At 52.8% G+C, this 71820-nt stretch overlaps 1 protein-coding gene across 1 annotated transcript; it reads left to right on the top strand.

Annotated features, from left to right (window-relative positions):
- Positions 1 to 5333: 5333 nt before the first annotated feature.
- On the top strand, positions 5334 to 31491 carry LOC144497816 (tumor necrosis factor ligand superfamily member 15-like). Its single transcript, XM_078219253.1, has 4 exons — positions 5334 to 5417; positions 23505 to 23544; positions 27156 to 27239; positions 31073 to 31491. The coding sequence occupies exons 1-4, from the start codon at positions 5334 to 5336 to the stop codon at positions 31489 to 31491; spliced, it is 627 nt and encodes a 208-aa protein (XP_078075379.1).
- Positions 31492 to 71820: the final 40329 nt, after the last annotated feature.

Consider the following 71820-nt stretch of genomic DNA (forward strand, 5'->3'; position numbering starts at 1 on the left):
GTTCTCTCAGTTTTAAAACATAAGGAAGAGCGTTATTAAGGGGGTGGATAGAGAGAGGGGAAATGCTACCACAGCTGTCAGCCCTGCCTCAAAACAGTGTTAGAACTGGGAACTTGTGGTAGAGCCATTGAATCCCTACAGTGCAGAAGAGGCCATTCAGCCCATCGTGTCTGCACTGACACTCTGACAGAGCACCCCACCCATGCCCTATCCCTATAACCCCACATATTCACCCAATTAATTCCCCTAACCTACTCCTCTTTGGACACGAAGGGACAATTTAGCATGGTCAATCCACCGAACCTGTACATCTTTGGACATTAAGGGGCAATTTAGCATGGCCAATCCACCTAATTTACACATCTTTGGACTGTGGGAGGAAACCGGAGCATCTGGAGGAAACCCACGCAGACACGGGGAGAATGTGCAGACTCCACACGGACAGTGACCCAAGGCTGGAATCGAACCCGGGTCCCTGGCGCTGTGAGGCAGCAGTGCTAACCACTGCGCCACGCTTCGATAGAGTTGTTCTGTGCAGTAACATTGGAGCCTCAGGATGAGGGTCAGGGATTACTGGATGGTAGGGTCTCACTTCCATTTTACACTGAAATCCAGGCCGCGGGGAGAGGTCGGAGAATCCCGGGGACGGGGAGAGGTCGGAGAATCCCGGGGACGGGGAGAGGTCGGAGAATCCTGGGGACGGGGAGAGGTTGGAGAATCCCGGGGACGGGGAGAGGTCGGAGAATCCCGGGCGTGGGGAGAGGTCGGAGAATCCCGGGGACGGGGAGAGGTCGGAGAATCCCGGGGACGGGGAGAGGTCGGAGAATCCTGGGGACGGGGAGAGGTTGGAGAATCCCGGGGACGGGGAGAGGTCGGAGAATCCCGGGCGTGGGGAGAGGTCGGAGAATCCCGGGGACGGGGAGAGGTCGGAGAATCCCGGGGACGGGGAGAGGTCGGAGAATCCCGGGGACGGGGAGAGGTCGGAGAATCCTGGGGACGGGGAGAGGTCGGAGAATCCCAGGGACGGGGAGAGGTCGGAGAATCCCGGGGACGGGGAGAGGTCGGAGAATCCTGGGGACGGGGAGAGGTCGGAGAATCCTGGGGACGGGGAGAGGTCGGAGAATCCCGGGCACGGGGAGAGGTCGGAGAATCCCGGGCACGGGGAGAGGTCGGAGAATCCTGGGGACGGGGAGAGGTCGGAGAATCTCGGGCGTGGGGAGAGGTCGGAGAATCCCGGGCGTGGGGAGAGGTCGGAAAATCCCGGGGACGGGGAGAGGTCGGTGAATCCCGGGCACGGGGAGAGGTCGGAGAATCCCGGGCACGGGGAGAGGTCGGAGAATCCCGGGCACGGGGAGAGGTCGGAGAATCCCGGGGACGGGGAGAGGTCGGAGAATCCCGGGCGCGGGGAGAGGTCGGAGAATCCCGGGCGTGGGGAGAGGTCGGAGAATCCTGGGGACGGGGAGAGGTCGGAGAATCCTGGGGACGGGGAGAGGTCGGAGAATCCTGGGGACGGGGAGATGTCGGAGAATCCCGGGGACGGGGAGAGGTCGGAGAATCCCGGGGACGGGGAGAGGTCGGAGAATCCCGGGCGCGGGGAGAGGTCGGAGAATCCCGGGCACGGGGAGAGGTCGGAGAATCCTGGGGACGGGGAGAGGTCAGAGAATCCCGGGCACGGGGAGAGGTCGGAGAATCCCGGGGACGGGGAGAGGTCGGAGAATCCCGGGGACGGGGAGAGGTCGGAGAATCCCGGGCGCGGGGAGAGGTCGGAGAATCCCGGGCACGGGGAGAGATCGGAGAATCCTGGGGACGGGGAGAGGTCGGAGAATCCCGGGGTTGGAGAGAGGTTGGAACCCCCACCCTGCCCACCCCGCCCAGCCCATACCCCAGAGCCCCTCCCCCCAATTTTGCTCGCCCCGGGATTCTCCGGGTTTGTCTGCGACCGGGATTCTCCGGCTTGGCCCGCTCCGGGATTCTCCTGACCTGCCCCGGGACTGGGATTCTCCGGCTTTGCCCATGGCCGGGATTCTCCGGCTTTGTCCGCGACCGGGATTCTCCGCGACCGGGATTGTCTGACTCTCCGGTCCCCCTGCAGTGAATGAAGATTTGGCTGAGCGCAAAATTTCCCGGATCTCACCAGCAATGGCAGCAGGACAGACAGGATCAGAGATTCCCAGTCTGGGGATCCGTGGGTGGGATTATAGCTGTCCAACCTTCCCCCCAGTCCCTCCCCCATCCCCCCGCCACCACAGTTGCCTGCTGGTGGGATCTTCCTTTCCCCCTGACGTCCAAGGCGTTTTTGCGTTGCTCTCCTGGCCTGCCTCCGGGGAATCCGCCATGAAGTGGGGCAGTGGGGGGAGTGGGGGAGTGGGGGGGGGCGGGGAGTGGGGGGGGGGGAGTGGGGGAGTGGGGGAGTGGGGGGGGAGTGGGGGGGGAGTGGGGGAGTGGGGGGGGAGTGGGGGAGGGGGGGGAGTGGGGGAGTGGGGGGGGAGTGGGGGAGTGGGGGGGGAGTGGGGGAGTGGGGGAGTGGGGGGGGAGTGGGGGAGTTGGGGGGGGAGTGGGGGAGGGGAGTGGGGGAGTGGGGGAGTGGGGGAGTGGGGGGGGAGTGGGGGAGGGGAGTGGGGGAGTGGGGGGGGAGTGGGGGAGTGGGGGAGTGGGGGAGTGGGGGAGGGAGTGGGGGAGTGGGGGAGGGAGTGGGGGAGTGGGGGGGGGAGTGGGGGAGTGGGTGGGGAGTGGGGGAGTGGGGGGGGAGTGGGGGGGAGTGGGGGAGTGGGGGGGGAGTGGGGGAGTGGGGGGGGAGTGGGGGGGAGTGGGGGAGTGGGGGGGGAGTGGGGGGAGTGGGGGAGTGGGGGAGTGGGGGAGTGGGGGAGTGGGGGGGGAGTGGGGGAGTGGGGGAGTGGTGGAGTGGTGGAGTGGGGGGGAGTGGGGGAGTGGGGGAGTGGTGGAGTGGTGGAGTGGGGGGGAGTGGGGGAGTGGGGGCGGAGTGGGGGAGTGGGGGGGGAGTGGGGGGGAAGTGGGGCAGTGGGAGAAGTGGGGGGTGGGAGTGGGGTGTGTGGGGGGTGAGTGGGGGGAGTGTGAGGGCGGGGGGGGGGAATTGGGGGGTGGGAGGCACCTGTGGCGGGAATGGAAAATCCTGCTGGGGGAACAGGGGGGATGGACCAGCCCAGACTGTCTCACATCTCTCTGCCTCTCTCTCTGTCTCTCTCTGTCTCTCTCTGTCTCTGTTTCTCTGTCTCTGTCTCTGTGTCTGTGTCTCTCTCTGTCTCTCTCTCTCACTGTCTCTCTCTCTCTCTCTCTCTCTGTCTCACTTTCTCTCTCTCTGTCTCTCTGACTCTCTCTCTGTCTCTCTCTCTCTCTGACTCTCTCACTCTCTGTCTCTCTGTCTGTCTCTCTCTCTCTCTCGCTCTCTGACTCTCTCTCTCTCTGTCTCTGTCTCTCTATATCTCTCTCTCTCTTTCTGTCTCTTTCTTTCTGTGTCTGTCTCTCTATCTCTCTATCTCTCTCTCTCTGTCTCTCTTTCTCCCTTTCTCCCTCTAGAAAGAGTGCAGGAAAGATTTACTAGGATGCGACCGGGACTTGATGGTTTGAGTTATAAGGAGAGGTTGGATAGACTGGGGCTTTTTTCTCTGGAGCATAGGAGGCTGAGGGGTGATCTTATAGAGGTCTATAAAATAATGAGGGGCACAGATCAGCTAGATAGTCAATATCTTTTCCCAAAGGTAGGGGAGTCTAAAACTAGAGGGCAGAGGTTTAAGGTGAGAGGGGAGAGATACAAAAGGGTCCAGAGGGGCAATCCTTTCACACAGAGGGTGGTGAGTGTCTGGAACAAGCTGCCAGAGGTAGTAGTAGAGGCGGGTACAATTTTATCGTTTAAAAAGCATTTGGACAGTTACATGGGTACGATGGGTATAGAGGGATATGGGCCAAATGCGGGCAATTGGGATTAGCTTAGGGGTTTAAAAAAAATGTCTATGACTCTATGACTGTCTCTCTCTCTGTCTCTTTGTCTCTCTCTCTCTCTGTCTCTGGGGTCCGGGTCCATAGGACTCTTAAATCGGCCTCGCAGGTGGAGGATGCGGTCAAGAAGGCGTACGGCGTACTAGCCTTCATTAATCGAGGGATTGAGTTTAGGAGTCGGGAGATAATGCTGCAGCTTTATAGGACCCTGGTTAGACCCCACTTGGAGTACTGCGCGCAGTTCTGGTCACCTCATTACAGGAAAGATGTTGAAGCCATTGAAAGGGTGCAGAGGAGATTTACAAGGATGTTGCCTGGATTGGGGGGCATGCCTTATGAGGATAGGTTGAGGGAGCTTGGTCTCTTCTCCCTGGAGAGACGAAGGATGAGAGGTGACCTGATAGAGGTTTACAAGATGTTGAGAGGTCTGGATAGGGTAGACTCTCAGAGGCTATTTCCAAGGGCTGAAATGGTTGCTACGAGAGGACACAGGTTTAAGGTGCTGGGGGGTAGGTACAGAGGAGATGTCAGGGGTAAGTTTTTCACTCAGAGGGTGGTGGGTGAGTGGAATCGGCTGACGTCGGTGGTGGTGGAGGCAAACTCGTTGGGGTCTTTTAAGAGACTTCTGGATGAGTACATGGGATTTAATGGGATTGAGGGCTATAGATAGGCCTAGAGGTAGGGATATGATCAGCGCAACCTGTGGGCCGAAGGGCCTGTTTGTGCTGTGGCTTTCTATGTTCTATGTTCTCTCTCTTTGTCTCTCTCTCTCTGTCTCTCTGTCTCTCTCTCTCTCTGACTCTCTGTCTCTCTCTCTGTCTCTTTCTCTGTCTCTCTCTGTCTCTCTCTCTCTCTGTCTCTCTCTCTCTCTGTCTCTCTGTCTCTCTCTGTCTCTCTGTCCTCTCTCTCTGTCTCTCTCGTTCTCTCTGTCTCTCTCTTTCTCGGTCTCTCTCTCTTTTACTTTCGCTCGGGGATTAAGAGCAATGAGTCACACTGCTCTGAGGGGAGGGGGTGTCAAGAAATATCTCTGAAAATCTGTTCCAATCTCTCCCTCCCACCCACAACATTGTGCAAAGCGACAATATTGCGTGTTTTTTAAAAATTCGCTGCATTTGCCACTCAGGCGAAGGGACCTCAGCGGCAGGTAATCCCGGGAATTCCCCTCGCACCCTGCTTCCCATTTATCCCCCAATCTTCCTGACAGCAGCACTTAGGGGCAACTCTGTTTTGGCGGTGATGTCCGGGAGTTGAATCAAACCCTCTGTGGAAATCCCCTGTGTGTAAATCCCCTAATGCTCATATAAGGGGGGAAAGGTTTGACAGACAGAGAGCTCAGAAGTCACACAATGGCAGCGAGGCAGCAGATACACACAGGCCTGATGTGCTATTCAGTGACAGTGACAGCTCTTCTGATCTGCTCCAACATTGCGCTGGCTTTATACGTCCAGAGGTTTGGACTTCAGGTAAGGAAATTATCTCAGAGTAATCTTGGCATGTTTCTGTTTTCGGGTAATATTTTAATATAGTCGTTAACCTTTCCTACACAGTGATTAGTACTGCAATTATACATTCCAGATTGAATAGATAGTATCTCGTCCCAGAATTAACACCAACTCTCTGACAGTGCGGCACTCCCTCAGTACTGACCCTCTGACAGTGCGGCACTCCCTCAGTACTGACCCTCTGACAGTGCGGCACTCCCTCAGTACTGACCCTCTGACAGTGCGGCACTCCCTCAGCACTGACCCTCTGACAGTGCGGCACTCCCTCAGTACTGACCGTCTGACAGTGCAGCACTCCCTCAGTACTAACCCTCTGACAGTGCGGCACTCCCTCAGTACTGACCCTCTGACAGTGCAGCACTCCCTCAGTACTGACCCTCTGACAGTGCAGCACTCCCTCAGCACTGACCCTCTGACAGTGCGGCACTCCCTCAGTACTGACCCTCTGACAGTGCGGCACTCCCTCAGTACTGACCCTCTGACAGTGCGGCACTCCCTCAGTACTGACCCTCTGACAGTGCAGCACTCCCTCAGTACTGACCCTCTGACAGTGCAGCACTCCCTCAGCACTGACCCCCTGACAGTGCGGCACTCCCTCAGTACTGACCCTCTGACAGTGCGGCACTCCCTCAGTACTGACCCTCTGACAGTGCGGCACTCCCTCAGTACTGACCCTCTGACAGTGCGGCACTCCCTCAGTATTGACCGTCTGACAGTGCAGCACTCCCTCAGCACTGACCCTCTGACAGTGCAGCACTCCCTCAGCACTGACCCTCTGACAGTGCGGCACTCCCTCAGTACTGACCCTCTGACAGTGCAGCACTCCCTCAGTACTGACCCTCTGACAGTGCAGCACTCCCTCAGTACTGACCCTCTGACAGTGCGGCGCTCCCTCACTACTGACCCTCTGACAGTGTGGCACTCCTTCAGTATTGACCCTCTGACAGTGCAGCACTCACTCAGTACTGACCCTCTGACAGTGCAGCACTCCCTCAGCACTGACCCTCTGACAGAGCGCCAGTCTCTCAGGACTGACTCTCTGACACTGCGGCACTCCCTCAGCACTGACCCTCTGACAGTGCAGCACTCCCTCAGCACTGACCCTCTGACAGAGCGCCAGTCCCTCAGGACTGACTCTCTGACACTGCGGCACTCCCTCAGCACTGACCCTCTGACAGTGCGGCACTCCCTCAGCACTGACCCTCTGACAGTGCGGCACGCCCACAGTACTGGCCCTCTGACAGTGCAGCACACCCTCAGTACTGACCCTCTGACAGTGCGGCACTCCCTCAGCACTGACCCTCTGACAGTGCGGCACTTCCTCAGTACTGACCCTCTGACAGTGTGGCACTCCCTCAGTACTGACTCTCTGACAGTGCGGCACTCCCTCAGTACTGACCCTCTGACAGTGCGGCACTCCCTCAGCACTGACCCTCTGACAGTGCGGCACTCCCTCAGTCCTGACCCTCTGACAATGCGGCACTCCCTCAGCACTGACCCTTTGACAGTGCGGCACTCTCTCAGTACTGACCCTCTGACAGTGCGACACTCCCTCAGTACTGACTCTCTGACACTGCGGCAGTCTCTCAGTACTGACACCCTAACAGTGCGTCACTCCCTCAGTACTGACCGTCCGACAGTGTGGCATTCCCTCAGTACTGACCCTCTGACAGTGCAGCACTCCCTCAGTACTGACACCCTGACAGTGCGTCACTCCCTCAGCACTGACCCTCTGACAGTGCGGCACTCCCTCAGCGCTGACCCTCCGACCGTGCGGGACTCCCTCAGTACTGACCCTCTGACAGTGCAGCACTCCCTCAGCACTGACCCTCTGACAGTGCGGCACTCCCTCAGTACTGACACTCTGACAGTGCGGCACTCCCTCAGTACTGACACTCTGACAGTGCGGCACTCCCTCAGCACTGACCCTCTGACAGTGCGGCACTCCCTCAGCACTGACCCTCTGACAGTGCGGCACGCCCACAGTACTGACCCTCTGACAGTGCAGCAGAACCTCACCACTGACCCTCTGACAGTGCGGCACTCCCTCAGCACTGACCCTCTGACAGTGCGGCACTTCCTCAGTACTGACCCTCTCACAGTGCGGCACTCCCTCAGTACCAACCTTCGGGCAGTGTTGCACTCCCTCAGTACTGACTCTCTGACAGTGCGGCACTCCCTCAGTACTGACCCTCTGACAGTGCGGCACTCCCTCAGCACTGACCCTCTGACAGTGCGGCACTCCCTCAGTCCTGACCCTCTGACAGTGCGGCACTCCCTCAGTACTGACCCTCTGACAGTGCGGCACTCCCTCAGTACCAACCTTCGGGCAGTGTTGCACTCCCTCAGCACTGACCCTCTGACAGTGCGGCACTCCCTCAGTCCTGACCCTCTGACAGTGCGGCACTCCCTCAGCACTGACCCTTTGACAGTGCGGCACTCTCTCAGTACTGACCCTCTGACAGTGCAGCACTCCCTCAGTACTGACACTCTGACAGTGCGGCACTCCCTCAGCACTGACCCTCTGACAGTGCGGCACTCCCTCAGCACTGACCCTCTGACAGTGCGGCACGCCCACAGCACTGACCCTCTGACAGTGCAGCACAACCTCAGTACTGACCCTCTGACAGTGCGGCACTCCCTCAGCACTGACCCTCTGACAGTGAGGCACTTCCTCAGTACTGACCCTCTCACAGTGCGGCACTCCCTCAGTAACAACCTTCGGGCAGTGTGGCACTCCCTCAGTACTGACTCTCTGACAGTGCGGCACTCCCTCAGTACTGACCCTCTGACAGTGCGGCACTCCCTCAGCACTGACCCTCTGACAGTGCGGCACTCCCTCAGTCCTGACCCTCTGACAATGCGGCACTCCCTCAGCACTGACCCTTTGACAGTGCGGCACTCTCTCAGTACTGACCCTCTGACAGTGCGACACTCCCTCAGTACTGACTCTCTGACACTGCGGCAGTCTCTCAGTACTGACACCCTAACAGTGCGTCACTCCCTCAGTACTGACCGTCCGACAGTGTGGCATTCCCTCAGTACTGACCCTCTGACAGTGCAGCACTCCCTCAGTACTGACACCCTGACAGTGCGTCACTCCCTCAGCACTGACCCTCTGACAGTGCGGCACTCCCTCAGCGCTGACCCTCCGACCGTGCGGGACTCCCTCAGTACTGACCCTCTGACAGTGCAGCACTCCCTCAGCACTGACCCTCTGACAGTGCGGCACTCCCTCAGTACTGACACTCTGACAGTGCGGCACTCCCTCAGTACTGACACTCTGACAGTGCGGCACTCCCTCAGCACTGACCCTCTGACAGTGCGGCACTCCCTCAGCACTGACCCTCTGACAGTGCGGCACGCCCACAGTACTGACCCTCTGACAGTGCAGCAGAACCTCAGCACTGACCCTCTGACAGTGCGGCACTCCCTCAGCACTGACCCTCTGACAGTGCGGCACTTCCTCAGTACTGACCCTCTCACAGTGCGGCACTCCCTCAGTACCAACCTTCGGGCAGTGTTGCACTCCCTCAGTACTGACTCTCTGACAGTGCGGCACTCCCTCAGTACTGACCCTCTGACAGTGCGGCACTCCCTCAGCACTGACCCTCTGACAGTGCGGCACTCCCTCAGTCCTGACCCTCTGACAGTGCGGCACTCCCTCAGTACTGACCCTCTGACAGTGCGGCACTCCCTCAGTACCAACCTTCGGGCAGTGTTGCACTCCCTCAGCACTGACCCTCTGACAGTGCGGCACTCCCTCAGTCCTGACCCTCTGACAGTGCGGCACTCCCTCAGCACTGACCCTTTGACAGTGCGGCACTCTCTCAGTACTGACCCTCTGACAGTGCAGCACTCCCTCAGTACTGACACTCTGACAGTGCGGCACTCCCTCAGCACTGACCCTCTGACAGTGCGGCACTCCCTCAGCACTGACCCTCTGACAGTGCGGCACGCCCACAGCACTGACCCTCTGACAGTGCAGCACAACCTCAGTACTGACCCTCTGACAGTGCGGCACTCCCTCAGCACTGACCCTCTGACAGTGAGGCACTTCCTCAGTACTGACCCTCTCACAGTGCGGCACTCCCTCAGTAACAACCTTCGGGCAGTGTGGCACTCCCTCAGTACTGACTCTCTGACAGTGCGGCACTCCCTCAGTACTGACCCTCTGACAGTGCGGCACTCCCTCAGCACTGACCCTCTGACAGTGCGGCACTCCCTCAGTCCTGACCCTCTGACAATGCGGCACTCCCTCAGCACTGACCCTTTGACAGTGCGGCACTCTCTCAGTACTGACCCTCTGACAGTGCAGCACTCCCTCAGTACTGACCCTCTGACAGTGCGACACTCCCTCAGTACTGACTCTCTGACACTGCGGCAGTCCCTCAGTACTGACACCCTAACAGTGCGTCACTCCCTCAGGACTGACCGTCCGACAATGTGGCATTCCCTCAGTACTGACCCTCTGACAGTGCAGCACTCCCTCAGTACGGACACCCTGACAGTGCGTCACTCCCTCAGCACTGACCCTCTGACAGTGCGGCACTTCCTCAGCACTGACCCTCCGACCGTGCGGCACTCCCTCAGCACTGACCCTCTGACAGTGCGGCACTCCCTCAGTACTGACACTCTGACAGTGCGGCACTCCCTCAGTACTGACACTCTGACAGTGCGGCACTCCCTCAGTACTGACCCTCTGACAGTGCAGCACTCCCTCAGTACTGACCCTCTGACAGTGCGGCACTCCCTCAGCACTGACCCTCTGACAGTGCAGCACTCCCTCAGTACTGACCCTCTGACAGTGCGGCACTCCCTCAGTACTGACCCTCTGACAGTGCAGCACTCCCTCAGTACTGACCCTCCGACAGTGCGGCACTCCCTCAGCACTGACCCTCTGACAGTGCGGCACTCCCTCAGCACTGACCCTCTGACAGAGCGGCACTCCCTCAGCACTGACCGTCTGACAGTGCGGCACTCCCTCAGTACTGACTCTCTGACAGTGCGGCACTCCCTCAGTACTGACTCTCTGACAGTGCAGCACTCCCTCAGTACTGACCCTCCGACAGTGCAGCACTCCCTCAGTACTGACTCTCTGACAGTGCAGCACTCCCTCAGCACTGACCCTCTGACAGTGCAGCACTCCCTCAGTACTGACCCTCTGACAGTGCAGCACTCCCTCAGTACTGACCCTCTGACAGTGCGGCACTCCCTCAGTACTGACCCTCTGACAGTGCGGCACTCCCTCAGCACTGACCCTCTGACAGTGCGGCACTCCCTCAGCACTGACCCTCTGACAATGCCGCACTCCCTCAGCACTGACCCTCTGACAGTGCGGCACTCCCTCAGCACTGACCCTCTGACAGTGCAGCACTCCCTCAGCACTGACCCTCTGACAGTGCGGCACTCCCTCAGCACTGACCCTCTGACAGTCCGGCACTCCCTCAGCACTGACCCTCTGACAGTGCAGCACTCCCTCAGCACTGACCCTCTGACAGTGCGGCACTCCCTCAGCACTGACCCTCTGACAGTCCGGCACTCCCTCAGCACTGACCCTCTGACAGTGCGGCACTCCCTCAGCACTGACCCTCTGACAGTGCGGCACTCCCTCAGCACAGACCCTCTGACAGTGCGGCACTCCCTCAGTACTGACCCTCTGACAGTGCAGCACTCCCTCAGCACTGACCCTCTGACAGTGCGGCACTTCCTCAGCACTGACCCTCTGACAGTGCGGCACTCCCTCAGTACTGACCCTCTGACAGTGCAGCTCTCCCTCAGCACTGACCCTCTGACACTGCGGCACTCTCTCAGTACTGACCCTCTGACAGTGCGACACTCCCTCAGTACTGACCCTCTGAGAGTGCAGCACTCCCTCAGTACTGACCCTCTGACAATGCGGCACTCCCTCAGTCCTGACCCTTTGACAGTGCGGCACTCCCTCAGCACTGACCCTCTGACAGTGCGGCACTCCCTCAGTACTGACCCTCTGACAGTGCGGCACTCCCTCAGTACTGACCCTCTGACAGTGCGGCACTCCCTCAGCACTGACCCTCTGACAGTGCGGCACTCCCTCAGCACTGACCCTCTGACAGTGCGGCACTCCCTCAGTACTATCCTCTGACAGTGCGGCACTCTCTCAGTACTGACGCTCTGACAGTGCAGCACTCCCTCAGCACTGACCCTCTGACAGTGCGTCACTCCCTCAGTACTGACCCCCTGGCAGTGCGACACTCCCTCAGTGCTGACCCTCTAACTGCGTGTCACTCCCTCAGTACTGACCCTCTGACAGTGCGGCACTCCCTCAGTACTGACCCTCTGACAGTGCGGCACTCCCTCAGTACTGACCCTCTGACAGTGCGGCACTCCCTCAGTACTGACCCTCTGGCTGTTCGGCACTCCCTCAGTACTGACCCTCTAACTGCGTGTCACTCCCTCAGTACTGACCCTCTGACAGTGCGGCACTCCCTCAGCACTGACCCTCTGACAGTGCGGCACTCCCTCAGCACTGACCCTCTGACAGTGCGGCACTCTCTCAGTACTGACCCTCTGACAGTGCAGCACTCCCTCAGTACTGACACTCTGACAGTGCGGCACTCCCTCAGCACTGACCCTCTGACAGTGCGGCACTCCCTCAGCACTGACCCTCTGACAGTGCGGCACGCCCACAGCACTGACCCTCTGACAGTGCAGCACAACCTCAGTACTGACCCTCTGACAGTGCGGCACTCCCTCAGCACTGACCCTCTGACAGTGAGGCACTTCCTCAGTACTGACCCTCTCACAGTGCGGCACTCCCTCAGTAACAACCTTCGGGCAGTGTGGCACTCCCTCAGTACTGACTCTCTGACAGTGCGGCACTCCCTCAGTACTGACCCTCTGACAGTGCGGCACTCCCTCAGCACTGACCCTCTGACAGTGCGGCACTCCCTCAGTCCTGACCCTCTGACAATGCGGCACTCCCTCAGCACTGACCCTTTGACAGTGCGGCACTCTCTCAGTACTGACCCTCTGACAGTGCAGCACTCCCTCAGTACTGACCCTCTGACAGTGCGACACTCCCTCAGTACTGACTCTCTGACACTGCGGCAGTCCCTCAGTACTGACACCCTAACAGTGCGTCACTCCCTCAGGACTGACCGTCCGACAATGTGGCATTCCCTCAGTACTGACCCTCTGACAGTGCAGCACTCCCTCAGTACGGACACCCTGACAGTGCGTCACTCCCTCAGCACTGACCCTCTGACAGTGCGGCACTTCCTCAGCACTGACCCTCCGACCGTGCGGCACTCCCTCAGCACTGACCCTCTGACAGTGCGGCACTCCCTCAGTACTGACACTCTGACAGTGCGGCACTCCCTCAGTACTGACACTCTGACAGTGCGGCACTCCCTCAGTACTGACCCTCTGACAGTGCAGCACTCCCTCAGTACTGACCCTCTGACAGTGCGGCACTCCCTCAGCACTGACCCTCTGACAGTGCAGCACTCCCTCAGTACTGACCCTCTGACAGTGCGGCACTCCCTCAGTACTGACCCTCTGACAGTGCAGCACTCCCTCAGTACTGACCCTCCGACAGTGCGGCACTCCCTCAGCACTGACCCTCTGACAGTGCGGCACTCCCTCAGCACTGACCCTCTGACAGAGCGGCACTCCCTCAGCACTGACCGTCTGACAGTGCGGCACTCCCTCAGTACTGACTCTCTGACAGTGCGGCACTCCCTCAGTACTGACTCTCTGACAGTGCAGCACTCCCTCAGTACTGACCCTCCGACAGTGCAGCACTCCCTCAGTACTGACTCTCTGACAGTGCAGCACTCCCTCAGCACTGACCCTCTGACAGTGCAGCACTCCCTCAGTACTGACCCTCTGACAGTGCGGCACTCCCTCAGCACTGACCCTCTGACAGTCCGGCACTCCCTCAGCACTGACCCTCTGACAGTGCAGCACTCCCTCAGCACTGACCCTCTGACAGTGCGGCACTCCCTCAGCACTGACCCTCTGACAGTCCGGCACTCCCTCAGCACTGACCCTCTGACAGTGCGGCACTCCCTCAGCACTGACCCTCTGACAGTGCGGCACTCCCTCAGCACTGACCCTCTGACAGTGCGGCACTCCCTCAGTACTGACCCTCTGACAGTGCAGCACTCCCTCAGCACTGACCCTCTGACAGTGCGGCACTTCCTCAGCACTGACCCTCTGACAGTGCGGCACTCCCTCAGTACTGACCCTCTGACAGTGCAGCTCTCCCTCAGCACTGACCCTCTGACACTGCGGCACTCTCTCAGTACTGACCCTCTGACAGTGCGACACTCCCTCAGTACTGACCCTCTGAGAGTGCAGCACTCCCTCAGTACTGACCCTCTGACAATGCGGCACTCCCTCAGTCCTGACCCTTTGACAGTGCGGCACTCCCTCAGCACTGACCCTCTGACAGTGCGGCACTCCCTCAGTACTGACCCTCTGACAGTGCGGCACTCCCTCAGTACTGACCCTCTGACAGTGCGGCACTCCCTCAGCACTGACCCTCTGACAGTGCGGCACTCCCTCAGCACTGACCCTCTGACAGTGCGGCACTCCCTCAGTACTATCCTCTGACAGTGCGGCACTCTCTCAGTACTGACGCTCTGACAGTGCAGCACTCCCTCAGTACTACCCTCTGACAGTGCGGCACTCCCTCAGCACTGACCCTCTGACAGTGCGTCACTCCCTCAGTACTGACCCCCTGGCAGTGCGACACTCCCTCAGTGCTGACCCTCTAACTGCGTGTCACTCCCTCAGTACTGACCCTCTGACAGTGCGGCACTCCCTCAGTACTGACCCTCTGACAGTGCGGCACTCCCTCAGTACTGACCCTCTGACAGTGCGGCACTCCCTCAGTACTGACCCTCTGGCAGTTCGGCACTCCCTCAGTACTGACCCTCTAACTGCGTGTCACTCCCTCAGTACTGACCCTCTGACAGTGCGGCACTCCCTCAGCACTGACCCTCTGACAGTGCGGCACTCCCTCAGCACTGACCCTCTGACAGTGCGGCACTCCCTCAGTACTGACCCTCTGACAGTGCGGCACTCCCTCAGTACTGACCCTCTGACAGTGCGGCACTCCCTCAGTACTGACCCTCTGACAGTGCGGCACTCCCTCAGTACTGACCCCCTGGCAGTGCGACACTCCCTCAGTACTGACCCTCTGACAGTGCGGCACTCCCTCAGTACGGACCCTCTGACAGTGCGGCACTCCCTCAGTACTGACCCTCTGACAGTGCGGCACTCCCTCAGTAGTGACCCTCTGACAGTGCAGCACTCCCTCAGCACTGACCCTCTGACAGTGCGGCACTCCCTCAGCACTGACCCTCTGACAGTGCGGCACTTCCTCAGCACTGACCCTCTGACAGTGCAGCACTCCCTCAGCACTGACCCTCTGACACTGCGGCACTCTCTCAGTACTGACCCTCTGACAGTGCGACACTCCCTCAGTACTGACCCTCTGAGAGTGCAGCACTCCCTCAGTACTGACCCTCTGACAATGCGGCACTCCCTCAGTACTGACCCTTTGACAGTGCGGCACTCCCTCAGCACTGACCCTCTGACAGTGCGGCACTCCCTCAGTACTGACCCTCTGACAGTGCGGCACTCCCTCAGTACTGACCCTCTGACAGTGCGGCACTCCCTCAGCACTGACCCTCTGACAGTGCGGCACTCCCTCAGCACTGACCCTCTGACAGTGCGGCACTCCCTCAGTACTACCCTCTGACAGTGCGGCACTCTCTCAGTACTGACGCTCTGACAGTGCAGCACTCCCTCAGCACTGACCCTCTGACAGTGCGGCACTCCCTCAGTACTACCTTCTGACAGTGCGGCACTCTCTCAGTACTGACGCTCTGACAGTGCAGCACTCCCTCAGCACTGACCCTCTGACAGTGCGTCACTCCCTCAGTACTGACCCCCTGGCAGTGCGACACTCCCTCAGTGCTGACCCTCTAACTGCGTGTCACTCCCTCAGTACTGACCCTCTGACAGTGCGGCACTCCCTCAGTACTGACCCTCTGACAGTGCGGCACTCCCTCAGTACTGACCCTCTGACAGTGCGGCACTCCCTCAGTACTGACCCTCTGGCAGTTCGGCACTCCCTCAGTACTGACCCTCTAACTGCGTGTCACTCCCTCAGTACTGACCCTCTGACAGTGCGGCACTCCCTCAGCACTGACCCTCTGACAGTGCGGCACTCCCTCAGCACTGACCCCCTGGCAGTGCGACACTCCCTCAGTACTGACCTTCTGACAGTGCGGCACTCCCTCAGTACTGACCCTCTGACAGTGCGGCACTCCCTCAGTACTGACCCTCTGACAGTGCGGCACTCCCTCAGTACTGACCCTCTGACAGTGCAGCACTCCCTCAGCGCTGACCCTCTGGCAGTGCGGCACTCCCTCAGTACTGACCCTCTGACAGTGCGGCACTCCCTCAGCACTGACCCTCTGACAGTGCGGCACTCCCTCAGTACTGACCCTCTGACAGTGCGGCACTCCCTCAGTACTGACCCTCTGACAGTGCGGCGCTCCCTCAGTACTGACCCTCTGACAGTGCGGCACTCCCTCAGTACTGACCTTCTGACAGTGCGGCACTCCCTCAGCACTGACCCTCTGACAGTGCGGCACTCCGTCAGTACTGACCCTCTGACAGTGCGGCACTCCCTCAGTACTGACCCTCTGACAGTGCGGCACTCCGTCAGTACTGACCCTCTGACAGTGCGGCACTCCCTCAGTACTGACCCTCTGACAGTGCGGCGCTCCCTCAGTACTGACCCTCTGACAGTGCGGCACTCCGTCAGTACTGACCCTCTGACAGTGCGGCACTCCGTCAGTACTGACCCTCTGACAGTGCGGCACTCCCTCAGTACTGACCCTCTGACAGTGCGGCACTCCCTCAGTACTGACCCTCTGACAGTTCCGCCCTCCCTCAGTACTGACCCTCTGACAGTGCAGCACTCCCTCAGTACTGACCCTCTGACAGTGCGGCACTCCCTCAGTACTGACCCCCTGGCAGTGCGACACTCCCTCAGTACTGACCTTCTGACAGTGCAGCACTCCCTCAGTAGTGACCCTCTGACAGTGCGGCACTCCCTCAGTACTGACCCTCTGACAGTGCGGCACTCCCTCAGTACTGACCCTCTGACAGTGCAGCACTCCCTCAGTACTGACCCTGTGACAGTTCCGCCCTCCCTCAGTACTGACCCTCTGACAGTGCGGCACTCCCTCAGTACTGACCCTCTGACAGTGCGGCACTCCCTCAGTACTGACCCTCTGACAGTGCGGCGCTCCCTCAGTACTGACCCTCTGACAGTGCGGCACTCCGTCAGTACTGACCCTCTGACAGTGCGGCACTCCGTCAGTACTGACCCTATGACACTGCGGCACTCCCTCAGTACTGACCCTCTGACAGTTCCGCCCTCCCTCAGTACTGACCCTCTGACAGTGCAGCACTCCCTCAGTACTGACCCTCTGACAGTGCGGCACTCCCTCAGTACTGACCCCCTGGCAGTGCGACACTCCCTCAGTACTGACCTTCTGACAGTGCAGCACTCCCTCAGTACTGACCCTCTGACAGTGCGGCACTCCCTCAGTACTGACCCTCTGACAGTGCGGCACTCCCTCAGTACTGACCCTCTGACAGTGCAGCACTCCCTCAGTACTGACCCTGTGACAGTTCCGCCCTCCCTCAGTACTGACCCTCTGACAGTGCGGCACTCCCTCAGTACTGACCCTCTGACAGTGCGGCACTCCCTCAGTACTGACCCTCTGACAGTGCGGCACTCCCTCAGTACTGACCCTCTGACAGTGCGGCACTCCCTCAGTACTGACCCTGTGACAGTGCAGCACTCCCTCAGTACTGACTCTCTGACAGTGCAGCACTCCCTCAGTACTGACCCTCTGACAGTGCGGCACTCCCTCAGTACTGACCCTCTGACAGTGCAGCACTCCCTCAGTACTGACCCTCTGACAGTGCGGCACTCCCTCAGTACTGACCCTGTGACAGTTCCGCCCTCCCTCAGTACTGACCCTCTGACAGTGCGGCACTCCCTCAGTACTGACCCTCTGACAGTGCGGCGCTCCCTCAGTACTGACCCTCTGACAGTGCCGCACTCCCTCAGTACTGACCATCTGGCAGTGCGACACTCCCTCAGTACTGACCCTCTGACAGTGCAGCACTCCCTCAGTACTGACCCTCTGACAGTTCTGCCCTCCCTCAGTACTGACCCTCTGACAGTGCGGCGCTCCCTCAGTACTGACCCTCTGACAGTGCAGCACTCCCTCAGTACTGACCCTCTGACAGTGCGGCGCTCCCTCAGTACTGACCCTCTGACAGTGCGGCACTCCCTCAGTACTGACCCTCTGACAGTGCGGCACTCCCTCAGTACTGACCCTCTGACAGTGCAGCACTCCCTCAGTACTGACCCTCTGACAGTGCGGCGCTCCCTCAGTACTGACCCTCTGACAGTGCCGCACTCCCTCAGTCCTGACCATCTGGCAGTGTGGTACTATTTCAATACTGACCCTCTGACGGTGAGGCTCTCACCCAGTTGTTCAGAGTGATACACTTCAGCTCTCGGCCCACAAGCAGTGCTGGATAGACAACCAATCTCAGCTCCCATCAACCCTGCTGGTTCCCAGAATATCCGGCGTACTATCTTCATATCCGGCAGCTGAATGACAGGAATAATGTCTTATTGAACAAGTCCATTCACAAACTGCCTGTTGGGAGTTACGTACTCAAACCCCTACCCCCCCAGAACCCCTAATGCCCCCAGTGTTTCCATGGTTAACCTCAATGTCTCTGTTATGGCTGCCAGCATTGGTCCAACCCTTTTGCCCCTTGGTGGGATGTGGGTGTCGCTGGCTAGGCCAGCATTTATTACCCATCCCTAATTGCCCCTTGAGAAGGTGGTGGTGAGCTGTCTTCTTGAACCCGCTGCAGTCCCTGAGGTTATGGTACACCCACAGTGCTGATAGGGAGGGAGCTCCAGGAGTTTGACCCCAGCGACAGTGAACGAATGGCCGATATATTTCCAAGTCGGGATGGTGAGTGACTTGGAGGGGAACCTCCAGGTGGTGGTGTTCCCAGGAATCTGCTGCCCTTGTCCTTCTGGATGGAAGCGGTCGTGGGTTTGGAAGGTGTTGCCTCAGCGACTTGGTGAGTTGCTGCAGTGCCTGTTGTAGACGGTACATACGGCTGGCACTGTGGTGGAGGAATTGGATGTTTAAGGTATTGGGTGGGGTGTCGGTCGAGTGGGGCTGCTTTTCCATGAACCCTGTGTGTTTTTCTCCGTTACGTTGTGTGTTTTCTTAACAATTGTGTGAAAAGGTGAACTCGGGAAGTGTCTCATGGTTTATAGAATCGTTCAGGCTTGAAGGGCTGAATGGCCCATCCTGCCTCTAGTTTCAATGAATGTACTTCAAGATATCTGGTAAACTGTGGGACTTCTATCGTTAGAACCATCGAAAAGCACAGGAGGAGGCCAGTCTGAGGACACCCAGGTGCCCTTTCTACTCCCACCTTCCTGCCCCCGGCCCACAGCCCACTCGCTTCCAGCCCATTAAGGTGCAGATCCAGGTTCCTTTTCACACAGTTTAGGGTCTCTGCTTCCACCACTAACTTGGGCAGTGAATTCAGACACACACCCGTCTACTGACACTTCTCTTGAATCTATGTCCCCTGGTTCGAGAATTCTCCACCAAGGTGAACAATTTTATCCTGTCCACTCTATCTCTTCCCCTGATAATTTTGTTCACCTCAATCAAGACACCCCTCAGCCTTCTCTGTTCCAATGAAAATAACCCCAACCTATCCAACCTCCCCTCATCGCGACACTTTTCCAGCCCTGGCAACCTTCCTGCTCTCTGAACAGAGCAATTACATCCTTAAATCTCTCCAATCGTTTGCCCGAGGAGCTTCCTTCCTGCTGGTCTTAACCGCAGCAGTAAAGTGGCCCCCTGGCCTGAGGGAGAGGGACGAAGGGGTGGGGAGAGGGGGTGGGGAGAGTGGGAGGGGAGAGAGGGGGGGAGAGGGGGAGGGGGTGCGTAGAGGGTGTGGGGAGAGGGGCGAGGGGGTGGGGAGAGGGGGTGGGGATAGGGGGTGGTGAGAGGGGGTGGGGAGAGGGGGTGGGATGAGGGGGTGGGGAGAGGGGGTGGGGAGAGGGGGTGGTGTGAGGGGTGGGGAGAGGAGGTGGGGAGAGTGGGAGGGGGTGGGGGAGGGTGTGGGGAGAGGGTGTGGGAAGAGGGAGAGGGGCGAGGGGGTTGGGAGAGGGTGGGGGAGGGTGTGGGGAGAGGGTGTGGGAAGAGGGAGAGGGGCGAGGGGGTTGGGAGAGGGGGTAGGGCAAGGGGGTGGGGGGAGGGGGAGGGTAGAGGGGATGGGTAGAGGGGGTAGAGAGGGTGGGGAGAGGGGGTGGGGAGAGGGAGAGGGGTGAGGGGGTGGGGTGAGGGGGAGGGAAGAGGGGGAGGGGAGAGGGAGTGGGTGGAGAGGGAGAGGGGTGAGGGGGTGGGTGAGGGGGCGGGGCGAGGGGGTGGGGAGAGGGGGTGGGGAGAGGGGGTAGGGAGAGGGAGAGGGTTGAGGGGGTGGGGGGAGGGGGTGGGGACTGTAAGTGGGGAGAGGGGGTGGGGAGAGGGGGTGGGGAGAGTAGGTGGGGAGAGGGGGAGGGGCGAGGGGGTGGGCCGAGGGGTTGGGGAGAGGGGGTGGGGAGAGGGAGAGGGTTGAGGGGGTGGGGAGAGGGGGTGGGGAGAGGGGGAGGGGCGAGAGAACAAGAACAAAGAACAAAGAACAATACAGCACAGGAACAGGCCCTTTGGCCCTCCAAGCCCGCGCCGCTCCCCGGTCCAAACTAGACCATTCTTTTGTATCCCTCCATTCCCACTCCGTTCATATAGCTGTCTAGATAAGTCTTAAACGTTCCCAGTGTGTCCGCCTCCACCACCTTGCCCGGCAACACATTCCAGGCCCCCACGACCCTCTGAGTAAAATATGTCCGTCTGATATCCGTGTTAAACCTCCCCCCCTTCACCTTGAACCTATGACCCCTCGTGAACGTCACCACCGACCCGGGGAAAAGCTTCCCACCGTTCACCCTATCTATGCCTTTCATAATTTTATACACCTCTATTAAGTCTCCCCTCATCCTCCGTCTTTCCAGGGAGAACAACCCCAGTTTACCCAATCTCTCCTCATAACGAAGCCCCTCCATACCAGGTAACATCCTGGTAAACCTTCTCTGCACTCTCTCCAAAGCCTCCACGTCCTTCTGGTAGTGCGGCGACCAGAACTGGATGCAGTATTCCAAATGCGGCCGAACCAACGTTCTATACATCTGCAACATCAGACCCCAACTTTTATACTCTATGCCCGTCCTATAAAGGCAAGCATGCCATATGCCTTATTCACTACCTTCTCCACCTGTGACGTCACCTTCAAGGATCTGTGGACTTGCACACCCAGGTCCCTCTGTGTATCTACACCCTTTATGGTTCTGCCATTTATCGTATAGCTCCCCCTTACGTTAGTTCTACCAAAATGCATCACTTCGCATTTATCTGGATTGAACTCTATCTGCCATTTCTTTGCCCAAATTTCCAGCCTATCTAAATCCTTCTGTAGCCTCTGACAATGTTCCTCACTATCTGCAAGTCCAGCCATTTTCGTGTTGTCTGCAAACTTACTGATCACCCCAGTTACACCTTCTTCCAGATCGTTTATATAAATCACAAACAGCAGAGGTCCCAATACAGAGCCCTGCGGAACACCACTAGTCACAGGCCTCCAGCTGGAAAAAGACCCTTCCACTACCACCCTCTGTCTTCTGTGACCAAGCCAGTTCTCCACCCATCTAGCCACCTCCCCCTTTATCCCATGAGATCCAACCTTTTGCACCAACCTACCATGAGGGACTTTGTCAAACGCTTTACTAAAGTCCATATAGACAACATCCACGGCCCTTCCCTCGTCAACCATTCTAGTCACTTCTTCAAAAAACTCCACCAGGTTAGTGAGGCATGACCTCCCTCTCACAAAACCATGCTGACTATCGTTAATGGGTTTATTCATTTCTAAATGCGCATACATTCTATCTCTAAGAATCCTCTCCAACAACTTCCCTACCACGGATGTCAAGCTCACCGGCCTATAATTACCCGGGTTATTCTTCCTACCCTTCTTAAATAACGGGGCCACATTGGCTATCCTCCAATCCTCTGGGACCTCACCTGTGTCCAGTGACGAGACAAAGATTTGCGTCAGAGGCCCAGCGATTTCATCTCTCGTCTCCCTGAGCAGCCTTGGATAGATTCCATCAGGCCCCGGGTATTTGTCAGCCTTTATATTCCCTAAAAAACCTAACACTTCCTCCCTTGTAATGGAGATTTTCTCTAACGGGTCAACACTCCCCTCCGAGACACTCCCAGTCAACACATCCCCCTCCTTTGTGAATACCGACGCAAAGTATTCATTTAGGATCTCCCCTATTCTTTGGGCTCCAAGCATAATTCCCCACTTTTGTCCCTGAGAGGTCCGATTTTTTCCCTGACAACCCTTTTGTTCCTAACATATGAATGAAAAGCCTTGGGATTCTCCTTAATCCTGTCTGCCAAGGACATTTTGTGACCCCTTTTTGCCCTTCTAATTCCTCGTTTGAGTTCTTTCCTACTTTCTTTGTACTCCTCCAGAGCTCCCTCCGTTTTTAGCTGCCTCGACCTAACATACGCCTCTCTTTTCTTTTTGACAAAGAACAAAGAAGAACAAAGAACAATACAGCACAGGAACAGGCCCTTCGGCCCTCCAAGCCCGCGCCGCTCCCTGGTCCAAACTAGACCATTCTTTTGTATCCCTCCATTCCCACTCCGTTCATATGGCTGTCTAGATAAGTCTTAAATGTTCCCAGTGACCAAGGGGGAGGGGCGGGGGGGAAGGGCGAGGGGGTGGGGAGAAGGAGTGGGGAGAAGGGGTGGGGTGAGGGGGTGGGAGATGGGGCGAGGGGTGGGGTGAGGGGGAGGGGCGAGGGGGAGGGACGAGGGGGAGGGGGTGGGAGATGGGGCGAGGGGGTGGGACGAGGGGGTGGGAGATGGGGCGTGGGGGTGGGGTGAGGGGTGGGGAAAGGGGGGTTTAAACACTGGCCGTTCGCCGTGGGCTGATTGAAGGAACAGAAATTCCTGTGCGCTCCCGGGACAATTTTCAAGCTGAGGCCCCTTCCCGCTGGGCGGTAAAGCCCGGAGAAGTCGGCTCACCGGATGGACAGCCTCAGTTCCACCGCACCCCTCGCTACCCCCGGGACGTCCCGTCGCACTCTCCCACCCCTCACACCTTCTGAAGTGTGGTCCCCATCAGCTGGCCTGATGCCGCATTCTTGTTTCGTGGGATCTTGCTGTGCACAAAATGGCCACCGCTCTTCCTGCCGGGACTGAGTGTCAATCGACCTCGTCAAATTAAATTCTCATGTGATGGCGCATGACCTCTGCTGGGAGGTGGGGCGGGGTGCGGGGGAGGGGGGGGGGCGGGGGGTGGTGGTGCGGAGGGGGGGAAGGGAGGGGGGTGGGTGAGGGGTGGGAGGGTGGAGCGGAGGCTGGAACTGGGAGGTAAGCAGAGTGGAAGGGTGGGTAGAAGAGGGAGTGTGACCTTTAAACATGGCACCCTGACCTTTGAACCCGGTAACGGCAGGGAGCGTGACCTCCTGCCCACCCCTGCACCCCCCCCCCCCCCCCCCACTGGAAGATTCATCGTTCTCCACAGGGGCACATAATCAACATCACATGTTTCCCGAGCCGCCCCCCCCCCACCCCACATCCCAGTGGGAATCAGTCCCCGTGACGATCCCTGGATTTAACCAGCGGAGTGGAAACCTCGCTGGGTTCCCAGTGTTTCCACCGCCGACTCTCTCCGGAGATTCTTCTCCTTTTCTGTTTTCCGGATATCCACCACCCATCATGCTTTGCTTCTGTGTCAAGTGGGAAGGAAAAAGATTGCATTCTGATCTTAGCTGAGCGCTCGCTAACTCCAGTTTCCCTTTACTTACAGTGCGTCAACTCCCAGACAAGGAACACAAACTGCAGTCATGGTAGGGGAACCGTTGCCAAAAGATATCTTTTCTCTCTCTCTCTCTTTCTCTCACACACACCGGTTCATTCACCACTCAATAATATAAATGTCTTCAAACACGGCAGCTTAGAGATCTTTCAGCAACACATCTGTCACCCAGAGAGATAAGCGAGAGCTCAGAGCAATAGGAACCGTCGTCAATGGTAACAAGGTGATAACCAGAAGCTTTCAATTCTCCCCACCTCCATAATGGACCAACAAACAAACCAATAAAACACAACCCCTTGTGGATCATTTTCATCGCTCCAATTTCACACAAACCTACTTTTAGCAGCAGGCGGTAAAGAAGGTAAATGGGATGTTGGCCTTCATTGCGAGAGGTTTCGAGTCCAGGAGCAGGGATGTGTTGCTGCAATTATACAGGGCCTTGGTGAGGCCACACCCAGAGTATTGTGTGCAGTTTTGGTCTCCTTTTCTGAGGAGGGATGTTCTTGCTCTCGAGGGAGTGCAGTGAAGGTTTACCAGGCTGATTCCGGGGATGGCGAGACTGATGTATGAGGAGAGATTGATTAGGTTAGGATTGTTTTCACTGGAGTTCAGACAAATGTGAGGTAATGCATTTTGGATACAGATAGGAAATATACAGTAAATGGCAGAACCCTTAAGAGTATTGATAGACAGAGGGATCTGGGTGTACAGGTACACAGGTCACTGAAAGTGGCAATGCAGGTGGAGAAGGTAGTCAAGGCATACGGCATCCTTGTCTTCATTGGCCGGGGCATTGAGTTTAAAAATTGGCAAGTCATGTTGCAGCTTTATAGAACTTTAGTTAGGCCGCACTTGGAATATAGTGTTCAATTGTGGTCGCCACACTACCAGAAGGATGTGGAGCTTTGGAGAGGGTACAGAAAAGACTTACCAGGATGTTGCCTGGTCTGGAGGGCATTAGCTACGAGGAGAGGTCGGAGAAACTTGGTTTGTTCTCACTGGAACGATGGAGGTTGAGGGGAGACCTGATAGAAGTCTACAAGATTATGAGAGGCATGGACAGAGTGGATAGTCAGACGCTTTTTCCCAGGGTGGAAGAGTTAATTACTAGGGGGCACAGGTTTAAGGTGCGAGGGGCAAGGTTTAAAGGAGATGTACGAGACAGATTTTTTAAACAGAGCATAGTGGGTGCCTGGAACTCGTTGCCGGGGGAGGTGGTGGAAGCAGATACATTCGTGACTTTTAAGGGGCGTCTTGACAAGTACATTTACAAGAGATTTACAAGGATGTTTCCTGGATTGAGTGGCATGCCTTATGAGGACAGGCTGAGGGAGCTCAGTCTTTTCTCCTTGGAGAGACGTAGGATGAGAGGAGACCTAATAGAGGTATATAAGATGTTGAGAGGCATAGATCGGGTGGACTCTCAGAGGCTTTTTCCCAGGGTGGAAATGTCTGCTATGAGAGGACACAGTTTTAAGGTGCTGGGGGGTAGGTACAGGGGAAATGTTAGGGGTAAGTTTTTCACACAGAGGGTGGTGGGTGAGTGGAATCGGCTGCCGTCAGTGGTGGTGGAGGCGAACTCAATAGGGTCTTTTAAGAGACTCCTGGATGAGTACATGGAGCTTAATAGGATGGAGGGTTATAGGTAGGTCTCGAAGGTAGGGATGTGTTCGGCACAACTTGTGGGCCAAAGGGCCTGTTTGTGCTGTAGTTTTTCTATGTTTCTACATGAATAGGATGGGAATAGAGGGATATGGTCCCCGGAAGGGTAGGGGGTTTTAGTTCAGTGGGGCAGCATGGTCGGTGCAGGTTTGGAGGGCCGAAGGGCCTGTTTCTGTGCTGTAATTTTCTTTGTTCTTTGAATGAGGGGGGGATCTCACAGAGACTTATAAATTCTAACAGGACTAGACAGGGTAGATACAGGGAGGATGTTCCCGATGGTGGGGGTGTCCAGAACCAGGGTCACAGTCTGAGGATTCGGGGTAGACCATTTAGGACGGAGATGGGGAGACATTTCTTCACCCAGAGAGTGGTGAGCCTGTGGAATTCATTACCACAGGAAGTAGTTGATGCCAAAACATTGAATGTATTCAAGAAGTGACTGGATATAACACTTGGGGCGAATGGGATCAAAGGTTATGGGGAGAAAGCAGGATTAGGCTATTGAGTTGGACGATCAGCCATGATGGTGATGAATGGCGGAGCAGACTCGAAGGGCCGAATGGCCTCCTCCTGCTCCTATCTTCTATGTTTCTATGTTTCCATGTATCAAATCATATTCAGATATTTAAAAAGCACCTTGTATTAAATATAACATCTTGAAAAGACACTTCACATTAGCATCATGCAAACTGTGTTAACTATTGTTAATGTCACTCATGTTAGTGGGTGGACCTACACCTCAGAGTCTGCAGCGGGTTCAAGAAGGCAGCTCATCACCAGCTTCTCAAGGGGCAATTAGACATGGGCAATAAACACTGGCCGAGCCAGAGACACCCACACCCTTTGAGTTCATAAAATTTGATTTGATTTGATTTATTATTGTCACATGTATTAACATACAGTGAAAAGTATTGTTTCTTGCGCACTATACAGACAAAGCATACCGTTCATTGAGTCCATAGGGGAGAAGGAGAGGAGATAGTGCAGAATGTAGTGTTACAGTCATAGCTCGGGTGTAGAGAAAGATCAGCTTAATACGAGGTAGGTCCATTCAAAAGTCTGACAGCAGCAGGCAAGAAGCTGTTCTTGAGTCGATCGGTACGTGACCTCAGACTTTTGTATCTTTTTCCTGAAGGAAGAAGGTGGAAGAGAGAATGTCCAGGGTGCGTGGGGTCCTTAATTCTGCTGGCTGCTTTGCCGAGGCAGCGGGAAGTGTAGACAGAGTCAATGGATGGGAGGCTGGTTTGCGTGATGGATTGGGCTACATTCACAACCCTTTGTAGTTTCTTGTGGTCTTGGACAGATCAGGAGCCCAGACCAAGCTGTGATACAACCAGAAAGAATGCTTTCAATGGTGCACCTGTAAAACTCGGTGAGAGTTGTAGAGGGCATTCATTTGAGGGGCTTTTAGATACGGCAGCACTGTGGCACAGTGGTTAGCACTGCTACCTCACAGCATCAGGGACCCAGGTTCAATTCCCACCTCGGGTCACTGTCTGTGTGGAGTCTGCACGTTCTCCCTGTGTCTGCGTGGGTTTCCTCCGGGTGCTCCGGTTTCCTCCCACACTCCAAAGATGTGCGGGTAGGTTGATTGGCCGTGCTAAATTGCCCCTTAGTGTCAGGGGGATTAGCAGGGTAAATATGTGGGGTTGTGGGGATAGTGCCTGGGTGGGATTGTGGTCGGTGCAGACTCGATGGGCCGAATGGCCTCCTTCTGCACTGTAGGGATTCAATGATTCTGAGCAGATGAGTGTGTGAGGGATATGGACCAGGGACAGGGAGAAGGGGTTAGTATAACTTGTCGTCATGTTCGGCACAGTATTGTGGGCTGAAGGGCCTGTTTCGGCGCTGTACTGTGTTGTATTGACCCAAAGAGGAGACTGTTACTCACTGAGTCTGGGTGGATGTGCTGTCCCAGGACAGCCGCGTTCCCGTGCGTCACTGAGATTGGCTAACTGCACATTTGTACATCTGTTTCAGAGTTGCAGCTGGGTAGAGAATCGGTACAGCTGGCGTATGCCGAGAGCCCGCCAGATCGGGAGAAACCAGTGGCTCACCTCACAGGTTTGTGGGTCCCCTCTTCACATCCCCTCAGTCCAGTCACACATCCTGTCATCATTGCTGTTCTCACCCCCCCTCCGATTATTTATCAGTGTCACAAGTTGGCTTACATTAACACCACAATGAAGTTACTGTGAGAATCCCCTAGTCGCCACACTCCAGCGCCTGTCCGGGTACACTGAGGGAGAATTTAGCACGGCCAATGCACCCTAACCAGCACGTCTTTCAGACTGTGGGAGGAAACTGGAGCCCCCCCGCAGGAAACCCACGCAGACACGGGGAGAACGTGCAAACTCCGCACAGACAGTGACCCAAGCCGGGAATCGAACCCGGGTCCCTGGCGCTGTGAGGCAGCAGTGCCAATCACTGTGTCACCGTGCCACCCCCCCCAATGATCAACACACATTCAGTATGACCATGGCCGATCCTCTATCTCAACCTGTGCTCTCCCCTTGACCCCTGGAGGGTTCAGGGGAGAAGGGGGGGGGGATATCGGACATGGTGGCGTGCGGGGGAAGATTAGGGTCCCCGGGGCTGGTTTGAATGGAGGGAGCGTCCAGACATTGCCATCTCGCTGACAAAGCAGCCGGCGGGTTTGCTCGATGGAGATCTTCCACCATCTGGTGGTGCCCACAGCTTACTGCAAGACAACGGTGCCAGGAATCTGAGCCCATGATACAGGAATAGCTGATCTTTATCTCCCCTAACCACACGGCAAAGCAGATGGAGCGTTGGTTCAGGAATGTCAATAATGGCTAATTTAATCTCTCGCGGGCCAGAGCGCTTTACAAAAAAACCACACTCTGAAAATACTTTAAAGAATATTCTGGACTGCGATCAGCCAGGTCTCCACAGACAGACACATTTGACCAGGCCGGGGGGAGGGGGGAGGGAGTCGGGGGTCAAAGCAGATTCCTCAGAATTGGCAGAATTCCAGCGGGAAATCTCCCGAGAGTGGGAGCTCCGGATTTTTACAGCTCCATCTGCACGCAGGAGCTTGATTTAAGTTTAAAGTTAAGTTTTAAACTTTATTTATTAGTCACAAATGGGCTTACATTGACACTGCAATGAAGTTACTGTGAAAATCCCCTAGTCGCCACACTCCAGCTGCTACCTCACTGAACCCCTACACTGTGGAAGGAGGCCGTTCGGCCCACTGCACTGACAACAATCCCACCCAGGTCCCATCCCAGTCACCCCACACATTTACCCAGTAATCCCCCTGACACTAAGGGGCAATTTAGCATGGCCAATCCACCTAACCTGCACATCTTTGGACTGTGGGAGGAAACGGGAGCACCCGGAAGAAACCCACGCAGACACGGGGAGAACGTGCAAACTCTACACAGACAGTGTCCAAGCCGGGAATTGAACCCAGGTCCCTGGCGCTGTGAGGCAGCTGTGCTAACCACTGTGCCACTGTGCCTGTTGGGTATTATGCTTGAGGAAGCGTGCATGTTGCTGTCCCCAGCACTCTCCCCGGTGTCTTTGTGTGATCACAGGAACACCGGCAGCTCCAGTCGTAGGGTGGCAAGTCCAGGGTGTTTCTCTGCTTTCTCCCTTTGCCACAGTCCACACTGCGTTTCCATCCAGTAACTCATGGCAGCACGGTGGCACAGTGGTTAGCACTGCTGCCTCACAGCGCCAGGGACCTGGGTTCGATTCCCGGCTTGGGTCACTGTCTGTGTGGAGTTTGCACGTTCTCCCCGTGTCTGCGTGGGTTTCCTCCGGGTGCTCCACTTTCCTCCCGCAGTCCAAAAGACGTCCTGGTTCGGTGGATTGGCTGTGCTAAATACTCCCTCAGTGTACCTGAACAGGCGCCGGAGTGTGGCGACTAGGGGATTTTCACAGTAACTTTGTTGAATTGTTAATGTAAGCCTACTTGTGACACTAATAAATAAACTTTAACCTATAAGATGCACTGCAATATCTCACCAAAGTTCCTTCGGAAACACCTTCCAAACCCACAGTCACTTCCATCTAGAAGGACAAGGGTAGCAGATTCCTGGGAAACACCCCCACCTGGAGGTTCCCCTCCGAGTCACTCACCATCCTGACTTGCAAATATATCGGCCGTTCCTTCACTGTCGCTGGGGTCAAAATCCTGGAGCTCCCTCCCTAACAGCACTGTGGGTGTACCTACACCTCAGGGACTGCAGCGGGTTCGAGAAGGCGTGATGGTGAGTGGCTTGGAGGGGAACCTCCAGGTGGGGGTGTTCCCAGGAATCTGCTGCCATTGTCCTTCCAGGTGGAAGTGGTCGTGTGTTTGGAAGGGGCTGCCTGAGGAGCCTTGGTGAGTTGCTGCAGTGCATCTTGTCGATGGTACACACGGCTGTCACTGTTCATCATTGGTGGATGAGAAACTGGAAGAGACTTGGAGATCTCAATGAACAAAGAAACAAAGAGCAGTACAGCACAGGAATAGGCCCTTCGGCCCTCCAAGCCTGTGCTGATCACGTTCTCCTATCTAGACCAATCACTTATATTCCTCTATACCTCGCCTGTTCATGTGTCTATCCAGATAAGCCTTAAATGTCGCTCACGTGTCTGCCTCATCCCCCTCACTTGGCAGTGCATTCCAGGCCCCCACCACCCTCTGTGTAAGAAACTTCCCCCGCACATCTCCACTGAACCTTGAACTTGTTCCCCCATGTAATTGTCATTTCTGCCCTGGGAAAAAGCTTCCAATTGTTCACCTTATCTATGCCTCTCATAATTTTATAAACTTCTATCAGGTCGTCCCCCATCCTCTGTCTTTCCAGGGAGAACATCCCCAGTTTACCCAATCTCTCCTCATAGCTAAGACCCTCCATATCAGACAACATCCTGGTAAACCTTCTCTGCACTCTCTCCAAAGCCTCCACGTCCTTCTGGTAGTGCGGTGACCGGAATTGGACGCAGTATTCCAAATGTGGCCTCACCAATATTTTATACAACTGTAACATAATTTGCCAACTTTTATATCCAATGCCCCCGCCAAAATAAGGCAAGCATGCCATCTGCTTCCTTCACCACCTCTTCCACCTGTGCTGCCACTTTTAAGGATTTGTGGACCTGAACTCCCAGATCTCTCTGTGTGTCTACGCTCCTGATGGTTCTGCCATTTTATAACTCCCACCTGAATTGGATCTACCAAAATGCATCACCTCGCACTTATCCGGATTAAATTCCACCTGCCATCTCTCCGCCCAATGTTCCAGTCTATCAATATCCTGCTGTATTCTCTGACAATCTTCATCACTATCCGCAACTCCAGCAATCTTCGTGTCATCCGCAAATGAATCAGACCAGCTACATTTTCTTCCAAGTCATTTATATATATTACAAACAGCAGATGTCCCAGCACTGATCCCTGCGGAACACCACTAGTTACAGACCTCCATTCAGAAAAACATCCTTCCACCGCTACCCTCTGTCTACTATGGCCAAGTTCTGAGTCCATCTAGTTAGTTCCCAGTTTCTCCAACCTCTCCTCATAGCTAATACCCTCTATACCAGGCAACATCCTGGTCAATCTTTTCTGTACTCTCTCCAAAACCTCCACGTCCTTCTGATAGTGTTGCGACCAAAATTGGACACAGTATTCCAAATGTGGCCGAACCAACGTTTTCTATTACTGTAACATAATTTGCCAACTTCTATACTTGATGCCCCGTCTGATGAAGGCAAGCATGCCATCTGCTTCCTTCGCCACCTTTTCCACCTGTGCTGCCACTGTGTGTTGAGGGTGGAGGAGAGACCGGGAGGGAGTGGGAAATCTCGGAGTGTTTTGGGGATCCGGGAAGCACGGCATGTGGGTTGAGGTGACCGAATCCGATTCTGCTTTTCCTTTGCAGGGCTGAAGGTTGGGAATCTGAGCCAGGAAGTGAATCTGCAGCCTCTGGAGTGGGATTTCCAAACCGGGATGGCGTATTCCAACATGGGATATGAGGGCGGGCACCTCTGGATCCCGCGCAGTGGTCTGTACTATGTGTACTCACAGGTGGCCTTCTACCTCCCGTCGTGCGGAGAGGTGAATGCGGGCATCCTGACCCACAACGTCTACAAGTGGACGGACTCCTACCCTGAGGCCATCCCGCTGCTGGCTGCCACCAAGTCGGTGTGCGAGGGTGGCAAGGGGGACTGGCACGTCACCATCAGCCAGGGCGCCCTCTTCCCCCTGCTGGAGCGGGACCGAATCTTTGTCACCGTCAACAGAGCGGCCATGGTGGAGCATATGGAGCAGAAGACCTTCTTTGGGGCCTTCATGTTATGACCGTGCGTTCCGGGGGGAGGGAGGACGGGGAGGGTCCGCTGACAAAGACTTCCCCCAGTGTCGGTGCGGCTCTGGACCTGAGGTATGGGCTTCCGGTGGGGAAAATCAGGGAGTAATCCCCCTCCCCCCCCCCCCTCCGCAGGAGCCCCGGTGATTGGAAAACCATCGGTAAAAGGACAAGATGGCGGCTTTGCCTGTGAGCAGGAGGACATTCAGCCCCTCGAGCCTGTTCACCATTCAATGGGAAAGCAGCCCGCCCGCATCGAATCTACAGACAAGGAGCAGGAGTGGGCCATTCGGACCCTCCAACCTATCCCTCCATTCAATGTGATAGTCAACCTCATATCTACACTCTCGCCTAACCCTCCCAGAGTATCTTAACCCCACCTGTGGACCCTCTAACTCTGAAATAGTGTAGAATTCACCGACTGAACTAGTCACACTCTGAATCCTGCAGACACATTGAGTAGAAAACATCCCAACAATTTCCCGGAGGGAGGAACAGAGAGAATTCCACATTTCCACCAGCCCTGAAATGTGGGGGTAATTCTTAATATCATCTCCTTCTACCCCTTTGTGGTTCCGTCCCCTTGTTCTGGGCTCCATCCCCACCTCCCCTAACGCCCAACTCCCAGGGAGCATTTACCTTGGTAACCGAGGGGATTGTTCTGATTGGCTGATGCACTGTCCGAGAGTGCGGTGGGAGCTGGATTGATGGCTTTTGTACATTCCCCCACCTCCCCCCCGACCGGATTCGATATAAAGAAAATAACGTCACAGGAAAGGGGCCGGGGGGGGGGTGGGAATGGGGGAGTGCAAATTCTCTCAAGGAGCCAGCAGCAGTGCGATGGGCTGAATGGCCTCTGGGCGACGGGACGACCCTGTGATCGTTCGCCTTGCTTGGCTCAGTTTGGTTGTGGATCGGTGAATGGGCCCGTTCCAACCAGCTCAGCCAATCAGGGCGCATCATTCATCATCGAACCCCCGCATCAAGGATGTCAACACAAGTTCGCACCTGATCTTCGCCCATTTGGGGGCAGGGGTTAAGCTACAAGTTACCCCCCCCCGAACCCCCCTGCCCCTCCCCCATTCCAGAGATTTACAAGTGGACACTGAGTTCGAAAAGGAGGACTTTACATTACGACCTCTCCAGCCAGTGGAGAACTTTCGGAAGTCTAGTCTCTGTTGTGGAGTGGGAGGCTTACCATTGGAAGTTCTGTTATGTACCGTTAACCAGTTGGCGCTCATCCTCACTTGTCCCACACACCCCGCACTCCATTCACAATAAACAGCTCCCAGGTGAAGGATTCCACCACCTTCGCCCCTGCCTTGTGAGTCCGTTGTACCCTGGAAAATTAGCGCCAAATCGCACTGTTATTGCTTCACGCCGACTCTACCTCATGATCGTTTGTCCAGCGGCTGGGACATGGGCACCGCTGGCTGGGCCAACATTTATTGCCCACCCCTATTTGCCCTTAGTTGAGTGGCTTGCAAAGCCATTTCAGAGGGCAGTTGAGAGTCAGCCATATTGCTGTGGCTCTGGAGTCACATGTAGGCCCGACCGGGTAAGGACGGCAGATTTCCTTCCCTAAAGGACATTAGTGAACCAGATGGGTTTTTCCGACAATGGTTTCATGGTCGTCAGTAGATTCTTAATTCCAGATTTTTAAAATTGAATTTAAATTCATCTGTCGTGGCGGGATTCGAACCCCAGTCCCCAGAACACTACCACTGGATTACTAGTCTCGCGATAATACTATTGTGCCACCAGCTCCAGTGAGCCTTCCTTCCTTCTTACACAAATTTAGGGCCTCTCAAGCCTGCCCCGCCATTCAATAAAAACATGGCTGATCCCATTGTAACCTCTGACCCCCCAATAACCTTTCACCCCTCTCATTAATCAAAGACTCTATCTCACTCTGTCTTAAAAATATTCAAAGTCTCTGAGCGGGATTTTCCAGCTGCGTTCGCCCCAAGACTGGAAACTCCCACCCAAAGTCAACGGACCTTTGCACGGTCCATGCCCCGCCCGCTCCGATTCCCCTGGTGAGGGGGGGAACCGGGGCAATCCCACCCTCTGCTTCCTCCACCTTTTTGAGGGAGAGGGTTCCCGAGACTCACTGCCCTCAGAGGGAAAAACAGCATTCAGTGCTGGGTGTCTACAGGAACCTCCATTAATCCAAAATCCAATCGGGCAGCACGGTGGCCCAGTGGTTAGCACTGCTGCCTCACAGCACCAGGGACCTGGGTTCGATTCCCGGATTGGGTCACTGTCTGTGTGGAGTTTGCACATTCTCCCCGTGTCTGCGTGGGTTTCCTCCGGATGCTCTGATTTCCTCCCACACTCCAAAGATGTGCGAGTTAGGTGGATTGGCCGTTCTAAATTGGCCCTTAGTGTCAGGGGGATTAGTAGGGTAAATATGTGGGGTTATGGGGAAAGGGCCTGGGTGGGATACTCAGATGCTCTTTCCTCGGGTAGAAAAGGGGACATAGGTTTAAGGTGAGTGGGGAAAAGTTTCGAGGAGATGTGCGAAGCAAGTTTTTTACACAGAGGGTGGTAAATGTCTGGAACGCGCTGCCCGGGGAGGTGGTGGGAGCAGGTACGATAGCGGCATTTAAGGGGCAACTAGACGAATAGGATGGGAATGGAAGGATACGGACTCCGTAAGTGCATATGGTTTGAGTTTAGGCAGGCATCATGACTGGCACAGGATTGGAGGGCCGAAGGGCCTGTTCCTGTGCTGTTCTTTGTTACATGTTCTTTGTTCTTGGTACAGGCTCGATGGGCCGAATGGCCTCCTTCTGCACTGTAGCGATTCCATGATTCTATGAACCTTCCTGCGGTCAAGTTGCTTAAGGGTTACCACAGGCAGGATGATGAAAGAAAACAGCGAACAACACTGGGAGGCAGTCACTACAATGGTTAGAAGCCTGGTCAAAGGGGTAGGCTTTTAGAGACTGGGAGGGTAAAGGGGGAGAGAGAGGGAGGTGCCACTGTATAACCCTCCCTCACTGATGGATGAGTTGTGGTCTCTACCCTGACAGTCCCCTCTTTGCTACTCAATGAGTTAGGGTCAATCATTAGTCTAAGGCCCTCTGCCTGGTCTAAGTGGCTTGCCTCTTATTTCAAGGAGTTTGGAGTCTGAGAGTTGAGAAGCCTTGCTGCAAATGTACAAGGTACCAGTGAGACCACATCTGGAGCTCTGACAGAGTGTCATCCAGACTTAAAACGTTGGCTCTATTCCCTCTCCAAGATGCTGTCAGACCTGCTGAGATTTTCCAGCATTCACGGTATTTTGCTCTTACTGAGGGCAGTTTTGGTTCCCTTATTTAAGGAAAGATATTATTTCATTGGAGGCAGTCCAGAGAATGTTCACTAGGGTGGCACGGTGGCACAGTGGGTTAGCACTGCTGCCTCACAGCACTAGGGACCGTGGTTCAATTCCCGGCTTGGGTCACTGTCTGTGTGGAGTCTGCACATTCTCCCTGTGTCTGCGTGGGTTTCCTCCGGGTGCTCCAGTTTCCTCCCACAGTCTAAAGCTGTGCAGGTTAGGTTGATTGGCCGTGCTAAATTGCCCCTTAGTGCCCCGGGATGCGTAGGCTAGAGGCATTAGCAGGGTAAATGTGTGAGGTTACGGGAATAGGGCCTAGTGGGATTGTGGTTAGTACAGACTCGATGGGCCGAATGGCCTCCTTCTGCACTGTAGGGATTCTGTGAATTCGAGGATGTTCCCGGTGTGGAAGGATTGTTTTATGACCAAAGGTTAAACTGGTTGGGACTCATTGGAATTTAGAAGAGTGAGAGATGTACTCATTGAAACATAGAGGATTGTTAAGGGGTTTGACAGGGTAAATGCTGAGAGAATGTTTCCCCTCATGGGAGAGCCTTGGACCAGAGCGCAGAGTCTCAGGATAAAGGGGAGCCAATTTAAGACTGAGATGAGGAGAAATTTCTTCTCTCAGAGGGTTGAGAGTCTTTGGATCTCCTTGCTGCAGAGATTTGTGGGGACAGAGTCCTTGTGTATATATAAGGCTGAGATGGATATTGACCAGTAGGGGAATCAAGGGGAAAGGGCGGGAAAGTGGACGTGAGCAATGTCGGATCAGCCATGATCCTACTGAATGGGGGATCAGGCTTGAGGGGCTGAATGGCCTCATTCTCTTCCTAGTTCTTATGGCCTCACTCGCTACCAATGGGACACAACAACTTGACTATTGTTCCCCTAAAGCAATGGCACGTCATCCATTGGTTACATCGTAATCTCGAATCTCGAGGTCAGTTTAATTGACATTGCAGACCTTGTTGATCCTGGCTAGGCCAGGCCTTGACTAAATTACCCATCCTGCCTTGCACCCACAATGCAATTCTTCCTGTGTCTTCAGTCACTGTGGTGGGGGGGGGGGGGTGTGTGGGGGGACTGATTCTCTTCGATATTCCATGTCAGCATCACAAGACAAACTCCACACACGCGGCACGGTAGCACAGTGGTTAGCACTGCTGTTTCACAGCTCCAGGGACCTGGGTTCGATTCCCGGCTTGGGTCACTGTCTGCGTGGAGTTTGCACATTCTCCTCGTGTCTGCGTGGGTTTCCTCCGGGTGCTCCGGTTTCCTCCCACAGTCCAAAGATGTGCGGGTTAGGTTGATTGGCCATGCTAAAATTGCCCTTAGTGTCCTGAGATGCGTAGGTTAGAGGGATTAGTGGGTAAATATGTAGGGATACGGAGGTAGGGCCTGGGTGGGATTGTGGTCGGTGCAGACTCGATGGGCCGAATGGCCTCTTTCTGTACTGTAGGGATTCTATGATTCACACAGCCATTCACCAACATTGAAACAAATAAATAAAGGATGCATTTTTCAAATAAAAAAGTCAACAAGATGTCAATTGGCTCACGTTACTTTATCAATGAGTTTCGGCGCTATTTTCCCAGTTGTGGCTGGATGAAACCATTGAATTGCTGCATTGTCCCGGGATTTGAGCAGTGGAACAGGACCAGCACCCGATGGAATCTGTTCAGCTACTCCATACGGTCATGCCACCCACCTGAGTTCCACTTTCCCACCGTTCCCCCCATATCTTTGCATTCGCTCGGTCTCCACAACCCTAGCAGTATCCAACAGGAACACAGTGGCCCATTGACCATCCGAATGTTCCCTGGGCATTCGAGTTCCTGAGATTCGTGACCCTTTGAGTGAAGACTTATCCCCATCCCAAAGAGCCGACCCCTCATTCCGAGATTGGCACCCTGTGTTCCGGACCCTCCAACAAAGGCAACCTTGAGGTGGGACAATGGTTAGCACTGCTGTCTCACAGCGCCAGGGACCCGGGTTCAATTCCCGGTTTGGGTCACTGTCTGTGTGGAGTCTGCATGTTCTCCCCGTGTCTGCGTGGGTTTCCTCCGGGTGCTCCGGTTTCCTCCCACACTCCAAAAGATGTGTGGATTAGGTGGATTGGCCATGCTAAATTGCCCCTTAGTGTCCAAAGATGAGTAGGTTAGGTGGATTGGCCATGCTAAATTGTCCCTCAGTGTCCAAAGATGTGCAGGTTAGGTGGATTAGCCATGCTAAATTGCCCCTTAGTGTCCAAAGATGTGCAGGTTAGGTGGATTAGCCATGCTAAATTGTCCCTTAGTGTCAGGGAGACTAGCAAGGATAAATGCATGGGGTTATGGGGATAGGGCCTGGGTGGGATTGTTGTGGGCCAAATGGCCTCCTTTTTTTTTAGAAACCCTACAGTGCAGAAGGAGGCCATTTGGCCCATCGAGTCTGCACCGACCACAATCCCACCCAGGCCCTACCCCCACATATTTACCCGCTAATCCCTCTAATCTACGCATCTCAGGACACGAAGGGGCAATTTTTAACCTGGCCAATCAACCTAACCCGCACATCTTTGGAGTGTGGGAGGAAACCGGAGCACCCGGAGGAAACCCACGCAGACACGAGGAGAATGTGCAAACTCCACACAGACAGTGACCCAAGCCGGGAATTGAACCCTGGACCCTGGAGCTGTGAAGCAGCAGTGCTAACCACTGTGCTACCGTGCCGCCCCACTGTTCTGCACTGTTCTATGATTCTATAACCTCGTAGCATCTACCTTGTCAAACCCTCTCAAACCTTATACCTTTCAATGGGAGGATGTTAAACCAGCATTGGTAATGCACACGGAAACATCGAAACTAGAAGCAGGAGGAGGCCATTCGGCCCTTCGAGCCTGCTCCGCCATTCATTCTGACCATGGCTGATCATCGAATTCAATATCCTGATTTCCCCCTTCCCCCATATCCCTCGATCCCTTTAGCCCCAAGAGCTATATCTAAATTCTTCTTGAAATCACACAACGTTTTGACCTCAACTACTTTCTGTGGGAGTGAATTCACACATTCACCACCCTCTGGGTGAAGAAATTTCTCCTCACCTCAGTTCTAAAATAGCTTGTGAAGTGTAAATGTTTACAATGTGAATGAGTTTTACTTTGTGCAGGGGTGTGAGGACACTGATAAATCTGGAAGAGAGCTTTGTGTCAGATATGGTTGCATTTGTAATAATTTTGAGTGTTGTTTGTAGATTTAAATGTTCTGTTCCGACAATCACGCCCATAGCTAGAATTAAGGTTTTGTAAACCCGTAAACATTCCATTAAAGAACAAGAGGCTGATCAGACACTGTCCTTTCCCCCTCTGGGACTGGGTGGGACAGTGGATCAGACACTGTCCTTTCCCCCTCTGGGACTGGGTGGGACAGTGGGTCAGACACTGTCCTTTCCCCCTCTGGGACTGGGTGGGACAGTGGGTCAGACACTGTCCTTTCCCCCTCTGGGACTGGGTGGAACAGTGGGTCAGACACTGTCCTTTCCCCCTCTGGGACTGGGTGGGACAGTGGGTCAGACACTGTCCTTTCCCCCTCTGGGACTGGATGGGACAGTGGGTCAGACACTGTCCTTTCCCCCTCTGGGACTGGGTGGGACAGTGGGTCGGACACTGTCCTTTCCCCCTCTGGGACTGGGTGGGACAGTGGGTCAGACACTGTCCTTTCCCCCTCTGGGACTGGGTGGGACAGTAGGTCAGACACTGTCCTTTCCCCCTCTGGGACTGGGTGGGACAGTGGGTCAGACACTGTCCTTTCCCCCTCTGGGACTGGCTGGGACAGTGGGTCAGACACTGTCCTTTCCCCCTCTGGGACTGGGTGGGACAGTGGGTCAGACACTGTCCTTTCCCCCTCTGGGACTGGGTGGGACAGTGGGTCAGACACTGTCCTTTCCCCCTCTGGAACTGGGTGGGACAGTGGGTCAGACACTATCTTTCCCTCTCTGCAGTTGCCATTACAATTGGAATGACATTTTCTCTGTGATTCTGAAGTCAACCTCAGGGCTTTTCGAGAACAATAATTCTTCCAATTCAGAGGGCATTGCTGTGGCTCTGGACTCACATGTAGGCCAGGCCAGGTGAGGATATCAGATTTCCTTCCCTGAAGGACATTAGTGAACCAGATGGGTTTTTATGGAAATCGACAATGGTTTCATGGTCATCGGTAGATTCTTAACCATCTGCCGTGGCGGGATTCGAACCCGGAACATCAGCTGGGTTAATAATCTGGCGATAATACCACTAGGCCATCACCTCTGCCTATTGTTGTGATGGGGCTCTCGGCTCTCCATGTTACTGCTTGAACATGTTGGCCAGAGAGACTGAATGACAAGCTGTTTCGACATGGTCGAATAACTACCCCTCCTCCCTCCACCGTGCCCCCCATCCACACTGACCCCCACTCCCCCACCCCCTCCTCCCCCTGTGTTATACCCAATATGAAGTTATTCACCTCCAGTCTGCACTGAGCTTCTGAGAGTTTGATAAACATTTACACTCTCTATGGTCCAGATTGCTTCCAGAATGATACATACAGCACAGGAGAGGCCCTTCAGCCCATCGAGTCTGCACCGACACATTAGAAACACCTGACCTCCCACCTAATCCCACTTGCCAGCACTTGGCCCATAGCCCTGAATGTTATGATGTGCCAAGTGCTCATCCAGGTACTTTTTTAAAGGATGTGAGGCGTCCCGCCCCCACCACCCTCCCAGACAGCGCATTCCAGACCCTCACCACCCTCTGGGTAAAAATGTTTCCCCCCTAAACCTCCTGCCTATAAACCTTGAACCTTTGTCCCCTTGTGACTGACCTCCACTAAGGGGAACATCTGCTCCTTATCCACTCTGTCCAAGCCCCTCAGAATCTTGAACACCTCAATTAGGTCACCCCTCAGTCTTCTCTGCTCCAGAGAAAACAACCCAAACCTATCCAACCTCTCTTCATAACTTAAATGTTCCATCCCATCCACAAATGAATAAAAATGGATGATTCGAGTATCTTCCCACCATCAATCTGTCCCTAGGAGGTCCCTTGTGGCGCAGTGGGTTCGTGTCTCTGCCTCTGAGCCAGAAGCTCTGGGTTCGAGTCCCACCCCAGGCCGAGGAAGGTGCGATCATAACGCGGCCAAACAGGTCGAGTGTCAACCAGCAAATCCTTCCAAACAGGCCACTGGCTGGGGGTGAGAGCGGGAGAGACTCCCGGTCAGCCATGTTTGGTGTGGAGCAGCGCCCCCTCAAGCTATAAACCCTCTGTTACGTTTGGGACCTAGAATCACAGAAGCCCTACAGTGCAGAAGGAGGCCATTCGGCCCATCGGGTCTGCACCAACCACAATCCCATCCAGGCCCTATCTCCGTTACCCCACATAGTTACCTTGTTAATCCCCCTGACAATAAGGGGCAATTTAGCATGGCCAATCCACCAAACCCGCACATCCTGGGACACTAAGGGGCAATTTAGCATGGCCAATCCCCCTAACCTACACATCTTTGGACACTAAGGGCCCGATTTTACCATTAAGTTGCACCTGTTTTTAGCACGAAAACTTGGTAAAGTTGGGCATGAGGCGAAGAGTGTGACCAATGCCCACCTCTGCCCCAGTTCCCCCTTTACCAAGGGCCTAAAATGGCCGCAATCGGGACCGTGCCCGAAATGGGCGCGACGGCCATTTAAATGCATTTGCATGCATTTAAATTGACTTAATGGGCTGCACGCCCAAACTCACCGGCACTTCCCCCTTTAGCACCGCGTTCGCCCGTCCAGAATCGGCACGAAACAGACATGCTCGGCAAAGGTCTGATTCGGGCGCTCCAGCTTCGGAGGAGGTAAGTTCAGAGCTCCCGGCAGCTCTCTGACTCAGATCGGTGGTGGCGGGGAAGGGAGGAGGTGGGTCAGATAGCTCTCTGGTGGTGAGGGGGGGTGGGGGGGAGGAGGGGTCCGCTGCCACTCTGCGTGCGATCGGTGGGTAGCGGGGGTGGGGTGGTGGGGGGGATAAAGGGGTCAGTAATGTTGTGGGGGTGGGGCAATGTCTGTGGGGGCCAGGGGGAGGCATTATCCGGCCCGGGAGTGATGTGGCAGGGGAGCCGCATTCTATTATTTATTCCTGAGCGTGCGCAGTTGGAGACGCCGATCGGAGCTGCAGGATTTTGGGAGCGTTAAGCCCCGCCCACAGGCTTCTGCAGCGCGATTCGGAATCACTGATATTTTTTCAGGCAGAGTGCGTATGGGGGCGCCTGAGAACGGATCGAAAAGTCGGAAACACTCCCAGTTTCAAGTCCGCCCAGAACGCAGAATCAAAATGGTAAAATAGGGCCCTCAGGGGCAATTTAGCACGGCCAATCAATCTGACCCGCACGTCTTTGGAGTGTGGGAGGAAACCGGAGCCCCCGGAGGAAACCAACGCAGACACGGGGCGAACATGCAAACTCCGCACAAACAGTCACCCAAGGCCGGAATTGAACACGGGTCCCTGGTGCTGTGAGGCAGCAGTGCTAACCGTTGTCATAGCCATAGAGGTTTACAGCACGGAAACAGGCCCTTCGGCCCAACTTGTCCATGCCGCCCTTTCTTTTTTTAAAATCCCTAAACTAATCCCAATTGCCCGCATTTGGCCCATATCCCTCTATACCCATCTTACCCATTTAACTGTCTAAATGCTTTTTAAAAGACAAAATTGTACCCACCTCTACTACCACCTCTGGCAGCTTGTTCCAGACACTCACCACCCTCTGTGTGAAAACATGCCCCTCTGGACACTTTTGTATCTCTCCCCTCTCACCTTAAACCTATGCCCTCTAGTTTTAGACTCCTCTACCTTTGGGAAAAGATATTGACTATCTGGCTGATCTATGCCCCTCATTATTTTATAGACCTCTATAAGATCACCCCTCAGCCTCCTACGCTCCAGGGAATAAAGTCCCAGTCTATCCAGCCTCTCCTTATAACTCAATCCATCAAGTCCCGGTAGCATCCTAGTAAATCTTTTCTGCACTCTCTCTAGTTTAATAATATCCTTTCTATAATAGGGTGACCAGAACTGTACACAGTATTCCAAGTGTGGCCTTACCAATGTCTTGTACAACTTCAACAAGACGTCCCAACTCCTGTATTCAATGTTCTGACCGATGAAACCAAGCGTGCCGAATGCCTTCTTCACCACTCTGTCCACCTGTGACTCCACTTTCAAGGAGCTATCAACATGTTCCCCTAGATCTTTGTTCTGTAACTCTCTCCAACGCCCTACCATTAACTGAGTAAGTCCTGCCCTGGTTCAATCTACCAAAATGCATCACCTCGCATTTATCTAAATTAAACTCCATCTGCCATTCGTCAGCCCACTGGCCCAATTGATCAAGATCCCATTGCAATTGGAGATAAGTTTCTTCACTGTCCACTATGCCACCAATCTTAGTGTCATCTGCAAACTTACTAACCATGCCCCCTATATTCTCATCCAAATCATTAATATACATGACAAATGACAATGGGTCCAGCACTGATCCCTGAGCCACCATGCCATCCTGTTCCAGGATTTACTAGCTATGGAAACATCTGCATTGTGCGCCGCTAGGTGTGGGAAGATGTCTCCTGTCTCGGTGTTGGACGGACAGTTACTGACTGTACACCTGGACTCTGACTCAACACAAACAGAAGTCAGAAGCTGGAATCAACTACTGGCAATAACCTGGATCCAGCAGCAGGGGGAGCCATTGGCTGCACCCAGGGGAGTCTGACATGGAGGTTGGTTGCAGCACAGTCGCTAGTGAGGGTTGGAGTTTGCGATGTTGGCAAACCGGGGCAGAGAGTCAACATCCCAGTGTCCTCAGCTTTCACCTTCGTAACTCAGCCGACACGGGTGTTTGAAAGGACGCTGTCGCTATGAATGGAGAGCTTGCACGAGATTGGCCACGAGGCAAAAAGTCATGGTCACTGTGTTCAGAATTGACAGAGAGCAGTGTGTAAGGAAAGCGAGGGTCAGAGTGCAGATAACAATGTGTCGAGGGTTGCCAATCATCTTCAATTCCCCTCAGCGTCTAATTTATTAATTCCGATCCAATAGGCACAGTTACCTTGAAAATAACTGAAAAATTGTTTTGTTTTACTGTGTGGAGTTTGCACATTCTCCCCGTGTCTGCGTGGGTTTCCAGGTGCTCCGGTTTCCTCCCACACTCCAGAGATGTGCAGGTTAGGGGGATTGGCCATGCTAAAGTTCCTCTTAGTGTCCAAAGATGTGCAGGTTAGGGGGATTGGCCATGCTAAATTGCCCCTTAGTGTCCAAAGATGTGCAGGTTCGGTGGATTGGCCATGCTAAATTGCCCCTTAGTGTCCAAAGATGTGCAGGTTCGGTGGATTGGCCATGCTAAATTGCCCCTTAGTGTCCAAAGATGTGCAGGTTCGGTGGATTGGCCATGCTAAATTGCCCCTTAGTGTCCAAAGATGTGCAGGTTAGGTGGATTGGCCATGCTAAATTGCCCCTTAGTGTCCAAAGATGTGCGGGTTAGGGGGATTTCTGGGGTAAATACGTGGGGTTACGGGTTAGGGCCTGGGTGGGATTGTGGTCGGCGCAGACTCGATGGGCTGAATGGCCTCCTTCTGCACTGTAGGGATTCTTTGATGATTGTCTATAATTTGGGGCACGCTGTCAGAAGCAGGACCATCACAGAGGAGAGGATGATGTGGTGCTAATCTTAATCGAGACACCCAGGATAAAGCTCTGGGAGACATAGGTTCAAATCCCACCACGGCGCCTGTGGAATTTTAAATTTAATTCATTAATCGGCAAGTCGATAGATTGAAACCTCATTATAAATCGGCCATCGATTGTTGGGAAAACCCATCTGGTTCACTAAAGTTTAGGGAAGGAAATCTGCCGTCCTTACCCTGTCTGGCCTCCATGTGACTCCAGACCCACAGCAACATGGTTGACTCTTAACTGCCCTCTGAAAATGACTGAGCGAGACACTCAGTTCAAAGGGCAATTAGGGTGGGGCAATAAATGCTGGCCCACTTCCTGTGAAAGGAAACAAGATAATCATGTCTACACAACTCTGCAGGAACAGTTGGAGTGTGAAGCCATGTGACAAGTTGTTCTCCGAATTCTGGAAGTGACTGTCTCAGTCTTGCGGTTCCATCGGATTGTGCCAGTTCAGGAAGGAAGCCATTCGGCCCATCGAGTTCTGCACTGGCTCTCTGAATAACCAATTCGCCAAGTGTCACCATTCTGCATTCTCCCCGGAACCCGGCACATAATGTTCCTCAATCTGGTGACAGAATCACGGGCAACATTCGGTTAAAGGTTATTTATCAGTGTCACAAGTAGGCTTACATTAACACTGCAATGAAGTTACTGCGAACATCCCCTAGTCGCCTGTTCGGGTACACTGAGGGAGAATTTAGCACGGCCAATGCACCTAACCAGCACGTCTTTCGGACTGTGGGAGGAAACCAGAGCACCCGGAGGAAACCCACGCAGACACGGGAAGAACGTGCAGACTCCGCACAGACAGTGACCCAAGCCGGGAATCAAACATGGGTTCCAGGCGCTGTGAGGCAGCAGTGCTAACCACTGTGCCACCATGACACCCTGTGCTGCCTCTGTACTGGAAATGTCTGATTTGATTTGATTCATTATTGCCACGTGTATTGGGATACAGTGAAAAGTATTGTTTTTTGTGCGTGCTATACAGACAAAGCATACCATTCATAGAGTACATAGGGGAGAAGGAAAGGAGAGAGTGCAGAATGTAGTGTTACAACCATAGCTAGGGGTGTAGAGAAAGATCAACTTAATGCGAGGTAGGTCCATTCAAAAGTCCAACAGCAGCAGGGAAGAAGCTGTTCTTGAGTCGGTTAGTATGTGACCTCAGACTTTTGTATCTTTTTCCCGAAGGAAGAAGGTGGAAGAGAGAATGTCCGGGGTGCGTGGGGTCCTTGATGATGCTGGCTGCTTTGCCGAGGCAGCAGGAAGTGTAGACAGAGTCAATGGATGGGAGGCTGGTTTGCGTGATGGACTGGGCTACATTCACAACCTTTTGTAGTTTCTTGCGGTCTTGGTTTGTGAATCTATGAGACTGGGGCCTGATTTTACCATCAGATTGTGCCCGTTTTCAGGCGCAAAAGCTTGGTAAAGTCGAGTGTGAGGTGAGTAGTGCGATCTGCGCCCGCCTCTTCGCCGGTTCCCCCTTTACCAAGGCCCGAAAATGGCCGCGATCGGGATCGCGCCTGAAACAGGCGTGATGGCTATTTCAGTGCATTTGCATGCATTTAAATTGACTTAATGGGCTGCACACCTGGCCTTACCGGCACTTCCCCCTTTACCACCGCGTTCACCCATCGGCAAGAAACAGACATGCTCCACAAAGGTCCGATTTGGACGCTCCAGTTAGTGAGGAGGTAAGTGCCGAGCGTCCGACAGCTCTCTGCGTGAGATCAGTGAGGGGTGAGGGGGGGTCCGCTGCCACTCTGCGTGAGATCAGTGAGGGGTGAGGGGGGGTCCGCTGCCACTCTGCCTGAGATCAGTGAGGAGGAAGGGGGGTCCGCTGCCACTCTGCATGAGATCAGTGAGGGGTGAGGGGGGGTCCGCTGCCACTCTGCCTGAGATCAGTGAGGGGGAAGGGGGGTCCGCTGCCACTCTGCCTGAGATCAGTGAGGGGGAAGGGGGGGTCCGCTGCCACTCTGCCTGAGATCAGTGAGGGGGAAGGGGGGTCCGCTGCCAGTCTGTTTGAGATCAGTGAGGGGGGAGTCCGCATTCACCCTGCCTGAGATCAGTCTACATCAATGGGGACGAAGTGGAAAGGGTTGAGAGCTTCAAGTTTTTCGCTGTCCAGATCACCAACAACCTGTCCTGCTCCCCCCATGCCGACACTATAGTTAAGAAAGCCCAGCAATGCCTCTACTTTCTCAGAAGACTAAGGAAATTTGGCATGTCAGCTACGACTCTCACCAACTTTTACAGATGCACCATAGAAAGCATTCTTTCTGGCTGTATCACAGCTTGGTATGGCTCCTGCTCTGCCCAAGACCGCAAGGAACTACAAACTATGAACGAAGCCCAGTCCATCATGCAAACCAGCCTCTCATCCATTGACTCTGTCTACACTTCCCGCTGCCTCGGTAAAGCAGCCAGCATAATTAAGGACCCCACGCACCCCGGACATTCTCTCTTCCACCTTCTTCTGTCGGGAAAAGGATACAAAAGTCTGAGGTCACGTACCAACCGACTCAAGAACAGCTTCTTCCCTGCTGCTGTCAAACTTTTGAATGGACCTACCTCGTATTAAGTTGATCTTTCTCTCCACCCCAGCCAGGAGTATAACATTACATTCTGCACTCTCTCATTTCCTTCTCTATGAACGGTATGCTTTGCGTGTATAGCGCGCAAGAAACAAAACTTTTCACCGTATGTTAGTACATGTGACAATAATAAATCAAATCAAATCAGTAAGGGGAAAGGGGAGTGTCCGCTGCCACTCTGCCTGAGATCAGTAAGGGGAAAGGGGAGTGTCCGCTGCCACTCTGCCTGAGATCAGTAAGGGGAAAGGGGAGTGTCCGCTGCCACTCTGCCTGAGATCAGTGAGGGGGGAGGGGGGTCCGCTGCCACTCTGCCTGAGACCAGTGAGGGGGAAAGAGAGGGTCCGCTGCCACTCTGCCTGAGATCAGTGAGGAGGAAAGAGAGGGTCTGCTGCCACTCTGCCTGAGATCAGTGAGGGGGAAGGGGGGGTCCGCTGCCACTCTGCCTGAGATCAGTGAGGAGGGGAGGGGGGATCCGCTGCCACTCTGCCTGAGATCAGTGAGGGGGAGGGGGTGTCCGCTGCCACTCTGCCTGAGATCAGTGAGGGGGAAGGGGGGTCCGCTGCCACTCTGCCTGAGATCAGTGAGGGGGAAGAGGGGTCCGCTGCCACTCTGCCTGAGATCAGTGAGGGGGAAGGGGGGGGTCCGCTGCCACTCTGCCTGAGATCAGTGAGGGGAAAGGGGAGGGTCCGCTGCCACTCTGCCTGAGATCAGTAAGGGGAAAGGGGAGGGTCCGCTGCCACTCTGCCTGAGATCGGTGGGGGGAAGGGGGAAGGGCCCACGATCGGTCTGGGTGGTGGGAGCGGGTGGGGGGATAATGGGGTCAGTAATGATGTGGGGGTGGGGCAATGCCTGTGGGAGCCAGTAGGAGTCATTATCCGGCCCGGGAGCGATGTGGCAGGGGAGCCGCATTCTATCATCTTTTTTCTGCACGCGCGCGCAGTTGGAGGCTCTGATTGGAGCTTCAGGATTTCGGGAGCGTTAAGCCCCGCCCACAGGCTTCTGCAGCACGGTTCAGATTCGTTGATATTTTTCTAAGGCAGAGTGCGTGTGGGGGCGCCTGAGAACGGGTTTAAAAGTCGGATCTGAAACACTCCCAATTTCAACTCTGCCCTTAGAATCAGAATGGCAAAATAGGGCCCCACATGTGCTCAGAACACAGATCCTAACTTCAAAAACCACTGATGTTGCTGTGAATACGTCAGACACTTTATATCATGTGACAAATATAGACACCACAACTTTGATTCAAGAACAGCTTCTTCCCTGCTGCCGTCAGGCTTTTGAATGGACCCACCTCGCATTAAGTTGATCTTTCTCTGCACCCCAGCTATGACTGTAACACTACACTCTGCACTCTCTCCTTTCCTTCTCTATGAACAGTATGCTTTGTCTGTATAGCGCGCAAGAAACAATACTTTTCATTGCAAATCAAATCAAAATTAAATCAAATCAAATCAAATCAGTGTGGAAACCCTATTGGACAACACTGCTCCAGGACTGGAAGATTCCTCGGAGTTTGCTGCCCCCTTCCCTCTCCATCGGCCACTGAGTGTGAGGCAGAATGGAGTGGCAGCGCGATACTGACTGCTGACTGGCTCCCCCCCCCCCATCGCACCCCCAGCTCCCCCTGAACCCCGACACTATCTCTCACCCCCCCACCTGCTCACTCAGCACCTCTCAGTGAGAAAGATCAACGCGGGTGGCAAGGAGGAGAGAATGCTACCTTCACAGCCGGAACATTTCAACCTCAGCACTTTCACACAGACTTTCACTCTCCCCCTCACTCACCCACAGACGCGTGCTATCCATCTTGTAGGACCTGCCAGACAGGGTAGGGGTTAAACCCAACAGCTACCTGTGTAGAAACATAGAAAATAGGAGCAGGAGGAGGCCATTCGGCCCTTCGAGCCTGCTCTGCCATTCATCACGATCATGGCTGATCGTCCAACTCAGTAACCTGTTCCCACTTTCCCCCCATAACCTTCGCACCCCTGAAAACATACAGGGCGGGATTTTCCAGACACGCTTGTCCTAAAGCCGGAATTTCCTGCCTGAGGTCAACGGACTTTTGCATGGTTTGCCCCCGCACCCGCTACGATTCCCATGGGACAGGAAAATCCCACCCACAATGTTTTAACCTCAGCAGCTTTCTGTGGCAGAGAAATCTCATCCAATCTCAGTCCCAACATGTTTACCCCATATTCTTAGAGTGTTAGCTCTGGTTCTGGACTCCCCCATCATCAGGAACATCCTTCTTGCATCTACCCTGTCTAGTCCTGTCAGAGTTTCATAGGTTTCTATGAGAATCCCACCGCATTAGGTGGATTGGCATTGCTAAATTTCCCCTTAGTGTCCAAAGATGTACAGGTTAGGTGGATTGGCCATGCTAAATTGTCCCTTAGTGTCCAAAGATGTGCGGGTTAGGTGGATTGGCCATGCCAAATTGCTCCTTCGAGTCCAAAGATGTGCGGGTTAGGTGGATTGGCCATGCTAAATTGCTCCTTCGAGTCCAAAGATGTGCAGGTTAGGTGGGTTGGCCATGTTAGTTTGACCCTTAGTGTCCAAAGATGTGGCGGTTAGGTGGATTGGCCATGCTAAATTGCCCCTTAGAGTCCAAGGATGTGCAGGTTAGGTGGATTGGCCATGCTAAATTGTCCCTTCGTGTCCAAAATTGTGCTGGTTAGGTGGATTGGCCATGCTAAGTTGCCCCTTAGTGTCCAAAGATGTGTAGGTTAGGTAGATTGGCCAAGCTAAATTGCCTCTTAGTGTCCAAAGATGTGCGGGTTTGGTGGATTGGCCATGCTAAATTGACCCTTAGTGTTCAAAGATGTGCGGGTTAGGTGGGTTGGCCATGCTAAATTGACCCTTAGTGTCCAAAGATGTGCGGGTTAGGTGGATTGGCCATGCTAAATTGCCCCTTAGTGTCCAAAGATGTGTAGGTTAGGTGGATTGGCCAAGCTAAATTGCCTCTTAGTGTCCAAAGATGTGCGGGTTAGGTGGATTGGCCATGCTAAATTGACCCTTAGTGTCCAAAGATGTGGAGGTTAGGTGGGTTGGCCATGCTAAATTGACCCTTAGTGTCCAAAGATCTGGAGGTTAGGTGGATTGGCCATGCTAAATTGACCCTTAGTGTCCAAAGATGTGCGGGTTAGGTGAATTGGCCATGCTAAATTGACCCTTAGTGTCCAAAGATGTGCAGGTTAGGTGGGTTGGCCATGCTAAATTGCTCCTTAGTGTCCAAAGATGTGCAGGTTAGGTGGGTTGGCCATGCTAACCTGACCTAATGTCCACAGATATGCCGGTTAGAGGGATTAGTGGGGTAAATACGTGGGGTTATGGCCTGGGTGGAAAGCTCTGTCAGAGAGTCAATGCAGATTTGATGGGCTGCTTCTGCATTATAGGGATTCTAGAATGCTTCCTTACATTTCTTCTCTTCCTCATTCCTTCTCTGTCTTTCTCCTCTCTTTTCTTACCCCTTCTTTCCTCATCTCACAGGGTGGAACCTCTGCACCATCAGTGATACCATTGAAAAGATGAGACATTATACCACAACCCCGTCAGCCCTCTCACCCCAGGGTACAAAATCCCAGCGTCACTATTCTGAGTCCATCTCTGCTCAGTAGATCTCCATCCTCGCTGAGTTGTGGGATCCTGCCATGCACAATTTGGCTGCTGTGTCCCCTCCATCACAACAAAAGCATTTTGGCATTCACCTGAGGTTGTCAAAAGGCTTTAATAAATGCAGGTTCTGCATCTTTTTCATCTCAGTTCTCAATGAGAAATTTCTTCACCCAGAGGGTGGTGAATTCACCACCACAGCAAGTAGTTGTGGCCAAAATGTTGTGTGATTTCAAGAAGAAATTAGATTTCGCTCTTGGGGCTAAAGGGATCGAGGGATATGGAGGGAAGCGGGGATCAGGATATTGAATTTGATGATTAGCCATGTTCAAAATGAATGGCGGAGTTGGCTCCAAGGACCGAATGGCCTTCTCCTGATTTGATTTATTATTGTCACATGTGTTAGTATACAGTGAAAAGTATTGTTTCTTGCGCGCTATACAGACAAAGCATACCGTACATAGAGAAGGAAAGGAGAGAGTGCAGAACGTAGTGTTACAGTCATAGCTAGGGTGTAGAGAAAGATCAACTTAATGTGAGGGAAGTCCATTCAAAAGTCTGATGGCACAGGGAAGAAGCTGTTCTTGAGTCGGTTGGTACGTGACCTCAGACTTTTGTACCTTTTTCCCAACTGAAGAAGGTGGAAGAAAGACTGTCCGGGGTGCGTGGGGTCCTTAATTACGCTGGCTGCTTTTGCGAGGCAGTGGGAAGTGTAGACAGAGTCAATGGATGGGAGGCTGGTTTGCGTGATGGATTGGGCTACATTCCCTATCTTTTGTAGTTCCTTGCGGTCTTGGGCAGAGCAGGAGCCAAACCAAGCTGTGATACAACCGGAAAGAATGTTTTCTATGCTGCATCTGTAAAGGTTGGTGAGAGTCGGAGCTGACATGCCAAATTCCCTTAGTCTTCTGAGAAAGTAGAGGCATTGGTGGTGCTTCTAGTTTCTATGTTTCTATCTGAATCCCTCAGTTAATCCAGAACAAAGCTGCTCACTGGACTGACACCCCATCCACCACCTTCGACATTCACTTCCTCCACCACGACGCCCAGACGCAGCCGTGTGTACCATCCACAAGATGCACTGCAGCAATTCACCAAGGTTCCTTAGGCAGCACCTTCCGAACCCATGACCACTGCCATCTAGAAGGACAAGGGCAGCAGAGACCTGGGAACACCACCACCTGGAGGTTCCCCTCCAAGCCACTCACTGTCCCGACTTGGAAATATATCGGCCATTCCTTCACTGTCGCTGGGTCAAAATCCTGGAGCTCCCTCCCTAACAGCACTGTGGGTGTATCTACACAGTAAGAAGTCTCACAACACCAGGTTAAAGTCCAACAGGTTTATTTGGTAGCAAAAGCCACTAGCTTTCAGAGTCCTTCATCAGGTAAGTGGGAGTTCTGTTCACAAGCAGGGCATATAAAGACACAAATTCAATTTACAAAATAATGGTTGGAATGCGAGTCTTTACAGGTAGAAACTGGTGCACCTACACCTCAGGGACAGCAGTGGGTTTGAGAAAGCAGCTCACCTTCTCAAGGGGGCAATTAGGGATGCTTTACTGGTCGAGCCAGTGACGCCCACACTCCCATGAGAGAATAAATACAACTCTCTTATCAGGAAGATAAGTGAAAGTTGAGTCATTGCTGAATTATTGCATTAATAACCTATATATCTCCTTTTGAGATGATTATTCCGAAACAAGAGATGGGAGAAATTAATATCGATATAAATAGCAACTGAAACCCTTTTGTATCTTGAGTATAAAGGTTTATTTGTACCGACTGAATGCTGTAGACCATAGCTTACAGTTTCTTTTTCTATTTCCAGTTTGGGTACAGTCAGAGCGTGAGAGTACTCAACTAAGAATTCAAATTTCCATTCCCCTGGAGGTTTCATTAGAAGAGGGGCAGATAGACACGCTACAATGCTGCTCTGATACCACAGAAATAGAGTCACTGTACAAACAATGCTTCTGGACAATATCAGACCAGTTAATGTCTCTCCCCGGATCAAAGAACAGAGAACAAAGAAAATTCCAGCACAGGAACAGGTCCTTCGGCCCCTCCAAGCCTGCACCGACCATGCTGCCCGACTGAACTAAAACCCCCTACCCTTCCGGGGACCATATCCCTCTATTCCCATCCTATTCATGTATTTGTCAAGAGGGTCATGGGATTTGTAAAAGTCACTATCGTATCTGCTTCCACGACCTCCCCCGGCAGCGAGTTCCATGCACCCTGCACCCTCTGTGTAAAAAACTTGCCTCGTACACCTTCTTTAAACCTTGCCCCTCTCACCTTAAACCCAAGTAATTGACTCTTCCACCCTGGGAAAAAGCTTCTGACTGTCCACTCTGTCCATGCCCCTCATAATCTTGTAGACTTCTATCAGGTCGCCCCCTCAACCTCCGTCGTTTCAGTGAGAACAAACCAAGTTTCCTCATAGCTAATGCCCTCCATGCCAGGCAGCATCCTGGTAAATCTTTTCTGTGCCCTCTCCAAAGCCTCCACATCCTTCTGGTAGTGCGGCGACCAGAGGATCCAAGGATCCTCCTTATTATGCATGTCAGAGAGACTCAGAGGGTGGGATTTTCCGGCCACTCTCGTCCCAATCCCGCCCGACCCAAGGTCAATGGGCCTTTGCATGGTCCGCTGCAATTCCCGTGGAGGGCGAGAGGGCACAAATCCACCCAGAGCGGGAGAGAGAGGTCTGGCAGTGCTCTGTATTGACGGGAATGAGATAGAGCGACGGACAGTGGGTGTAAAACTCTGCACGCGGTCCCCTCGCACCCCAACCCGGCGCGACTGCACCATGTGACGATATAATTCAACTCAGAACCAGAACCAATCAGGAACAGTGAGACCAAAGATGGCAGCAATACAGAGAGGATCATGGGAGGATAGAAACATTAGCTCATTGGGGCAGAGGGTCATGGGATCCTTGGATCATTTGGTCATAAGTTTATAGGGGTGGTAGTGCGATTGGGTCATAGGGTCATGGCTTTATAGAGTCATAGCAATATAACTCATGGGTTCATAGGATCATGGGAACACATGGTTATGAGGGTCATCAGCTGATAGGCTCAGAAAATCATCGACTCATAGGGTCGTAGGCTGATATTTAAAACATTTATTCATTGGACATGGGCGTCACTGGTCCATCCATAGTTACCCTTAGAGGGCAGTTAAGAGTTAACCACATTGCTGTGGCTCTGGAGTCACATGTCGGCCAGACCAGGTAAGGATGGCAGATTTCCTTCCCTAAAGGACATTAGTGAACCAGATGGGTTTTTCCGACAATGGTTTCATGGTCATCAGTAGATTCTTAATTCCAGGTTTTGTTTTTAATTGAATTCAAATTCCACCATCTGCCGTGGTGGGATTTGAACCTGGGTCCCCAGAACATTAGCTGAGTTTCTGGATTAATACTCCAGCGATTATACCACTAGGCCATCCCCTTAGGTCAAAGGCTCATAGGGTCATAGGGTTTGAGGAACATAGAGTCACAGGCTCACAGGAACATAGCCTTATAGGGCTATGGGAATATAGGGTAATATGGTCAAAGACTGATGAGACCTGGCTCCTCAAGGTAGAATCTTCTTGTGATTATTAATGAAGTCTTCCAGTTCCTGTGGTGCCATCGATCTCCTGGAAGACCTTGTGGGCAGCAGCGGGCACCACGCCCACCATCTCCAGGGACACTGAGGACACTGTGGGACAGAGACTCAGAGTCTGAGAGGATTTCGGTAGAGCTAAATGATTAGTTCAGACGGGCAGCATGGTCGGTGCAGGCTTGGAGGGCCGAAGGGCCTGTTCCTGTACTTTAATTTTCTTTGTACTTTGGCCTTTGATCACTGGAAGAGCAAGGCAGCATCACCCACGCACAGTGAGTCAGTCAGAGTGACGGTTCTCAATGTGACCCAGTAATGGCCAATTGAATTTCCCCTGCCTGTAAGATGGACAGATGGCTTCAGTCTACTCAAAGGGAATGCAGCTGGTGTAGGGTCTGTGGCCACCCCCCCACCCACACATTCCAGATCACAACTATTCACCGTGACAAAATAATATTTCCCATATTAATATGTGAACCTTCTCCCCGTGTCTGCGTGGGTTTCCTCCGGGTGCTCCACTTTCCTCCCACAGTCCGAAAGATGTGCAGGTTAGGCGGATTGGCCATGATAAATTGTCCCTTGGTGTCCAAAGATGTGCAGGCTAGGTGGATTGGCCATGCTAAATTGTCCCTTAGTGTCCAAAGATGTGCAGGCTAGGTGGATTGGCCATGCTAAATTGTCCCTTAGTGTCCAAAGATGTGCAGGCTAGGTGGATTGGCCATGCTAAATTGTCCCTTAGTGTCCAAAGATGTGCAGGCTAGGTGGATTGGCCATGCTAAATTGTCCCTTAGTGTCCAAAGATGTGCAGGCTCGGTGGATTGGCCATGCTAAATTGTCCCTTAGTGTCCAAAGATGTGCAGGCTAGGTGGATTGGCCATGCTAAATTGTCCCTTAGTGTCCAAAGATGTGGTTAGGTGGATTGGCCAAGCTAAATTACCCCTTAGTGTCAGGGGGATTAGCAGGGTAAATGCGTGGGGTCAGGGTTAAGTTGGGGTTAGGGTTTAGGATTGTTGTCGGTGCAGTCTCGATGGGCCGAATGGCCTCCTTTTGCACTGTAGTGATGCTGTAAATCGATGTAAATTGCAGGTACTATCATCAATCCCTTTCGCCATCTCCTCTGGAGGCCGACCTTTCCACCATTGGAAATCGCTCCCCCAATATTCAATCCAAAACATTCCTACTATTGAATGGTCCTCTCAAGTCTCTGTTTAACCCATCCTGCTCCAAGGAGTTAAATCCCAATGTAATGATGGATGCTTACAGAATCCATCAGGAACACAAGGGTATTTATTCACAAAGGAAAAGTGTCCGGAGGTTGGCACGCCCTCCCCTCTCCGCCAACTGCTCTGAAGCTACCCATCGGCTGCCCCAGTCCCTACATGTCTTCAGACTGTCTTCTGCCTAAGAGGGGACTCCCACCCCCTGGGGTGATTACTCACTCTCAGTCCCAATTGGCCCCCCAAGCCACGTGAGCACCTTCTGCTGTGTTGCCCTTAAAGGGACACTCATCGCATACACCACATCCCAGCCCCTCCGGTCTCTCCATATCATCGAAGCCCCTCCTTACTAGGATCTCCTCCGTGTAACGACTTTAACAAGTCCCATCATTTGGACCCCTTAGAATACGAGCTCCCTGATTAAGGCAGTAGTGGCTTGTCCAATCAGGGAGCCTGTGTACATAATGTGGAGTGTCAGGGTTACTGGCGCTAGGGGTTTATACTCTACACGAGGATGTACCTCTCTGGGTGCTGCTGAATATGTAAATAAATCTAAATTTGTTGAAGGGACACTGGCCTTGAAGGAACTATTACACTGTGGACAATCTCCGAGAGGCCTTGACATCCTTCTTGAAGTATGGCACCCAGAACTGAACACAATCCTGTGGTTGAGACCTAACCCAGTGTTTTATGAAGGTTTAGCGAGACTCCCTTGCTTTTGCACTCGGCCTCTTGTTTTCCCCTATAGCTCAAAGTTAAAGCAGAGTTTAAGTTTTGATTTGATTTGATTTATTATTGTCACATGTATTGGAATTCAGTGAAAAGTATTGTTTCTTCTATTTGGACAAAATGTACCGTTCATAGAGTACATAGGGGAGAAGGAAAGGAGAGAGTGCAGAATGTAGTGTTACAGTCATAGCTAGGGTGTAGAGAAAGATCAACTTAATGCGAGGTAGGTCCATTCAAAAGTCTGATGGCAGCAGGGAAGAAGCTGTTCTTGAGTTGGTTGGTATGTGACCTCAGACTTTTTCCCAACAGGTGGAAGAGAGAATGTCCAGTGTGCGCTGGGTGCTAGATTATGCTGATTGCTTTCCCGAGGCAGCGGGAAGTGTAGACAGAGTCAATGGATGGGAGGCTGGTTTGCGTGATGGACTGGGCTACATTCACGACATTTTGTAGTTCCTTGCGGTCTTGGGCAGAGCAGGAGCCATACCAAGCTGTGATACAACCAGAAAGAATGCTTTCTATGGTGCAAAGTTGGTGAGAGTCGTAGCGGACATACCAAATTTCCTTAGTCTTCTGAGAAAGTAGAGGCATTGGTAGGCTTTCTGAACTATAGTGTCGGCATGGAGGGACTCGAACATCTGGGCACCTGGAAACATGAAGCTCTCGACCATTTCTATTCACAGTTCATCTGGGTCACCGTATTAATAGCCCAGTGACGTTACCCTTAGGCTAACGCCTCTCCTCAAGCACCCCTTCAAATGCTTCTTCACTTCATTCACTCCCGTGTGAGTTCTTCATTCTCCCTGTTCCTGTGTGCAGGAATTCCCCCTAAAATTCTATTGGTGCACAAGGTCGGAGAATCCCGGCAGACGTTCCGAGTTCATAGGACTCTTTTTCAGAGCGAGGAAATAAAGAAAGGTGATGGATTATGTAGAGAGGGTGGGCGGCGGAGGGGGGCGGGGGGGGGGTGGTGCGGTACGGTGGCAGAATAGAAGGTCAGGGATTGGTTAGAGCCGGGAGAGATTGACAAAGATGTCATGGACACAAGACAAAGGGAGTGTTAATGGTCGCATTGGAGATGGAAGGGTTGCTAATAGCAGCATTACGATGAGGCAGCAGAATGTGTTAATAGCAGAACAAGCATCAGTGGGAACAAAACTGAGGAGCAAGTGACAGATGGCCCTGTGTGTGGGGTGGGGGGGAGGGGTCGGTTGTATTGGGACAGACAAAGGGAACTGAAAAATGGATAAGGGGGTAAAGATGAAGGAGAAAGTTCACAGTGTAAAGTTTTTGAGTCCAGAAGGCTGCAAGGTGGTGAATCAGAAGATGAGGTGTTGTTGCTTCAATTTGCATTGGACATTGCTGAGCTGGCCTTGCTAGTTTAACCTCCTGTCCCCTTCAGGTTGTTTGAGGTAAATGTGTGTGTGGTAAGGGAGGGGGGGCGGGAAGGGTGAGGGGGGAGTTCCCCTGAGGACGAGAAACCTTTGCTGTGTTCATCTGCAAGCTTTGAACTAGATTGGATTCCACTGCCGCCCACCCCACTGGAGATCTGATATCCTGGGCCCAGTGAGTGGCTGGTGAAGGTGGGAAGTGAATGCGAGGTGTGGGTGGTTGGGTGAGGGACAATGGAGGGACATTCCCCCCTCACTGAGGAGGGAAAACACAGAGACTGGGTCAATCCGAACTGTCACTCAGCAGACATCTCACCCTCACAGTGGCTTGAGGTTCCCCGAGATCGTAGGAAGCTTTCGTGGTCTCCCTGTCAGTCAGAGAGACGCAGAGTGTAACTAAAGAGCAGACTCCTGGAATAAAATCACTCACTGGCCTCCAGTACCCGACACTCAGCGGCTGTTTGGGGTGATGCACCTCTGATCTCTGGAGCTGCAAAAATGTGAGACTGCAGGGTGGAGTTGTTAAACCATTGCCCAGGTAACCCTATGGCCCAGAGTAATGTGCTGGGGACACGGGTTCGATTCTGGCCTCAGGTCACTGTCTGTGTGGACTCTGCACATTCTCCCCGTATCCGCGTGGCTTTCCTCCGGGTGCTCCGGTTTCCTCCCACAGTTAAAAAGACGCGCTGGTTAGATGCACTTTCTTCCGTTGGGAATAATATACAAAAGTCTGAGGTCACGCACCAACCGACTCAAGAACAACTTCTTCCCTGCTGCCATCAGACTTTTGAATGGACCTACCTCACATTAAGCTGATCTTTCTCTCCACCCTAGCTATGACTGTAACACTACATTCTGCACTCTCTCATTTCCTTCTCTATGAACGGTATGTTTTGTCTGTATAGCGTGCAAGAAACAATACTTTTCATTGTATACTAATACATGTGACAATAATAAATCAAATCAAATCAAATCTCTGAGGGCGTGAGTTCGTATCCCGTCAAGGTAGCTGGTGTTAATTCAATTAATTAACTTCTGGAAAATTTGGAATTGAAGGCCGGAATGATACGAAAATATCATTGATCATCTAAAATACGTAACCCCATCTGGTTCACTCATGTCCTTTAGGGAAGGAAATCTGCCGTCCTGTCCCGGTCTGGCCGACATGTGACTCCAGAGTCGCAGCAATGTGGTTGACTCTCAACTGCCCTCTGAAATAGCCGAGCAAGACACTCAGTTCAAGCGGCAATTATGGAAGGGCAACCAATGCTGGCCCACATCTGATCAAATAATTCTCAAAAATGAAATGAGAAATGGAAATGGGCGGCACGGTAGCACAGTGGTTAGCACTGCTGCTTCACAGCTCCAGGGACCCGGGTTCGATTCCCGGCTTGGGTCACTGTCTGTGTGGAGTTTGCACATTCTCCTCGTGTCTGCGTGGGTTTCCTCCGGGTGCTCCGGTTTCCTCCCACAGTCCAAAGATGTGCGGGTTAGGTTGATTGGCCAGGTTAAAAATTGTGTTTAGTGTCCTGAGATGCGTAGGTTAGAGGGATTAGTGGGTAAATATGTAGGGATATGGGGGTAGGGCCTGGGTGGGATTGTGGTCGGTGCAGACTCGATGGGCCGAATGGCCTCTTTCTGTACTGTAGGGTTTCTGTGATTCGATGATTCTATGAAGTGAGAGCGTTAAGGATGGTGAAGGGCGAGGAGGAGAGGAATGAAGGGTGGGAAGGGGTGATTGGTGTGAGTGGAGCCTTGTAGGAAACATAACGCTGCACGCTGCAGGAAAGGATGTCCCGAGGCATGGTACATTGGGGAAACCATGCAGACGCTGCGACAACGGATGAATGAACACCGCTCGACAATCACCAGGCAAGACTGTTCTCTTCCTGTGGGGGAGCACTTCAGCAGTCACGGGCATTCAGCCTTGGATCTTCAGGTAAGCGTTCTCCAAGGCGGCCTTCACGACACACGACAGCGCAGAGTCGCTGAGCAGAAACTGATAGCCAAGTTCCGCACACATGAGGACGGCCTAAACCGGGATGTTGGATTTATGTCACATTATCAGTAACCCCCACAGCTTGCCTCCTGGACTTGCAGAATCTCACTAGCTGTTCTGTCTGGAGACAATACACATCTCTTTAACCTGTGTTTAATGTTCCCTCCACCCACATTGTCTGTACATTTAAGACCTGGCTGGCTGTAGGATTCGCATTCTAATCAGTATTCTGCAACTTGGTTCTGTCTGTTTGCACTGTTTGAGAGCAGATTTCCACTCCATCTGACGAAGGAGCTGTGCTCCGAAAGCTTATGTTATTTGCTACCAAATAAACCTGTTGGACTTTAACCTGGTGTTGTTAAACTTCTTACTGGGAAATATAAAGGCCAACCTTCAAGCAGTTGAACAGAATGGTTCTTATCCTCCGACATAAAGACCCGTGAAAGAGCTTTCAGTAATGGAATAACCGGGTAGGGGTTGGGGGGAAGGGGCGGGGGGGGGGGGGGGGGCGGTGGTGGGGGGATGGTGGGGGGGGGAGGGGGGGGTTGGTGGGGGGGAAGGGGGGGCGATATGAGGAGAGCGCACAATTTCCTTGCTGGCAGTTTGACACAGCACTCTGTTCCACTAGGCCGCAAAGCCTCGCTGAGGTGGAGCGCTGAGTGATCCAAAGTGAAACCAGCCCCGTGCCAAGGGAGTAGAGCCACAGGGGGGACCAGGCCCTGGGTTGTGCCCGCTCTGTGTGTCAGTGAAGGGAGCCCAGGAATCGTTCTCCTCATGCCCCCAGCAGCCTGGGCCACCACACCCGCCCCCTGGGGAGCATGGGGGAGGGGAAGGAGAATTCCCCACCCACACCACCACTTCCCACAGATCCGCTGAGCAGAAAGGCTTCAGATTACTCAGCCTGGGGCCTGCAATGTCACAGTAAGAGGTGTTTACACCCCTGAGTAAATAACAGGAATCTACAGCAACAACAGATAAGCTGCACTGATGCGTGGGGGCTTTTTGAAATTGCTTTGAAGTCAGTAGAGGTGCCAATATATTCACACTGTGGTCAAACCTCAAAGAGCAGACACAAACAGGAACAAAAAAAACTACCTCCCACCCAAAGATGTTCACTTCATCCTGTGTTACTCAGGATCCAAGCCCTCACTAGACGCCAGTCAAACCTCACCCGCGCTATTTAAATAAATCAGCAGGTTGTGAGGAGAGAAGATTAATATTTTTCTGCCCGTCATTCCTTGTTTTCCACAGAAAAGGACAGAAAGAGGCCATTCAGCCCATCATCTCTGACAAGAAAAGAGAAAATAGAAACCAGTCACTCATTTAGGGCGGCATGGTGACACAGTGGTTAGCACTGCTGCCTCACCGCACCAGTTCGATTCCCGGCTTGGGTCTCTGCCTATGTGGAGTCTGCACCTTCTCCCCGTGTCTGCGTGGGTTTCCTCCAGGTGCTCCGGTTTCCTCCCACAGTCCAAAGATGTGTGGATAAGGTGGATTGGCCATGCTAAATTGACCCTTAGTGTCAGGGGATTAGCGGGGTAAATATGTAAGGTTACGGGCATAGGGCCTGGGTGGGATTGTGGTCGGTGCAGACTCGATGGGCCGGATGGCCTCCTTCTGCACTGTAGGGATACTATGATCCTATTTAAATCCCAGTTCTCCAGCGCCTAGTCTGCGGCCTTTCAAATGCAGATCCAGGTGCCTTCAAAAGTTGGTGTGGAGATGCCGGCATTGGACTGGGGTAAACACAGTAAGAAGTCTCACAACACCAGGTTAAAGTTCAACAGGTTTATTTGGAACCATGAGCTTTCGGAGCGCTGCTCCTTCATTAGGTGAGTCCTGATAAAGGAACCGGCTCCCCATCACCTGATGAAGGAGCAGCGCTCCAAAAGCTCATGATTCCAAATAAACCTGCGTGGTTTAAAATGTGGAGTATTGGAGAAAGGACCGGGTGAGGACGGCAGATTTCCTTCCCTAAAGGACAGTAGTGAACCAGATGGGTTTTTCTGACAATCGACAATGGTTTCATGGTCATCAGTAGATTCTTAATTCCATATTTTTTTTATTGAATTCAAATTCCACCATCTGCCGTGGCGGGATTCGAACCCGGGTCCCCCGAACATTTGCTGAGTTTCTGGATTAATAGACTCGTGATAAGACCACCAGGCCATTGCCTTCCCCGATCCTTATTGATCAAGAACCTATCTATCTCTGTCTTTAAGACACAGACAGGTAGGTTCTTGATCAATAAGGAGATCGAGGGTTACGCCAGAAAGGCAGGAGAATGGGGATGAGAAAAATATCATCCATGATTGAATGACGGAGCAGACTCGATGGGCCGAGTGGCCTAATTCTGCTCCTATATCTTATGGTCAGTGAAACAGTGGCATTGACAAAACCCCGGGCTGGGTAGAGTTAGGTGCTGAGTGACATTGTGGAGGAAGGTTCAGTTAGCTGGGCCCTCTGACCACATCACTGGACATTTCCCCTGCTTTGTCCCCAATCTGGTATCTTTGAACTCCTCATCCGGAATGTTGTGGGCGTCGGTGGGGTGGTTTTTGCTGACAAAATATTAAAAGTTCCCGACCCTATCCTGTTCTGACTGGCTTCAAACATTCTGCCCCCCGACCCCAATTCTCCCTATCCCACCCACCTTCCCCCGCCAACAGCACCTGGCGATGGACAGGGAGTTAGACCGACATAGGGGCAGCACAGGCCTCTTTTTACCTTGCTCGAACGGCGTTTCCCCATCCGTGTCTTGCACCCTGGGTTTTCTTTCTTGAAGTGAGAGATATTGAAATCAGTCACACTTTTGGGATTTAAATCTAAATGGTGATTGGGGCGGTTTGCGGGGAGCTCGAGTGGTTGTGCATTATTAACAAAGATCAAAGAATAATCCAGCACAGGAACAGGCCCTTTGGCCCATCAAGCCTGCTCCGATAGTGGTTTCTGTTCGCCTCCCATTCATGTCTCTTTCAAGATACATCTTGAATGTTGGTAATGTGCCTGCTTCCACCCGCTCCACTGGCAGTGCGTTCCAGGCACCTACCACCCTCTGTGTGAAACACTTCCCCCGCACATCTCCCTTAAACTTCCCCCTCTCACCTTGAACCCGTGCCCCCTTGCAATTGACACTTCCACCCTGGGGAAAAGCCTCTGACTATCTATCCTGTCTAAGCCTCTCATAATCTTGTAGACCTCCATTATGTCTCCCCTCAGCCTCCGTATTCCCAGTGAAAACAATCCTAGCTTATCCAACCTCTCCTCATAGTCAACACCCTCTAGACCAGGCAACATCCTGGCAAACCTACTTTGCACTCTCTCCAAAGCTTCCGCATTCTTCTGGTCGTGTGGCAACCAGAATTGCACACAGTACTCCAAATGTAGCCTAACTAAAGTTTTATACAGCTGGAACATTATTGGATAGGCACATGCCACACCAGGATGATAGGGAGTGGGATAGCTTGATCTTGGTTTCAGATAAAGCTCGGCACAACATCGTGGGCCGAAGGGCCTGTTCTGTGCTGTACTGTTCTATGTTCTATGTTCTATGTTCTAACATAACTTGCCAACTTTTATACTCCATGCCACAGCCGATGAAGGCAAGAATGCCGTCTGCCTTCTTCACCACCTTATCCACCTGTGTTGCCATTTTTAGGGAACTGTGGACCTGCACACCCAGATCCCTCTGTATGTTAATGTCCCTGAGGGTTCTGCCATTTACAGTATAATTCACACCTGAATTTGATCCTCCAAAATGCATCACCTCGCATTTGTCCGGATTAAACTCCATCTGCCATTTCTCTGCCCAAGTCTCCAATCTATCTATATCCTGCATTATCCTCTGACAACTCTGAAACAGGCCTCCTGATTTTCTGGGGCCTATTCTCTGCTCTGACTGAAGATTACAATCTCTTTCCCAATCTGCAGTGGGAAGGAGACTTCACCACTCTTGTGGGGGGTGGAAGAAACAAGCTTGGAGTTTAATCCGGATAAATGCGAAGTGATGCATTTTGGAAGAAATAATGTAGGGAGGAGTTATACAATAAATGGCAGAGTCATCAGGAGTATAGAAACACAGAGGGACCTAGGTGTGCAAGTCCACAAATCCTTGAAGGTGGCAACACAGGTGGAGAAGGTGGTGAAGAAGGCATATGGTATGCTTGCCTTTATAGGACGGGGTATAGAGTATAAAAGCTGGAGTCTGATGATGCAGCTTTATAGAACGCTGGTTAGGCCACATTTGGAATACTGCGTCCAGTTCTGGTCGCCGCACTACCAGAAGGACGTGGAGGCATTAGAGAGAGTGCAGAGAAGGTTTACCAGGATGTTGCCTGGTATGGAGGGTCTTAGCTATGAGGAGAGATTGGGTAGACTGGGGTTGTTCTCCTTGGAAAGACGGAGAATGAGAGGAGATCTAATAGAGGTATACAAGATTATGAAGGGTATAGATAGGGTGAACAGTGGGAAGCTTTTTCCCAGGTCGGAGGTGACGATCACGAGGGGTCACGGGCTCAAGCTGAGAGGGGCGAAGTATAACTCAGACATCAGAGGGACGTTTTTTGCACAGAGGGTGGTGGGGGCCTGGAATGCGCTGCCAAGTAGGGTGGTGGAGGCAGGCACGCTGACATCGTTTAAGACTTACCTGGATAGTCACATGAGCAGCCTGGGAATGGAGGGATACAAACGATTGGTCTAGTTGGACCAAGGAGCGGCACAGGCTTGGAGGGCCGAAGGGCCTGTTTCCTGTGCTGTACTGTTCTTTGTTCTTTGTTCTTTGTTCTTGCATTTACATAGCACCTTCAGCAAAGCCGCAAAGCCTTCTGCAGCCTTGAGGTGCATTCAAAGCGTACCCCACCATTGCAAGATTGGCCAAACATGATAACCAATTTGCCTGCAGCCAAGTCCCACACAGGCCCCTGATAATGGCCAGATAATCTGCTGTTGATTTTGATTTGATTTGATTTATTATTGCCACATGTATTAACATACAGTGAAAAGTATTGTTTCTTGCGCATTGTACAGACAAAACATACTGTTCATAGAGAAGGAAAGGAGAGAGTGCAGAATGTAGTGTTACAGTCATAGCTAGAGTGTAGAGAAAGATCAGCTGAATGCGGGGTAGGTCCATTCAAAAGTCTGACAGCAACAGGGAAAAAGCTGTTCTTGAGTCGGTCGGTACATGACCTCAGACTTTTGTATCTTTTTCCCGACGGAAGAAGATGGAAGAGAGAATGTCCGGGGCGCGTGGGGTCCTTAATTATGTGGCCGCTTTGCCGAGGCAGCAGGAAGTGTAGACAGAGTCAATGGATGGGAGGCTGGTTTGTGTGATGGGCTGGGCTACATTCACGACCTTCCTTGCGGTCTTGGGCAGAGCAGGAGCCATACCAAGCTGTGACACAACCAGAAAGAATGCTTTCTATGGGGCATCTGTACAATTTGGTGAGAGTCGGAGCTGACATGCCAAATTTCCTTGTCTCCTGAGAAAGTGGAGGCGTTGGTGAGCTTTCGTAACTATAGTGTCAGCATGGGGGAACCAGGACAGGTTGCTGGTGATCTGGACACCTAAAACCTTGAAGCTCTCGACACTTTGTACTGTGTCCCCATTGATGTAGACAGGGGCATGTTCTCCTTTACGCTTCCTGAAGTCGATGACAATCACCTTTGTTTCGTTGACATTGAGGGAGAGATTATTGTTGCCGCACCAGTTCACCAGATTCTCTATCTCATTCCTGTACTCTGTCTCGTCATTGTTTGAGAACCGACCCACTATTTTATTCAGGGATGAATGTTGGCCAGGATACTGGGAGAGAGCTCCCCTGCTCTCACCATAGCATAGGGACGGAAAAGGTTTACCAGGATGTTGCCTGGTTTGGAGGGTATCAGCTATGAGGAGGGATTGGACAATCTTGGTTTGTTTTCACCTGAATGTTTGGCAGTTGATGGGCAACCTGACAGAAGTTTACAAAATGATTAAAGGCACGGATAGAATGGAGAATCTGAGTCTTTTTCCCAGGGTAGAAATGTCAATGACTAAGGGACATGGAACAAAGAAAATTACAGCACAGGAGCAGGCCCTTCGCCCCTCCAAGCCTGCACCGACCATGCTGCCCGTCTGAACTAAAACCCCCTACCCTCCCGGGAACCATATCCCTCTATTCCCATCCTATTCATGTATTTGTCCAGACGCCCCTGAAAAGCCACTACCATATTTGCTTCCCCTACCTCCCCTGGCAGCGAGTTCCAGGCATCCACCACCCTCGGTGGTTTAAGGTAAAAGGGGGTAAGTTTAAAGGAGATGTGGGAGGCAAGTTTTTTTTACACAGAGTGTGATAAGGTGCCTGGAACTCACTGCCAGCGGAGGTGGTAGAAGCAGATACAATAGCAATGTTTAAGAGGCCTCCAGACTTAGCACATTCTATGGAGGGAGTGGCTAGTGGTATTATCACTGGACTAGTCATCCCGAGACCCAGAGTCATGCTCTGGGGGCGCAGATTCAAATTTGAATTCAATAAAATCTGGAATTAAGAATCTACTGATGAGGAAGTGGAGGGATGGGTTGGTGAGTTTGGTAAGTTTGCCGACGACACGAAAGTTGGTGGGGTTGTGGATAGTCTGGAGGGATGTCAGAAGTTACAGAGTGACATAGATAGCATGTATAAAATTATGAAAGGCATAGATAGGGTGAACGGTGGGAAGCTTTTCCCCAGGTCGGTGGTGACGTTCACGAGGGGTCATAGGTTCAAGGTGAAGGGGGGGGGAGGTTTAACGCAGATATCAGAAGGACATATTTTACACAGAGGGTGGTGGGGGCCTGGAATGCGCTGCCAGGCAAGGTGGTGGAGGCGGACGCACTGGGAACGTTTAAGACTTATCTAGATAGTCATATGAACGGAGTGGGAATGGAGGGATACAAAAGAATGGTCTAGTTTGGACCAGGGAGTGGCACGGGCTTGGAGGGCCGAAGGGCCTGTTCCTGTGCTGTATTGTTCTTTGAATGCAAGACTGGGCGGAGAAGTGGCAGATGGACTTCAACCCAGATAAATGTGTAGTGTTCCATTTTGGCAGGTCAAATCGGATGAAGGAGTACAATATAAAGGGAAAGACTCTTAGTACGGTAGAGGATCAGAAGGACCTTGGGGTCCGGGTCCATAGGACTCTAAAATCAGCCCCGCAGATGGAGGAGGTGGTTAAGAAGGTGTATGGTGTGCTGGCCTTTATCAATCGAGGGATTGAGTTTAGGAGTCCGGGGATAATGATGCAGCTGTATAAGACCCTCGTCAGACCCCACTTGGAGTACTGTGCTCAGTTCTGGTCGCCTCATTACAGGAAGGATGTGGAAAGGATTGAAAGGGTGCAGAGGAGATTTACAAGGATGTTGCCTGGATTGAGTGGCATGCCTTATGAGGGTAGGCTGAGGGAGCTCGGTCTTTTCTCCTTGGAGAGATGTAGAACATAGAACATAGAACATAGAACAGTACAGCACAGAACAGGCCCTTCGGCCCACGATGTTGTGCCGAGCTTTATCTGAAACCAAGATCAAGCTATCCCACTCCCTATCATCCTGGTGTGCTCCATGTGCCTATCCAATAACCGCTTAAATGTTTCTAAAGTGTCTGACTCCACTATCACTGCAGGCAGTCCATTCCACACCCCAACCACTCTCTGCGTAAAGAACCTACCTCTGATATCCGTCCTGTATCTCCCACCACGAACCCTATAGTTATGCCCCCTTGTAATAGCTCCATCCACCCGAGGAAATAGTCTTTGAACGTTCACTCTATCTATCCCCTTCATCATTTTATAAACCTCTATTAAGTCTCCCCTCAGCCTCCTCCGCTCCAGAGAGCCCTAGCTCCCTCAACCTTTCCTCATAAGACCTACCCTCCAAACCAGGCAGCATCCTGGTAAATCTCCTCTGCACTCCTTCCAGCGCTTCCACATCCTTCCTATAGTGAGGTGACCAGAACTGCACACAATATTCCAAATGTGGTCTCACCAAGGTCCTGTACAGTTGCAGCATAACCCCACGGCTCTTAAACTCCAACCCCCTGTTAATAAAAGCTAACACACTACAGGCCTTCTTCACAGCTCTATCCACTTGAGTGGCAACCTTTAGAGATCTGTGGATATGGACCCCAAGATCTCTCTGTTCCTCCACAGTCTTCAGAACCCTACCTTTGACCCTGTAATCCACATTTAAATTTGTCCTACCAAAATGAATCACCTCACATTTATCAGGGTTAAACTCCATTTGCCATTTTTCAGCCCAGCTTTGCATCCTCTCTATGTCTCTTTGCAGCCTACAACAGCCCTCCACCTCATCCACTACTCCACCAATCTTGGTGTCATCAGCAAATTTACTGATCCACCCTTCAGCCCCCTCCTCTAAGTCATTAATAAAAATCACAAAGAGCAGAGGACCAAGCACTGATCCCTGCGGCACACCGCTAGCAACCTGCCTCCAATCCGAAAATGTTCCATCCACCACCACCCTCTGTCTTCGGTCAGACAGCCAGTTGCCTATCCAATCGGCCAACTTTCCCTCTATCCCACACCTCCTCACTTTCATCATAAGCCGACCATGGGGGACCTTATCAAACGCCTTACTAAAATCCATGTATATGACATCAACTGCCCTACCTTCATCAACACACTTAGTTACCTCCTCAAAAAATTCTATCAAATTTGTGAGGCACGACTTGCCCTTCACGAATCCGTGCTGACTATCTCGGATTAATCCGCATCTTTCTAAATGGTCGTAAATCCCATCCCTAAGGACCCTTTCCATCAATTTACCAACCACCGAAGTAAGACTAACTGGTCTATAATTACCAGGGTCATTTCTATTCCCTTTCTTAAACAGAGGAACAACATTCGCCATTCTCCAGTCCTCTGGCACCATCCCCGTGGACAGCGAGGACCCAAAGATCAACGCCAAAGGCTCTGCAATCTCATCCCTTGCCTCCCAAAGAATCCTAGGATACATTTCATCAGGCCCAGGGGACTTATCGACCTTCAGTTTATTCAAAACTGCCAAGACATCCTCCCTCCGAACATCTATTTCCTCCAGCCTATTAGCCTGTAACACCTTCTCTTCCTCAAAAACATGGCCCCTCTCCTTGGTGAACACTGAAGAAAAGTATTCATTCATCACCTCGCCTATCTCTACTGACTCCATACACAAGTTCCCACTACTGTCCTTGACCGGCCCTAACCTCACCCTGGTCATTCTTTTATTCCTCACATAAGAGTAAAAAGCCTTGGGGTTTTCCTTGATCCGACCCGCCAAGGACTTCTCATGTCCCCTCCTAGCTCTCCTAAGCCCCTTTTTCAGCTCATTCCTTGCTAACTTGTAACCCTCAATCGAGCCATCTGAACCTTGTTTCCTCATCCCTACATAAGCTTCCCTCTTCCTTTTCACAAGACATTCCACCTCTTTTGTGAACCATGGTTCCCTCACTCGGCCATTTCCTCCCTGCCTGACAGGAACATACCTATCAAGGACATCCAGTATTTGTTCCTTGAAAAAATTCCACTTTTCATTAGTTCCTTTCTCTGACAGTTTCTGTTCCCAACTTATGCCCCCTAATTCTTGCCTAATCGCATCATAATTACCCCTCCCCCAATTGTAAACCTTGCCCTGCCGTACGGCCCTATCCCTCTCCATTGCAATAACAAAAGACACCGAATTGTGGTCACTATTTCCAAATTGCTCTCCCACAACCAAATCTAACACTTGGCCCGGTTCATTTCCCAGTACCAAATCCAATGTGGCCTCACCTCTAGTCGGCCCATCCACATATTGTGTCAGGAAACCCTCCCGCACACACTGCACAAAAACTGCCCCATCCAAACTATTTGACCTACAAAGGTTCCAATCAATATTTGGAAAGTTAAAGTCCCCCATGACAACTACCCTGTGACCCCCACACATATCCATAATCTGCTTAGCAATTTCTTCCTCCACATCTCTATTACTATTTGGGGGCCTATAGTAAACTCCTAGCAACGTGACCGCTCCTTTCCTATTTCTAACTTCAGCCCATATTACCTCAGTGTGCAGATCCCCCACGAAGTGCCTTTCCGCAGCCGTTAAACTATCCTTGATTAACAATGCCACTCCTCCACCTCTTTTACCAGCTTCCCTACACTTACTGAAACATCTATACCCCGGAACGTCCAACAACCATTCCTGTCCTTGTTCTACCCACGTCTCCGTAATGGCCACAACATCGTAGTCCCAAGTACCAATCCACGCCCCAAGTTCATCTACCTTGTTCCGGATGCTCCTTGCATTGAAGTAGACACACTTCAACCCACCTTCCTGTCTACCAGTACCCACCCTTGACCCTGATACCTTCCCCAATACCTCACCACCCTCACTGACTTCTGGACTACAACTCCCTTTCCCACTCCCCTGACAAATTAGTTTAAACCCCCCTGAAGAGCCGTAACAAATTTCCCTCCGAGGATATTGGTGCCCCTCTGGTTCAGGTGCACCCCGTCCTGTTTGTACAGGTCCCACCTTCCCCAGAACGTGTTCCAATTATCCACGTATCTGAAACCCTCCCTCCTACACCATCCCTGCAACCACATATTTAACTGCACTCTCTCCCTGTTCCTCAACTCGCTATCACGTGGTACCGGCAACGTACCAGAGATGACCACATGTTTCGTCTTGGCTCTCAGCTTCCAGCCCAGCTCCAGAAATTCCTGCTTTAAATCCCCGTCCCTTCTCTTACCTATGTCATTGGTACCAATGTGCACCACGACTTGTGACTGTTTCCCCTCCCCCTTCAGAATCTGGAAAACACGGTCTGAGACATCACGGACCTTGGCATCCGGTAGGCAACATACCATCCGTGAGTCTCTTTTGCTGCCACAGAACCTCCTATCTATCCCTCTAACTAACGAGTCCCCAATAACTATCGCCCTCCCGCTCTCCCCCTTTCCCTCCCGAGCCACAGAGATGGACACAGTGCTGGAGATCCTCTCACTGCGGCTCCCCACTGGTATGTCATCCCCCTCAACCGTATCCAAAGCGGAATACTTGTTGCTAAGGGGAACGACCACCGGGGATCCCTGCACGGACTGCTTCCTCCCAGCCCCTCTCACCGTCACCCATCTGTTTTCAATCCTCGGAGTAACTGTATTCCTAAAGCTTGTGTCTATGGCCATCTCTGCGTCCCTGATGATCCTAAGTTCCTCCAACTCCAGCTCCAGTTCCCTAACACGGTTTTGGAGGAGCTGCAGATGGGTGCACTTCCCACAGGTGTAATCAGTAGGGACACTGTCGTCGTCCCTCACCTCAAACATAGTGCAAGAGGAACATAGCACTGCCTGCACACCCATCCCCTCGAGATACCTTGCCAGTACCAGGTAGAAAGTGCAAAAATGAATTCAACTCACCCCTGCTCGCCCTTTCTGCCTAAGCCCTGTGAGCCAAAGTCTTATAGCTCACACTCTGCTTCCCACACACTACACTGCCCGCTCCCGACGCTGCCCGCTGTATACTGCAGCCTACCTTTTATACTTCACGCGCTTAAAAAACCCTTCCCAGACTCCTTTGCTGCCCACTTCTAGTTTTCACTTTAAACTTGAAAAACTGCTGTTAAAGTAAAGGCCAAAAAAATACACACACTAGCTGACTAATTAAATAAATAAACAATTCAATTAATCCAATTAATCTCTTACCAGCACTGCTGCTTTTCAATCACCCCTCTCAGCTTGCTCCAGTGGATCAATGTAGGATGAGAGGAGACCTAATAGAGGTATATAAGATGTTGAGAGGCATAGATCGGGTGGACTCTCAGAGGCTTTTTCCCAGGGTGGAAATGTCTGCTACAAGAGGACACAGGTTTAAGGTGCTGGGGGATAGGTACAGGGGAAATGTTAGGGGGATGTTTTCAACACAGAGGGTGGTGGGCAGTGGAATCGGCTGCCGTCAGTGGTGGTGGAGGCAAACTCAATAGGGACTTTTAAGAGACTCCTGGATGAGTACATGGGACTTGGTAGGATGGAAGGTTATAGGTAGGCCGAGAAGGTAGGGATATGTTCGGCACAACTTGTGGGGCCGAAGGGCCTGTTTGTGCTGTAGTTTTTTTATGTTTCTATGTTTCTAAACCATTGTCGATTGTGGGAAAAACCCATCTGGTTCACTCATGTCCTTTAGGGAAGAAAATCTGCCGTCCTTACCCGGTCTGGCCTACATGTGACTCCAGAGCCAAAGCAACGTGGTTGACTCTTAAATACCCTCTGAAAACGGCCCTAGCAAGCCACTCAGGTCAAGGGACACTGAGGGATGGGCAATTAATACTGGCCCAGCCGGCCCATGCTTGAATAAACAGCCTCCTCTCACTATTTACCATCACAGATTGGTCTTCACTTTCCCCTTGTGTCCGTATCTAGATTTCCCCTCACGTCAGACAGTCATTCTGTGCGACAGAGCAGTCAGGGAGGCCGAGTTGCTATGGTAACATGTATATCACATCAGGGGTGAAGGTAGAGGCTCCGACACGCCTCGCCATCGTTCGGCCATCCCCGGACCTCTCCCGCTCCTCCCCTCTGCTCTCGACCTGTGTTTGGAAAGGTCAGTATTTTGAGTTTCAACCTGTCCAGCCACACACGCGCCTTCATCTCCTGAGGCGGGACTCGAACCTGGAGATTTTAAACCGGGGCCAGTGGGGTGGCACAGTGGTTAACACTGCTGTCTCATGGCGCCCAGGGATCCGGCTCCACACTCTCTGTGTGGAGTCTGCACGTTCTCCCCGTGTCTGCGTGGGTTTCCTCCGGGTGCTCCGGTTTCCTCCCACAGTCTGAAAGACGTGCTGGTTAGGTGCATTGGCCGTGCTAAATTCTCCCTCAGTGTACCCGAACAGGCGCCGGAGTGTGGCGACTGGGGGATTTTCACAGTAACTTCATTGCAGTGTTAATGGAAGCCGACTTGTGACACGAGTAAATAGCAAACAAACAAACAAATAAATATTGAAAAGCTTACAGATTTCTTGAGAACTGAGTGGGTGGCGTGGGGGAGGGAGCTGTCCACAGTTCTGAGGTCATGGGAAGAGGAATTTGAATGGAGTTGAGTTTCAATGATGTTTGTCCC

This window comes from Mustelus asterias, chromosome 8, assembly GCF_964213995.1.
Source record: "Mustelus asterias chromosome 8, sMusAst1.hap1.1, whole genome shotgun sequence".
Taxonomy (NCBI): domain Eukaryota; kingdom Metazoa; phylum Chordata; class Chondrichthyes; order Carcharhiniformes; family Triakidae; genus Mustelus; species Mustelus asterias.

What these genes read in the sequence shown, in the direction of transcription:
- LOC144497816 (XM_078219253.1), top strand. Translation starts at nt 5,334, where the DNA reads ATGTGCTATTCAGTGACAGTGACAGCTCTTCTGATCTGCTCCAACATT. An exon ending in TCCAGAGGTTTGGACTTCAG is followed by an intron (nt 5,418 to 23,504) that starts GTAAGGAAATTA and finishes CTTTACTTACAG; the next exon opens with TGCGTCAACTCCCAGACAAG. An exon ending in ACCAGTGGCTCACCTCACAG is followed by an intron (nt 27,240 to 31,072) that starts GTTTGTGGGTCC and finishes TTTCCTTTGCAG; the next exon opens with GGCTGAAGGTTGGGAATCTG.